Source organism: Giraffa tippelskirchi, chromosome 13, assembly GCF_054371585.1.
Source record: "Giraffa tippelskirchi isolate mGirTip1 chromosome 13, T2T-mGirTip1v1.2.pri, whole genome shotgun sequence".
Classification (NCBI taxonomy): Eukaryota; Metazoa; Chordata; class Mammalia; order Artiodactyla; family Giraffidae; genus Giraffa; species Giraffa tippelskirchi.
The window spans coordinates 92,053,409-92,125,497 of NC_137287.1; the positions used below are offsets into that span (position 1 = coordinate 92,053,409).

General features: G+C 38.2%; 1 protein-coding gene and 1 long non-coding RNA gene across 3 annotated transcripts; one reads left to right on the forward strand and one right to left on the reverse strand.

Annotated features, from left to right (window-relative positions):
* The first annotated feature begins 28,966 nt into the window (after positions 1-28,966).
* Positions 28,967-48,975, forward strand: LOC145532106 (uncharacterized). The gene is made up of 3 exons (XR_014072997.1): positions 28,967-29,088; positions 47,488-47,681; positions 48,621-48,975. It is a non-coding gene; the product is annotated as an uncharacterized LOC145532106 (long non-coding RNA).
* Positions 48,976-68,495: 19,520 nt separating this feature from the next.
* On the reverse strand, positions 68,496-69,943 carry LOC145532107 (endosome-associated-trafficking regulator 1). 2 transcript variants are annotated; one of them, XM_081556448.1, is made up of 2 exons: positions 69,766-69,943; positions 68,496-69,639 (listed from the first exon to the last, which is right to left on the reverse strand). In XM_081556448.1, the coding sequence occupies exons 1-2, from the start codon at positions 69,833-69,835 to the stop codon at positions 68,630-68,632; spliced, it is 1,080 nt and encodes a 359-aa protein (XP_081412574.1). In that variant the 5' UTR covers positions 69,836-69,943; the 3' UTR covers positions 68,496-68,629. The 2 variants fall into 2 exon arrangements, with proteins under 2 accessions (XP_081412574.1, XP_081412573.1); XM_081556447.1 differs by having other exon boundaries at positions 68,496-69,708; positions 69,766-69,935.
* Positions 69,944-72,089: the final 2,146 nt, after the last annotated feature.

Genomic DNA, 72,089 nt, shown 5'->3' on the forward strand with positions numbered 1-72,089 from the left:
GTATCTTCCAAACCCAGGGATTGAACCCAGGTCTCCTGCATTGCAGGCAGATTCTTTACCAACAGAGCTATCAGGAAATGCTGCTGCTGCTGCTAAGTCGCGTCAGTCGTGTCCGACTCTGTGCGACCCCATAGACGGCAGCCCACCAGGCTTCTCCGTCCCTGGAATTCTCCAAGCAAGAATACTGGAGTGGGTTGCCATTTCCTCCTCCAGTGCATGAAAGTGAAAAGTGAAAGTGAAGTCGCTCAGTCGTGTCCGACTCTTCGCAACCCCATGGGCTGCAGCCTACCAGGCTCCTCCGTCCATGAGGTTTCCTAGGCAAGAGTACTGGAGTGGGGTGCCATTGCCTTCTCCGTATCAGGAAATAAGGGCTACTTATTATCAAATAGTGTGATTTTAAAAACTATAAGGCTATAAATATAGTGATAAATAAGCAATGCAATATATTTTAAACAAGTTAATGTAATAAATGGTGATTGAATTTTTTAGCACTGAGTGCTGTGTGTTCCTGAAAGATTCAATCTTCTAATTCGTTTTCTAATATGAATGATGTTGAAATTACTTCTGATATGAACAGAACATCATACAGGCGCCACCTTCTGATCAAGATATTATTTTGGTCATATATAATACATATAGATATCAACTGATGAGGACATTCAGTAACAGTTTAGTTTAATTTTGAAATTTTACCTCACACAACATGCAAATATTGTGAACCCCACAAAGCCTACAATTAAAAGACAATATCTGAATTCATAATAATAATGACCATCATTCGTGTCCTATTTTCAGGTACTTTGCTAAATGAAGCTCAGTGATATTAAATAATGTGACCAAATTCTCAAATCTGACAAGGACCAGAGAAGCACATATACCTGGGTCTGTGTTGGGTTAAGACTTGAGCCTTTATTTCACTATATTGTAGGAAATCTAGGTTAAACAATGAAGATGAGTTGGCAGCAATTCTAGAAAACACTACTGCCTTGATAAATGAAACCATTGCTCCAGTTCTGCCTTGAAGCAGGAGGTTGGATTCAGCACAATGAAGTTAGGTTAAGGAAGACAATTGAGGGCAGCAGCTCCGTGAGACGGTGAAGAGCAGAAGATCTTGTGAGGTTCCCCTGGGGTCAGTGGTCTGCCTTGTACCAGGCGGAAGACAGCTATCCTGACCTACAGCTTCATTGTGGGAAGTTAATGTCATACTGCATGAAAAGATCTTTATATAACCTGTGGCCAAGGGAGCACAGTTATAAAGTCCAATAAAAAAACAAATACAGAAACAGACTGGCTCTCTGTCTTGGCAATTCTATAACTGACTTAACTGACTTGTGTAAAACAGAGGCTGAACCTGGTAATCTCTTGAAATTAATTTTGACCCTTACAGTGTTTAGACTTGGGGACTTTTCTAACCACTTGAAAAAAAATTCAAGAGTGGCAATGTCCTCGGTTTAGTGTGAGTGACAATAGTTGGTATCTGGGTTGCTTGAAAGATCGTGGTTGGGCAGAAAAAAGTTCCTGAGGAAGCAGACACTTTCAGTGTTAATCTACACTTTGAATATCTGAATGCAAAGCTTTATAGTTAAAATTTTTGGATGGAAAATAGGATTTTTTTGCTTTATCTTTGAGTCGAGGTGACAGTGGACTGAGGGCTGAGTGTCAAATAGCTGGAATCAGTAATAGAGTCGCCTTCCATTCAAGAAAATGAAGAGGAAAAACTGCCTCAGAATTTGTCATGTCTCTGTTCTACTATATAACAGTTTATGGGTGATAAAATAGATGATGTCCATGATAACATCTAGAATACAGGTAATACATGAATATTATTCTGTTTATAAGGCACTTTTCAAACTAGGTAAGCCCAACTTAAAAATAATTGCACCGGAGGGATGATTCCAGACACATGGAGGCATGATGCTTCATTCTAAATAGAGTGTGGAGGCAATTAAGTCTGGGGCATGTGCCCACTTTTCCTGAGCTCTGAAGGGGGAGGAAATCTTGATATATTTTTGTAAGTCTTCTTCTCCTCTTCTATTTTTAGGGTGGGAGGGTGGCTTCAGTGCTGGGTGAAGATCTGAGCAAACACACAGGGTTGGGAAAGGCCCAGAAAATGGAGTAAGGCACCTCCTTCCAGCAAAATCTGGAGAGAACGGGGCGGGGGGTAGGGGTGGGGTAGGGGGCCTGGGTGGCAGCAAGCAGGTGACCTGTCAGAACATGAAACAAGGAGTTCCAAAGTTCTGGCCTTGCCCAGAGAATATCCTGTATACCGCATCTAGATGTTACTTCTGAGGTGAGACTTTCTTTACTCCCCAGAGATCTGCTTACGGAGAGCAAGGAGGTTCAGCCCTTGACTATTTTGAGTTTCATAAGCAGAATGACATAACCACACCATGCTATTATTTTTGTGACTTCAGGAACTCATTTGACCTAGCTTTCTCTTGGTTTTTTTTTTTTTTTTTTCCATTTGAAGAAATATAGGTGATAGGTCAAATCGGTAGCTTTAAAATTGTGAGTCTCAGAGATCTGGTGGTCCTCAGAAACCTCAGAAGATCTCAAAAGCCCCTCAGATTTGGCAGACAAGTAGGATGAGTGAGAAGAACTCCTTTTCCTGCACCCCTCTTCACTTAGAATCCTTTCTCATTTGGGGTTTTGTGGATGACTCTGAGCAGCAACTGCTGTCCTTAACCATTTGGAAGTCAGTTACTAACTGATCATGAAACTCCCCTCTGGCTCCATGGTCCTTCAAGATCCTGAGCATTGGAGTCAAGTTCAGACTTCATTCTTGGAAGAATGTCCTGTGTTATGAGTATCACAAGTGACGCTGGACATAGAAGAAACAAAAAGATATAATACCTGCCCTCAAGGATTTTACTATCTAATGAAGAAAATAAGCAGGGTGACAACATACAGCCTTGATGTACTCCTTTTCCTATTTGGAACCAGTCTGTTGTTCCACGTCCAGCTCTAACTGTTGCTTCCCTCTTGCATATAGGTTTTTCAAGAGGCAGGTCAGATAGTGTGGTATTCCCATCTCTTTCAGATTTTCCACAGTTTATTGTGATCCACACAGTGAAAGGCTTTGGCATAGTCAATAAAGCAGAAATAGATGTTTTTCTGGAACTCTCGCTTTTTTGATGATCCAGCAGATGTTGGCAATTTGGTCTCTGGTTCTTCTGCCTTTTCTAAAACCACCTTGAACACTTGGAAATCCACGGTTCATGTATTGTTGAAGCCTGCTTATTTAAATTAAATGCAGAGTACATCATGAGTAATGCTGGGCTTGATGAAGCACAAGTTGGAATCAAGATTGTCAGGAGAAATATCGATAACCTCAGATAAGCAGATGACACTACCCTTATGGCAGAAAGTGAAGAACTGAGAGCCTCTTGATGAAAGTAAAAGAGGAGAGTGAAAAAATTGACTTAAAGCTCAACATTCAGAAAACTAAGATCATGGCAGCTGGTGCCATCACTTCATGGCAAATAGATGGAGAAACAGTGGAAACAGTGACAGACTTTATTTTTTGGGGGGCTCCAAAATTGCTACAAGTGGTGACTGCAGCTATGAAATCAAAAGATGCTTACTCCTTGGAAGGAAAGTTATGACCAACCAAGACAGCACATTAAAAAGCAGAGATATTACTTTGCCAACAAAAGTCTGTCTAGTCAAGGGTACGGTTTTTCCAGTAGTCATGTATGGATGTGAGAGTTGGACTATAAAGAAAGCTGAGTGCCAAAGAATTGATGCTTTTGAACTGTGGTGTTTAGAAGACTCTTGAGAGTCCCTTGGACTGCAAGGAGATCCACCCAGTCCATCCTAAAGGAGATCAGTCCTGAGTGTTCATTGGAAGGACTGATGTTGAAGCTGAAACTCCAACACTTTGGCTACCTGATGTGAAGAACTGACTCATTTGAGAAGACCCTGATGTTGGGAAAGATTGAAGGCAGGAGGAGAAGGGGACAACGTGGGATGAGATGGTTGGATGGCATCACTGACTCCATGAACATGAGTTTGAGTAAACTCCGGCAGCTGGTGATGGACTGGGAGGCCTGGAGTGCTGCAGTCCATGGGGTCACAAAGAGTCAAACATGTCTGAGCGACTGAACTGACTGAATGAAGAAAAAGAGAAGCAAATTTCTCATTGATTAAATGGAGTCTTATACCAGGAAGACAGAGAACAGAGAATGGATTGCACAAGAATAGCTAAGAGGGCAAGTGATAGTTGCTCAGTCGTGGCCCATTCTCTGTGACCTATGGACTGTGAGTAGCCTGTCAGGCTCCTCTGTCCATGGACTTCTCCAGGCAAGAATACTGGAGTAGGTAGCCATTGTATTCTTCAGGAGATCTTCCTAACCCATGGATCAAACCCAGGTCTCCTGCATTGCAGGCAGTTTCTTTACCATCTGAGCTACCAGGGAAACCAAAGGCAAGAGGAAGTTTCAAAGAGAAGGAGAGCCTGCTAAGCTGGACTTGACAGGTAGAGGGGCATTGTACAGGAAGGGGTGTATCATCAGACCATGTAATTCAGATCTGTCTGCTCCTTGAAATACTGTGCTTCCCAATGTACCTATTGACTTCATGGCAAATAGATGGGGAACAGTGGAAACAGTGACAGACTTTATTTTCTTGAACTCCAAAATCACTGCAGATGGTGAATGCAGCCATGAAATTAAAAGACACTTGTTCCTTGGAAGACAAGCTATGACAAAATGACACTGTATTAAAAAGCAGAGACATTACTTTGCCAACAAAGGTTTATATAATCAAAGCTATGGCTTTTCCAGTAATCACGTATGTATGTGAGAGTCAGACCATAAGGAAGGCTGAGTGCCAAAGAATAGATGCTTTTGAATTGTGGTGATGGAGAAGACTCTTAAGAGTCCTTTGGACAGAAAGCAGATTAAACCAGTCAATCCTAAAGAAAATCAACCCTGAATATTCATTAGAAGGAATGTTGCTGAATCTGAAGCTTCAACACTTTTTTCCGCCTAATGTGAAGAGCCAACTCATTGGAAAAGACCCTGATGCTGGGAAAGATTGAGGTTAGGAGGAGAAGGGAATGAAAGAGGATGAGATGGTTGGATGGCATCACTGACTCAATAGACATGAGCTTAAGCAAGCTCCAGGAGTTGGTGAAGGACAGGGAAGCTTGGTGTGCTGCAGTCTATGGGGTCTCGAAGAGTCGGATACGGCTGAGCAATTGAACAGCAACATGTACCTTAAATACATGTTAAACCCTTTCATAGGGTTACCAGGTATTTGTGTCCCTGCCTTTCTCAGACTCTGCTCCTTGTCTCTTTCAGGCTTGTCATCCTCTCGTCTCCACTCTTCAACACTCTATGCTCATCACCACTGGTGGCTTTTACCTTTGCTGTTCCCTCCGGCTAAAGTGCTTTTCCCTCAGAGTCTTCAGTAATGACTCCTCTTCATGCTCTGGTTTCAGAATAAATGCAGCAGCTCCTTGTCAACCTTTCCACTTTTCCTTCTCTGATTACAAGGGATTAATCATAACTTGCTGCCTCCTAAAAGTTAGAGAATCCTAGGTGACGTGCTTTGGTGACTATGGTGGAAATAAAAATAATACATGTTACTTCCAGGCAGAATCAGTTACTTTCCAGTGTGAAACTGTGAAAATGTTTTGTTCTGTGGTCAGGAAACTGGAGACTCTCCCAGACCCATGGGAAACTCTAAGTGGGAAATCCTAAATGTTTATTGATTTTAGCCATTGACATTTTAGGGACTGCTATTCTGACTGATACAGATCCTTTCTAACTACCACTCTTAAAGTTGCCCCTCCTCCTTGACTACAAATTACTTTTTATCTACATTTACTTTTTTTGATTGCACCTCTCTGAAATTATGCTGCCTGTGCATTTATTTGTTATTAATGTCTCTCCACGAAAATATAAACTTCATGAGAGCAAGTGTCTCACATGTCTTGTTCTGTATTCTCAGTCATTAGACAAGCCATTGGTGCAAAGCAGTCCCATAAAAACAAATGAACACAAAGTGTATCTGTGCCACATGGGGCACTGAAACACATTAGAAGGCATGAATGAGAAAGCTTGAATCAATGAACCCTCTCCTCAAATTAAGAAAGCAAGTTTAAGGAAATGCAAAAGGTAAAACGGTTGTCTGAGAAGGCCTTACAAATAGCTGAGAAAAGAAGGAGGTGAAAGGTGAGAGAAAAAAGGAAAGATATACCCATCTGAATGCAGACTTCCAAAGAATATCAAGGAGACATAAGAAAGCCTTCCTAAGTGAACAATGAAAAGAAATAGAGGAAAATAATAGAATGGAAAGACTAGAGATCTCTTCAAGAAAACTAGAGATACCAAGGGAACATTTCATGCAAAGATGGGCACAATAAAGGACAAAAATGGTGTGGACCTAACAGAAGCAGAAGGTATTAAGAAGAGGTGACAAGAATACACAGGACTACATATATATAAAAAAAAAATCTCAACTGACCCAGATAAACATGATGGCGTGATCACTCATCTATAGCTAGACATCTTGGAGTGCAAAGTCAAGTGGGTCTTAGGAAGCATCACTAATAGTACAAACAAAGCCAATGGAGGTGATGAAATTCCAGCTGAGCTATTTCAAATTCTAAAAGATGATGCTGTGAAAGTGCTGCACTCAATATGCCAGCAAATTTGGAAAACTTCGTTCATTGCAAAAAGATGAGGAAGCTGTGGAAACAGTGACAATCTTTTTTTTCTTGGGCTCCAAAATTACTGCAGATGGTGACTGTAGCCATGAAATTAAAATATGTTTACTCCTTGGAAGAAAAGCTATGACACTCCTAGACAGCATATTAAAAAGCAGAGGCATTACTTTTCCCGCAAATGTTTGTATAGTCAAAGCTATGGTTTTTCCAGTAATCATGAATGGATGTGAGATTTGGACCACAAAGAAGGCTGATCGTTGAAGAATTGATGCCTTTGAATCTTGGTTCTGGAGAAGACTTTTGAGAGTCCTTTGGACAGCAAGGAGATTGAACCAGTCAATCCTAAAAAAAATCAACCCTGAATATTCATTAGAAGGCATGTTGCTGAATCTGAAGCTCAACACTTTTTCCATCTAAAGTGAAGAGCCAACTCATTGGAAAAGACCCTGATGCTGGCAAAGATTGAAGGCAGGAGGAGAAGGGGACAACATAAGATGAGGTGGTTGAATGGCATCACCATCTCCATGGACATGAGTTTAAACAAGCTCCAGGAGTTGGTGAAGGACAGGGAAGCCTGGAGTACTGCAGTCCATGAGGTCGCATAATAGTCAGACATGACTGAGCAACTGAATAACAACAACAACAAAGTGTAAGGAATAGTTATTTATATAGTCTTTCTCAATCTCAATTTTCTAAATCCTTGATTTCAAAACATTGCAATTATGTAATAAAAAGAGATGTAATCTAAAATCTATTATTTATTAGTGAAGAATTTAGGTGTAAAATTTCTGCTATGTTGCAACATAAAATTCCAATAACAGAGTGAATACCAGTGTTTTATGGGTTTTTTTGAAAGTAAACTTTATTAAAGTTTACTATTCTAGGCAGTACAATAGAAAAGCAATGATGCCAGGTTCTTAAATGACTTTACTTTTAGATCTTAGAATTGACATTTTTCAGAGAATTGAAACCTAAATCTTATTTTCTTTTACTTTATTGGCATTGTTTATCTCCAATATAATCCTTGAAAAAGATTTATGAAGAACATATAAATTGAAGAGGTGAGAAGTTCAATTGGGTAAAATTGTGATTATAAAAATTTCAAAACTCATAGAGTAACCTATAGATGACTAAAACCCTATGGAATCAATTACATTAAATAATTCACATCAATGTCTAGGGAAAGCTCAGTATTACTGAGATGACTGTCATAACAGGAAGTCTTATGGAAACCCAGGGTCAAGAAGAATGTAGTGCTTTTCATACCTGCAAGCACACCCAAGGGAATTTCTTTCTTCCAATATAAACTTTTGGCATCTTTGGCAGGTCTGTCCCTCTTATCATCATTCTCATTTGTCAACAAGAAGCTGTGTAACATGGTACTGCTGTCAGTTTCTGTTGATAGTCAGACTTTCTTGTGTTTTTATCAATAACAGATAAACTGTCGAAAGTCTCTCCCCTGCTTATCCGATCCTCCTTCTGCACTAGTGAGATTTTCAATTTTTTTTTTCCCCCCATCAAACACCACTATGAAAAGACTGAAATTAACCTCAGGTACTTTGAAATATCCAAGGGCATGGGGAAAGCTCATGTGCAAATTGGACAGGAATGGACTCAGGGCTTGGCTCAAAGACAGTGGTCAAACTTATTATTTTCTTTTATAGAATTCTTTATGTGAAGATGTTTCTCTTTGAGATATCTTTGCAACAAATGGTAGAGAAGAGGAATCCTGCACAAGCAAACCTAGACTCTGAGAGCTTCCCAAGAGAGTGTATAGCCATGCACATGGGTAATTACACAGGTTGTGCAGAGCGCAGGCAGATCATTTCATGAAAATGTCGTCTTGTTTGTGGATTCTCCAAGCCAGGCTTCAGCAATAAATGAACCGTTAACTTCCAGATGTTCAAGCTGGTTTTAGAAAAGGCAGAGGAACCAGAGGTCAAATTTCCAACATCTGCTGGATCATCAAAAAAGCAAGAGAGTTTCAGAAAAACATTTATTTCTGCTTTATTGACTACGCCAAAGCCTTTGACTGTGTGGATCACAATAAACTGTGGAAAATTCTGAAAGAGATGGGAATACTAGAACATGTGACCTGCCTCCTGAAAAACCTGTATGCAGGTCAGGAAGCAACAGTTAGAACTGGACATGGAACAACAGACTGGTTCCAAATAGGAAAAGGAGTACATCAAGGCTGTATATTGTCACCCTGCTTATTTAACTTATATGTAGCTTACATCATGAGAAACACTGGGCTGGATGAAGCACAAGCTGGAATCAAGATTGCTGGGAGAAATATCAATAACCTCAGATATGCAGATGACATCATCCTTATGGCAGAAAGTGAAGAAGAACTAAAGAGCCTCTTGATGAAAGTGAAAGAGGAAAGTGAAAAAGTTGGTTTAAAGCTCAACATTCAGAAAACTAAGATCATGGCATCCAGTCCCATCACTTCATGGCAAATAGATGGGGAAACAGTGGAAACAGTGGCTGACTTTATTTTTGGGGCTCCAAAATCACTGCAGATGGTGATTGCAGCCATGACATTAAAAGATGCTTACTTCTTGGAAGGAAAGTTATGACCAACCTAGACAGCATAGTAAAAAGCAGAGACATTACTTTGTCAACAAATGTCCATCTAGTCAAGGCTATGGTTTTTCCAGTAGTCATGGATGTGAGAGTTGGACTATAAAGAAAGCTGAGTGCTGAAGAATTGATGCTTTTGAACTGTGGTGTTGGAGAAGACTCTTGAGAGTCCCTTGGACTACAAGGAGATCCAACCAGTCCATCCTAAAGGAGATCAGTCCCGAGTGTTCATTGGAAGGCTGATGTTGAAGCTGGAACTCCAATACTTTGGCCACCTGATGCAAAGAGCTGACTCATTTGGAAAGACCCTGATGATGGGAAAGATTGAAGGCAGGAAGAAAAGGGGATGGCAGAGGATGAGATGGTTGAATGGCATCACTGACTCAATGGACATGGGTTTGAGTAGACTCCAGCAGTTGGTGACGGACAGGGAAGCCTGGCGTGCTGCAGTTCATGGGGTTGCAAAGAGTCGGACATAACTGAGCCACAGAACTGAACTGAACTGAACTGTGAAGGCCGGGATGGATGTTCACTGTGGTAACTTGACAGTTAAAGAGATAAAGTGTGGGTAAAACATGAGCTGGTTGTAGCAGCAGAGGGTATTGGATTGTATCCTTAGGCACCCAGTGTCTTTCACCTCTTTTGGTGGTGCCCCAGAGCCACTGCTGAAGGGATAAGCCTATGTAAACATGTTCCTATCAGATGGCCTTGCTTCAGTGGCTAACATTCACTGAACTGAAATGGACCTGTGATCCAAGCTAAGCCAATCATATTTTGTTCAAAATTGAACTAAGGTACACAGAAAGTTAAATCACCGACTCGATGGACATGGGTTTGGGTAGACTCCAGGAGTTGGTGATGGACAGGGAGGCCTGGCATGCTGTGATTCATGGGGTCGCAAAGAGTCGGACACGACTGAGTGACTGAACTGAACTGGACTGAACTGAACTGAACATAGAAAGTTAAAGCAATGAATATTAGATGCTGTCATGTGCTATCCAAAGTTCTGGTACCCTACCATGGCAGAGCACTTTGACTAGCTGTCCCAACATCTGAGGGTTTTTCTGGTAGCTGAAGGCAGCTTTGTCCATGTCACAGCAGGTCGGAAAACAGCAGACAATTGATTCCCTGAGGAAGTGCTCTTACCCAGTGACTTACAGGAGTTGATGGATATCACCTCAGCATTTTTGTCCTTTGGTCAGATTAACTGAGATGCATGTTTCACACTGATTCCCAGTTTCCCAGCAAGATTAAGTTCTGCTCATCTGCGGTGATGGCTGGATTGATACACAAACCATTGGTTGTCTACTGTTTCCTGTCTCACTTTTCTACATCCTCATTAATAATTTGAGGGATCACCCCTCAAACAAAGTACTGTTTCAGAGTCCACCTCTAGTGAAAGTCACTCAGTTGTGTCTGATTCTTTGCAACCCCACGGACTACATAGTCCATGGAATTCTCTAGGCCAGAATACTGGAGTGGCAGCCTTTCCTTTCTCCAGGGAATCTTCCCAACCCAGGGATCAAACCTAGGTCTCCCGTATTGCAGAATTCTTTACCAGCTGAGCCACCAAGGAAGCCCAAGAATACTGGAGTGGGTAGCCTATCCCTTCTCCAGGGGATCTTCCCAACCCAGGAATCGAATTGGGCCTTCTGCATTGCAGGTGGATTCCCTATCAACTGAGCTGTTAAGGAAGCTCACTTCTGAGGAAAGCTAAATTCAGACAGAAGCAATAAATTCAATTAGATTGAGGTCAGGGTTGGATTATAATAACCCCAAGTCACATATGTTCAAGATGAATTTCTGGGGGAAAGAAAAGTAAAAAAAAACAGTCTCTCAGATTAGCTTGCATAGCTGAGAATGGAGAGATGAGCAGAGGTAGAGATGAGAGACAATGCAATAAAAAGGAGAGAATCTTCCAATCAGCCAGCCTGACAACTTCCTAACATTTGAGTTCTGTGAAGTTCTAAATGCCTCCTTGTCTTGGGAGAGCTTGAGACACATCTGTTTCTTGCTGTCTATCTCTGAATAAGACAACGGTCAACAATCAACTATGGGGAAAGATGTCGGGTGAATAAAATGTGTTTGTGAGGAAATGGTCATATGCTGTCCATGTGCTGAATGCAAGAACACAAAACATCAGTGCCGGGAGCTTAATGTGGAAGGACCTAAGCTCTCATGAAAATGGTGCATGAGGTGAAAAAATTAGGCTGGGATAGAAAAAAGGATGATTTATTATAAACTTGGAATATAATAGTGGAGAAAAAAAGATAACTGAGCTTTGAGGTTAACTTTTTTCTTTAGAGGCACCAGTCAGTATTCTTAGATCCTAAGTCAAAAGTGGACTAGAGATGCAAATGTCTCCTGGCATTTCACCTTGGAGGCCTTTTAATCCCTGCTTTTCAGTTTCTGCAAGAGGGGGGTTTGTGCAGAGTTCTGAGTTTTGTGGGTTTTTTTTTTTTTTTTTGTCTTTTAAACATATGCTCACACTCTCAGTCTAATGAGAGGGGAACATTAAGAAGATGGAGTTAGAACAGGCTTGAGAAGAGCCTTGTTCAGGCAGTGTGGGGCCAGAGGAATTCTGGTGCTAAATGGAAGTTATCAACTTAGTAATTATCAAGGATGATTGGGAAGAAATGACTGGAACCTCTGGGTGGTCAGCGATAGGAAGAAAGTTAGGAGCAAGCCTGTCCCGCAAGGGAATGCCCCTGAAGATAAATGATACTTGAATTAAATAAGTGAAACTTGAAGGACATATAGGGAAAGAAAAGGAAAAGGACAGGGCTTGAGAATGACAGAGAGAAATCAAAGATGGAGAGCCTCCTTGGTTAAGTTCTTTAACAGAACTTTCCCCAACTTGGTTGTTCATTACAAACTTTTCTCTTCATCAGCTCTTTCTTTGCTTTTTCCCACCCCAAGCCCTCTCCCCAACACCTCAATTTGGAATTTAAAATTTTTTTCAAAAATTTTTCAAAGACAGCATTTTATAGAATTTTTTCCTTTAGAATACACAAATGGATTAAAAAAACCTTCAAAACGAACTAAATTAAAGGGGTCCTGATGGATGATCCTATTGGTCTGTTACCAATAAAGGAGAGTAGAGAGAGGAAAAGAAGAGAGAGCAAAAGGATACTTTTGGTATCTGATGCCGGTTAGCCCACTGCCACAGCCAACTTTACCACGTCTTAAGAAGAGAAGGAAACACTTTCTCTTTTTTAAAATTTCTAATTTTCATTTTGAAATGAGTATGTATTCATAGGAAGCTGTAAGGAAATGTACATGAGAAGTCTCATGCACCCTTTATTCAGCCTCTCCCAATGTTAACATCTTATAGAACTCTAGTAAATACTATCTAAATCATGAAATTGATATTTTACCAGTTGTACATACATTCGTAGGATGTGTGTGTGTGTGTGTATTCCTGTGCAGTTTTAGCATATGTGTAGCTTCTTGTAACCACCACCAGAATCAAGATACTCGGGTCTTTCTTCATTGTGCTTCCCTTTTACAACCATCTCTCATACCCTCATTCCAAACCCCTGTCAACCAGTAATCTGTTCTTTACTTCTATACATTTTTCATTTCAATCATGTTATATAAATGGAATCCTACAGTAACTAATCTGTATATGATTGGCTGTTTTCATTCAGTATAGTTTTCTGATACAGATTGAAGTTGTTGGCTGCATCAGTATTATGTGTTTCTTTTTTATTGCCGAGTAGTATTCCACAATATGGGTATATCACACTTTGTGTCACTAATCACCATTAAAAGATATCTAGGTTGTTAGCCCTTATAAATGAAATTTCTATAAACTTTCACGTACAAAATTTTGCAAGAATGTAATTTTTCATTTCGGTGGGATAAACATAAGATTGCAATTGCTAGGGTGTGTGGCAGGACCATTTTAAATTTCTAATAGGTGTTTAGTTTCTCCTTGACTTCAAGTACATATAAGTTAGAAAGTTGTTGTTTTTGCTTTGTTGTATGTTTATCAATTTGCATCTTACAATCTGCTTTTTATCAAAGTTCATTTCCTTTTTCAATTCTAGAGTTTCCATTTAGTGTGTCTTAAAGTATATGTTCTTTATTCATAGAACCTCTTTTTTTTTTTTCAATATACTTATTTGCTACTTCTACTTCTGGCTCTTTAAACATTTTAGACATATTTAATATAATTTCTCATTTTTAGGGTGTTTGTTAATTCTAATAACTCTCCCAATAATGTTTAATTTCCTTTTATGACATGTAATTTTTAATAGTGAGCTCATCTTTCAGAGATACCATGGATTATAGATGTGTCCTTATGTTACCTAGGGGCCCAGCAGCTTCCTAGCCTGAGCCAATACCCTGGATTGGAATTTTTTCAACTTGCCTGGAATATAAATTGAAATCTCACACTTGCACATGTCCTGGATTTGTAGTTTTAGTATCACCTTAATACATGAGGCTTGATATCCACTAAGAGCCCAAGATAGACAAAAAAATCTTTATTACCACTTTTCTAGGCTAGAAGATAAAATTGATTAATATCTTGTATTTATATAACATTTATTTATTGACTATATGCTTTTTGAGGTCAGAGACAAAAATCTTATTTTCTTTCTGTATAAATGATTATCACCAATAGAGGACTTGTTTTGTTTTAGATATTATTCTGGGTACATTGGCGAAGGCAATGGCAACCCACTCCAGTACTCTTGCCTGGAAAATCCCATGGACAGATGAGCCTGGTGGGCTGCAGTCCATGGGGTCGCACAGAGTCAGACACGACTGAAGCGACTTAGCAGCAGCAGCAGCTGGGTACATTAAACATATTGACGTTCACCTTTGTGTCATATATTCAAAGTAGTTTTACTTCTTCCCATTTAGTAGATTAAAAAATTAAAATTCAGAAGGACACATACCATGCCTATGTTCACATACTTTGCTCACTTCTCATAGAGAAGGGGCTGAGCAATGGAAACAACTTATCACAGTATTTTAAGTAAAAAGTTGTAATATATTATTTTACTTTGGTATTATCCAACTGAATTTCTACAGAATAAGAATTATGTAAGATGCTGTATAAACAAATGATTCCTTGTTCAAAATACGTGGGAAGGCTAAAACTACCATTATTTGTTTGATTTTCTGAATTCTTATCCCTTTTTTGTAGATTTCTAATCTATTCTAGGACAATAAATGTAGCAACATCAAAATTCTTGATTTTAAAAAATGTAACACCTATAACATTTTCTGAATCTAGCACTTTAAAGAACTCATTATGCTATGTTTTCCCCATTCTTTCTATTCTCAAAACTACCCTGTGATATTCGGTAGACAGATTATAAAATTGATGGTAAAAGATGCAAGATTAGGCAGTGATAGTCCTTGAATGAAAATCTAGGACTCCAGACAGGTAATTTAGTACTGCTAATGCTGCCTAATGCGTAGAAACAATGTCTATGAATATATGACACAAAATAAGCTTACCTAAAACAGTCTACTATGTTTTCTTATAATATGGGAATTTAGGATAGTTGTGGAATTACCAATTTAAGTTTGAAGAGATTGTGGTTGACTAGATTTCCAAATATGGCCACCATATTATGCCATCTTTTTAACATGACTTTGAGCATTGGGGTCTATGCTGCTTCCCCTGTGAGTATTTGACTATGGTGAAAGTGATCTGTGACTTCTAAGGCTGGATCATAAAGGTGACAGAAATTTTTCCTGGTTCCATTGTGATTCTTGCTCTTGGACTCCAGCCATCATTGCAACAGCATGAAAAACCCTGAGCAGACACTTCCTACTGAGACAGTCAACCCTAAGAACTGTGAGAGGATAAGGAAATGAATTTCGCTGTTTTCTGCTACTAGGTTTGAGATAGTTTGTTATACAATGATGGATAACTAACACAAATATTAAAGTCTTCAATAGAGATGACTGCATAGATCTTGAGAAGCTATTCTAATAACATCCTATACCATTTAGGACCTTGGGAAACAGGGACAATATAAATAGATTATAGAATTAAATAAGAGATACTTTGAAACTTTTCTCCCTTGATTCTAAACATGGTACATGTTTAGAAGACATGAAAAATTCAGGAATGTACATGAAGAAATCTTTTTAAATTCAAATTTGGACAGTACTATAGATAGCTGTTTGTACTGTGATTTCCTCATTTACTATTTCTCTGATTTTCAATATATCCTACAATATTATGTGTAGTGGCTATTCAAGTTTATGGAGGTCCTGAGATGGCAGTATCACGTTTAGTACTCTTGCAGATTTCTTCTTTCCAGAAATATTTCTGGGCTCTTTCTGTGGGACAGGTGATCATATGTATACAAGGTACATTTTAGTAGATACAGTCCTGGCCATCATGTTGGAATTATGTAATAAGCACTCAAACAAAACCATAAATATACAATTGCAATGGGCAAAATTATTGTGAAGTGAATGCACTGAATAGTGGGTTGTGTATTTAATGGCAGTGACATAAATCTGAATTTGATGGATGAGAAGGAATAGCTATTTGAAGTTAATGGGGCAGAGGATTTGAGGAAGATATACTTGAAATTGTGTGGATTCTCAAGTGGCCTGTGAAGTGGATGAAGTTTGTGGGCAGGATGGCTAGGATGAGGGAGGAAGAGTCAGCAGTGGTTTACAGCATAGTTCAGATACACTGGACACCCAACCATAGTCACTATTTTAACAATGCTGCAGGAAACATTATTATACATAAACTATATATCTGTTTTCTGCATATTCCTGTCTCTATAGCATAAGTTACTAGGAGTGAAACTAATGAGCCAAAAAGCTTGTTTATATTTATTGCTTTGATGGATGGGGTCCTCCGGAACTTTCATCCAAATTTAACTTTAGCTTCTTTCCCTCCCTCTTTCCCTTTCCCCTTTTCTTCATTCCTTCCTGTCCTATCTCATTCTTCCTCTTCTTCCTCCTCCGCCTCTTCTTTCTCTTCATCATATTTATCTTTTAATCTTCATTAGAAGAAATTTTAATAAGATTAAATTTACAGATACATTTGGTAAGAATAAATGAGCTATGATTTGTCTGTCACGGCAATACTTACATCTTTTAACTTTCCTTCAGTTCACATGTACACACTGTGATATTTATAAAAGGAATAACCAACAAAGACTTAGTATATAGCACAGGGAACTCTGCTTAATATTCTGTAATAACCCAATTGGGAAAAGAATTTGAAAAAGATTAGACACATGTGTTTATATATATATATATGTATATCTGAATCACTTTATTTTACTCCTGAAACTAACACAACATTGTTAATCAGCTATACTTCAATATACAATAAAAAGTTAAAAAAATAAAATAAAATGCCAGCTGTGTATGAAACTTATCTACCGATACCCTTAGTCCTGTCTCCTGCCTTTTTTGGTCCTTGTCTTCATTTTTGTTTCTCCTGATTTATTTCCTATTGACAATGAAGTGTGGGTGACATTGAATAGAAATGGCTTGGGGACCTTGGAAGCTGTGGGTTCTGAAAGCCGCATACATGGACTGGGGTTGTGCTTTTTAAATTGATCCTTAGATATTACAGTTTTGTAGACCACCCACTTATTTTTGGAGAAGCCCTGGACAATCCTACGTGTGCAAAAGATATATAAATGCATCTTAGAGACTCTATAAGAAGATGTGCTAAAACTCTGAGGATGGCCTCAAACAGATAGGCAAGGAGGGCAGGAGGTTTTTGAGTCACAGTTAATCTGTCGGCATGTTTGCGAAATTGTCTTCTATCTAGCTAAGCTTCCTCTCAAACAAGTTATTGCGTCTCCACAATGAATGGGATAAACATTTCACTTGGAAATATTTGCAGGTGTAGCAAACAATCCATGGAAGGGAGTAGACAACCTTAGGGATTGTTTGCTGAAATGTTTGGGAAGCATCTGCCATTGTAGGCAAATTCAGTGTCTGACCTGTATTGTTGATTCTTGTGAGCAGATAGGGGAAGAGGTGAAGTTTCTAAGCAGGAAGTCAAAGAAACAAAAAGGGGGAGGGGTCTTATTCTGTTGAGCATAACGCACAGGTAATAGATTTCCTTCAAAACTGTCTAATTTTGAGGTGAAGGTTTTATTTGCTTTTTAAATAAATGTAGGAATTACATGTCAGTATGAAAATCCTTGATATTTCCTATGATTATATAGTGGAATTTATTAATACATAGTGTTTCCATTTGACAAGAAAATAGACAATTTTTAAGATAGGAGTGAAAAAAATCTTAAAGTATATTATGTTTTGTTCTTTGCTTAAAATTCAGGCCTGTGAGAAATTAATTTGTCAGCACTGACCTAGGTCAAATGCATGAGTTAAATCAGGGCTCTTTCCTCAAGACACTTTACTGCCCTCTTCTCTGGTGGTTCAGACAGTAAAGAATTCACCTGCAGTGCAGGAGACCTGGGTTCGGTTACTGGGTCAGGAAGGGGCATGGCAACCCACTCTAGTATTCTTGCCTGGAGAATCCCATTCTCCAGGAGGAGAAGAGCCTGGTGGGCTACAGTCCACGGGATCACAAAGAGTTGGGCATGACTTAGTGACACACACACAAGCTGGAAAATCAACAAAATAAAAATACAAACCAATGATGACTCTGATATGGATGACGCCCTCTATGGTGTGCAAAGCATAACCTGCACAAGTCATACACAGGAGCCCTGTAGGGGATATTCCAGGGTTAATTAAATCATGTGGTAGAAGTTACCATTCAAGAAGTGGTGACAGTAAAAATCTATTCATATGAGTTTTGAGTTGAGAGGGTTGGATTTCCTCGTGATTTCAGACTGTATGCAACATCATTCCACTCACTCTGTAGGATGCTAATGATTTGAAATGAATTGCTCATAATTTTTCCAAATTCAACCATTGACTTCTATGAAAATCACTGCAGGGAAAGAGTAAAGAATTATTGGGGGTCGGGAAGGGGTCGTCTTTGTCAACACCCATGCAGAAGCCTTGGGTTGTGCTGGCCAACATCTGTACTAAGAATATATAAACTGCAGTGCTGGCAGCAGGATGGAAATCTCCAGGAAGACAGCCTCTGCAAACTTTTTTTTTTTTTTTTCCTTTACCAAATGCTGGACTCCAGGTAGAACTGAAAATGGAGCCTGATTTAGTTAGGCAGAACTTTCAGGAAGCCAAGTAACAAATGACAACTTAATTAAGTATAATTAAAACATTTCAGACCTTTGTGAGGTCTCTTTCAGTAGGGCAATGATTGTAGCATGGGGTAGGTCACAAGGAAAAGAGTAGTAAGATGCTTTCATTTTCCTTTTTCTTACTTTTTGGTCTCAGCTCTTTTTTTCCTCTTCACTATTAGAAATGCAGCTGGATCCTATTTATAATCCATTTTCACATTTGTTTGAATTAAAATCCCAGATTGTTGTGCTTTCAAGGTCGAATGTGCATGGCAGCCAACGCTTCTGCAGCCATCTCAGGAGTTACTGGGTAACTGGGCTCCAGGAAGGGAAACTACGCCACGCGTTTGAGCCACAGGGAAGAGAGAGAGAAAACAGACCCAAACCAAAACGCTCTGACATCACTGTTGTTTGGGAGAGATTGTTCTCCTCAGAACATGTGCTGCCTACTTAAGACTCTAATTATTTTAAATTACTTAAATTGTCTCTAATATCTGTGCTTTATTATTTGGTACTAAAGAGCAAGCCATTTTAAAAAGAAATTCATAATGGAATCAAAATATTGGCAACAAGCTCTCTCTGTAGAAAGCTTGGGCTTGGAAATACCTATGCTTTCTACTCTTCTACCTGAATTCTAATCAGAGTGCTGCTGTGTGTGCCCCCGAAGTCTTTTCCAGTATCCTGTTTATGTCTAAATCCAATAGTCCAGCCATGCCAGCTTGCTACCACATGGAAAACTCCATTGCCCAGAGAAAGTTATGAATCCTTATGTTCTTTATGCTTTAAGATCCACCATGACATCTCAGAGTAATTGCCAGGTAAAGCCACCAGATGGTTTTGTGGGAACAAGGAGTAGACTAATAATTTCTATTAGCATAATATTGTTATTATAATGATTTAATGACCTCACCAGTGTGATGTCCTGTCCTGGTGGAAAGTTTATGAGCCAGAAATAAAATAATACTTATGGGGACCCATGAGGCCATTTGAAAGAAGTACTAGTGAGGTTAATGAGATCTCAGGTCTCTTCAGGTCCTAGCAGAAATGTTCTTATTTGAGCTGAGCTCCGTGATCTGAGATGGTACATGGTAGATCCAAGACAGACTGTACAGCGAGGAAGAGAAGTTCATTTCCAGTCCCAGCTCTGCCACTACCCTTCAAATTAGAATTGAGACTCTGATCTGGTTTCAGATTGTCTGAGTTTTGGTTCTGGCTTCTTCACTGGCTGGAGGACCTTGGACATATTACTTAAGCTCTCTGTGCTCCAATTTTTTCGTCTGAAGAATGGATTTAATAACAGTACCTCAGTCAGTGGTTGTCATGAGGTATGAGGTAATTCTCACAAAGGGGCTTAGAATAGTGCCATACATAGTAAACAGACAGTGAATATTAACAATTATTTCTTTTATTAGGATTCTAGGACTTTAAGCAAATCATCTGACTGTACTGGACCTCAGTTTCCTTAACAATCAAATGAAAGAGGTTGGCTTCTCTTTTATCTTGATAAAATTAAAAACCACCCTATTTTGAAATTTGAATGTGAGTTTTGCCTTTGGAGACCTATCATCAGACTTTGGAAACTGGATGAATTGTACAATGGGTATTAACTGAATGAGATTTCAGAGGAAAGGATATTGAGAAGAAGAGAGCTTCTATGTAGGGGGCAGAAGAGGTGGTGGGTCTGTTTGGTTTGTATTAACCTGCTCCGGAGGTTAGGTCTCTCTTGTCTGGGGGTCAAGGAAAGGAGAAGAGGTGATTAGTTTTCATAGGGGATTAAAATGGATTGTTCAAGTTGATCATCTTTAGTCACTAGAGGAAAGTATACATCCTTCTTCTCTGAAATGGAGGTAGCACCTTTCATTTTGTTCTTTTGTCTGCAGAAAAGGAGGGGACATCTTGGAAATACAGGAAAATAAATCAGGTGGTTTTTGCTCCTGGGTTGGATAACTCTTTTGAGCTGTGTCAGTTGCTTGTGTCTTGTAGTGCAAATAGCATATGCCCCTTGTTTTCACAAGGATTATTTTGGTTTCTAGTTGTCAGACCATAATCCATCAATATAGTTGATTATGCTCTGGGGATAAATTGAACAATCCATTAGACTATTGAATTCTCTGTCTTCTACCCACAGAGCAATTGTTCTTTTCTTCCTTAAGGGAGAGAAAGTGCCCTTTGCATCCTATGTTGCTTTGATATACTAGTACTCTATCCTGTTATCTGTAGTTACCCTGGTGAAGAACACAAACAACTGTCTTGCCCTTTGCATTAGGACAGCCATTTTGAGGAAGACTCGAGCTTTAAATCTTTACACTGTTGGCATGGATAGAGCCAAATTCCCCTTACAAAAAGGTATATTGTTATGGGGTAAAAACACAATTGATATTCCAGTCAAAACTACCTTTCTATGTCAAAACTGCCTTCTCCTTCCAAAAAAAAAAGCCTTCTCTTCTTGCCCAGTAGCATGACTCTCCAAGGACATACCATGTCACAGTCAACACAGAAAGAACTTCTCTTCAAAATCCCAATTCCCAGGAATGAAAGACAATTATAAATGAAATAAAGGTCATTAAAATTTCTTTTAAGCACATTGCCTGATTTCCTTTAGGGGCAATATTGATTACTTCTTATTTTATTTATTGTCGCTGTTGTTCAGTCTCCAAGTCATGCCTGACTTGTTGTGACCCCATGGACTGTAGCATGCCAGGCCTCCCTGCTCCTCACCATCTCCAGGAGTTTGCCCAAGTTCATGTCCATTGAATCGGTGATGCCATCCAATCATCTCATCTTCTGTCCCCCCTTTCTCCTCCTGCCCTCAATCTCTCCCAGCATCAGGGTCTTTTCCAATGAATTGGCTGTTTGCTTCAGATGGTCAAAGTATTGGAGCTTCAGCTTCAGCATCAGTCCTTCCAATGACTATTCAGGGTTGATTTTTTTTATAGGCCATGTGCAATTCAGGTGGATAACTTACATATCTTTAAACCAGCTGATTTGGTAAAAATCATATTTCTGTCTTTTGCTACAAGTACAGGACTCAAGAATCTTCTATTTTGAGTCACTGTCAGCTTTTTCAGGATTTGTAGTATTTGCAGTTAGTCCATGTGGTTCCATTCAGGTTAAACACTCAGCCCCATGAAATCCAAGAAGTTCATTTCCTATTCAAACAAGCTAAGTACAAGAGACAAAATGAAGATAAATTCCTCAATGGACCAAGATAAGCTAGGTAAGGGGGAAGATAATTAGTCAGTCTTAAGCCAGTTCTGATTCTTCCAGATTTCCTTTGCAGCTTTTGCTGATGGACCCTCTGCCTCTAAAGTTGAGTAATTTCTTTCTGTCACACCTGGGGCATTTCAGTAACAAGGTTCATGGTGTCTGTAAATGCCCACCTAGTAGTCTTTTCATTGTGTGTACATCCCTGGGTATATTGGAAAGCAGGACAAAAAGTGTGGAAGGGATGGCCTCAAGAAGAAGCAGGTTCTTTCTGTGAGGAAACACTAATACTATAAAGATTTTTAACTGAAATGCCTAGTGGGATGCAGACTTAAAACCAATGCCATCCAACATGTTTCACATGAAGGTATTTTTACATAGGCTTTGGAGGATGATAGCAAATTAATTCTTCTTGTCAAATGTACAAAATATAAATCCAAGACCAGTGTGGAGCTTTTATAGTCACTTCTGTTCTCCCGGAGTGCCCTGCCCTATTTACCTTCCAGATTTTTTATTCCATTATTTCTTTTCACTCCCAGTACTGTTCTCATCCTGTCTGATAATGACCAGCAGCACACTGTTCTTTGGTCTACCAACATCCTGAAAGGTCATTGGACTCCTTGATGATCAAGCTGTGTTTGCTAACCAACAGCATGGACATCACCTCCTGGGAGCTTGTTAGAAATGCAAAATTAGGAGTTTGGGATTAATGTATATATACACTACTATATATAAAAGAGATAATCTACAAGGACCTACTGTCCAGCACAGGGAACTCTAGTTAATATTCTGTAATAACCTATATGGGAAAAGAATCTGAAAAAGAATGGGTATATGTATATGTATAACTGAATCACTTTACTGTCTGTCTGAAACTAATAGAGCATTGTAAATCAACCATGAAAAGTGATGTCACTCTGTCATGTCTGACTGTGACCCCATGGATGGTAGCCTGCCAGACTCCTCAATCCATGGGATTTTCCAGGCAAGAATACTAGAGTGGGTTACCATCTCCTTCTCCAGGGGATCTTTTTGACCCAAGGATCGAATCCGGGTCTTCCACATTGCAGGCAGACTCTTTACTGTTTGAGCCACAAGGGAATCCCTAAAAATATATAAATCAACCATCCTTCAATATTAAATTAAAAATTAAAAATAAATGCAAAGCATCAGGCCCCACCCCATACCTCCTGAATTGGAATCTGAATTTTACAAGAGCACCACGTGATCTGTATGTACTTGATGTGGATAATGGTAGCAGTATTTGACATGTGATAGTCCTCGACCCTAGGTGTCAAATTCTAGCATTAGAAGAAATAGTAATCTATCACTAGCCGAGTATAACAAAAATATACTGAGTGTAGGTATGTGAAGGATGCTCTCTATTTCCTTCCCTGTCTCCAATCAGTTGGGTCAATTTGGGGAAGTAACTCATCTCTCTAAGTCTCAGGTTATTAGTACTGATGAGGTCTAATGATACTGACCATACATTTGGTACTTTTGTTCATATAGGTCTCGGGATGGATGGAGCAAGAAAAGTTTACTTAAGAATTTGTTATGCATCATACACTTAGATCAGTAATAAACCTATAGGATGAGGACTCTTTCTATAACTTTCAGTTCCATGGTTCCCTGTTTTTTTTCATGTTGACAACCAAATCCCCGAGTGAAAGAAACCTCTTGATTGACTTGCAAGAATAGTCCAAATGATTGCAAAAACAGAAACTGCACCCAGATTGTGCAGTCTCCTCAAAGAATGACTCAAGACCAGGAGATTTAAAATACTTTTTGCTTCCCAAAAAGCTGTTGACATATTCAGGTAGACATGGTAAAAACATGACTGAAATTTGAAATACTTAAGGATGGATAATTGAGTATGTTCCAGAACCCAATGCCTAAGGTATCCTGCTGCATCTTCACATATTTTGTAAAATATATTTTGATAAAGCACAAAGTTCCATGTTTCCAGATGTGAAAAGGTAAGAAAATTACATACATATATAATTACATTTCAGGAAATTTGCATCATTCACAGGACCTAGAAAGACATGCTTTCCATGAAGCTGGCATATAGCCTGATAATTAAAAGGCAACTGTTACGAGGAAAGAGAATTATGATAAAGTAGAATTACAAGTCAAAACAGATCAGATCAGAAGCAGTAATCAAAAGGATGTAAATTGAGGATGAGTGTTTATAGAAAAATAGAAATCATCATTTTCCTTCTCATGAATAACTATCACATTCTGGGCAATTCAGTACAAAGATGCCCACACTAGTTTCACCCTGGCAAATATGACAGGAATTTAAAGAATCCTGCAAGCATCCAGACATGGAAAAGGTATAAAGGGACAACATTATATAAAATGATAAAACTTGAGATGATGTAAATCATGACTGTTACACCAAATGACAAAAGACAATTGCAGACAATGGATAGCTTATACAAGAAGAAAGCAAAATTATGAAAATAGGTCTATTATTACTTTATAATAATCAAAGAACTTAAAATAAGTTAGCTATAGCATAGGATTTGTAAACTATTTTATGGTGTGGAAGAAAGAAAAATAATGCTGAGATTTTTAAAAGCTTTTTGCAACATACAAGCCATTTATGTAAAAATTGAAAACATAGAATAATACAATATATGGGTTTGAATTCATATACATAAGATAAAAATAGTAAAATAAACATTAAATCCATACTAATTTATAATAATGCTTGCACCTGGAAAGACAGAAGAGGAGGAGTGGTTTGATGAGGGGAGTAAAAGTTTGTAAGGTTTTATTTTTTGTAAGGTTTTATTTTTTACACTTTTGACTGTAGGGTTTTATTTTTTAAATATCTAAAGCACATATGACCCAATTATGTTCACTTTATAATAACAGATATATAAAATTTGTTAAAAATTTTTGTAATCATTTGTAATTATTATATTTGTTGCTAATTTTAAAAAGGAAAGCAGGGACTTCCTGATGGTCCAGTGTTTAAAACTTTGCCTTTTGATACAAGGGGTGTGGGCTCAATCTCTGGTCAGGAACCCAAAATTCCACATGACTTGTGGCCAAAAAACCAAAACATAAAACAAGTATAGTATTTTAACAAGTTAAATAAAGACTTTAAAAATGGTCCACAAAAAAAATCGTTTCAAAAATTAAATAAAAAGGAAAGCAATTGCAAAAAAATTGATGTATTAGTTACCACTGTACAAGTAGTACTTGTGTGTGAACATGTATATGTGTGTATGTATACTAAATATGTGTAGAAAAGACCTTATTGGTGGTTATTTGGTAGGATGTTATTAAATTTCTGTTTTTTTTAATGCATGTTTTCTAATTTCTTAAACAATAAGTATAAATATCTTCATAATAAATACCTTCTCAAATTTAAATGCACAATTATTGCAATAATTGATTTTTAAATAGGAAAATAATCTAATTAAAATAGCCACAATTGTTGTTGTTATTGTTCAGTCACTCAGTTGTGTCTGACTTTTTGTGATCCCAATGGACTGCAGCACGCCAGGCTTACTTGTCCTTCACTATCCCCCAGAGTGTGCTCAAACTCATGTCCATTAAGTTGATGATCCCATCCTATGTCACCCCCTTCTCCTCATGCCCTCAATCTTTCCTAGCATCAGGGTCTTTTTCAATGAGTCAGCTGTTTGCATTAGGTGACCAAAGTGTTGGAGCTTCAGCTTCAGTATCAGTCCTTCCAATGAATATTCAGGGTTGATTTCCTTTAGGATTGACTGGTTTGATCTCCTTTCTGTCCAAGGAACTCTCAAGAGTCTTCTCCAGCAGCACAGTTGGAAAGCATCAATTCTTCAGTGCTCAGCTTTCTTTATGATCCAACTCTCAAATCCGCACGTGACTACTGGAAAAACCATAGCTTTGACTACATGGATCTTAGTTGGCAAAAGTGACGTCTCTGCTTTTAAATACACTGTGTAGATTTGTCATAGCTTTTCTTCTAAGAAGCAAGCATCTTTTAATTTCATGGCTGCCGTCACTGTCTGCAGTGATTTTGCAGCCCAAGAAAATAAAGTCTGTCACTTTATCCATTATTTCCCCATCTATTTTCCATGAAATAGCCATATTTCATATTTAAATAATACACTTTAATCTATGGAAGCAATTTTCAAAAAAATGCTCAATTTAATATTTGCCACACAAATTGTATTTCTAAATCAGTTTATTTTATTTGAGGGCAATAAGTATAAAAGTTTTGAATTATATACACATCCTTTGACCCAGCAATTACATCTCCAAGTATTTACCCAACAGATACACTTGTATGTGCATGCAAATAATCTTCATTTCAGTATTGTTTCTTATTGAGTTAAACATTGTTTTATTGATATAAATTATATCCAGTTAAATAGGAGTAATCTATTTCTTTTTTTACTACAAATGACGTAACTATTACAATGTAACATTCTTTTATAAAATGCTTTACATTTAAGGTATACAGCATAATTTTATAGTCTCTCTCTACATATATACATGTGAAATAATTCCTACAGTCAAGTTAATTAACATATCATTCCCTCACATAGTCACACACGTGTGTGTGTCTGTGTGTGTGTGTGTGTGTGTGTAATGAGAGTACCTGAAATTACTCTCATAGCAAAACTCCAGGACTCAGTTCAGTATTATTAAGCACAGTCATCATCCTGTATATGTGATCTATAGGCTTTTCATCCTACATAACTATAACTTTGTACCATTTGATGAACATCTCCCTATTTCCTCTAATCTCCCACCACCCATCCTTAGTAAGCACTGTTCTAGTCTATTTTTGGTATTAGACTTTTTTAGATTCCATATATAAGTTTGATCATGCAGTTTTTTTTTCCTTTCTGTCTGGCTTGTTTCACTGAGTATAGATGTCTTCTAGATTCATCCACATTGTGAATAGAAGGATATTCTTTTTTAAGGCTAGAAAATATCTCATTAGATATACATATATGCACAAATATATATTCCATTATACATACATACATGTATAATCTCTTTATACATTCTTCTGTTAATGGACACTTAGATTGTTTCTGTAATATTTTGGCTATTGTGATTAACATTTCAGCATTGTTTGAAACAACGAAAACTAAAAACAATATAAATATCCATTGATGAGAGATTAATTAAGTACAATTTAATAATAGAATATTTTGGAGCACTGCAGTGAATGAGGCAGTTCCATATAAACTTATATGGAAATGAAAAAGGCAAGATACAAAACAATATATTCATGATGATATTTTTTAATTTGTTTGTCCTATGTGTGTGCATGGAAGGATTCACAAGAATCTGTTTTTGATGAGAATGAAGTAAAGAGATTTTAAACTTTTATTTTATGTCATACAATATTGCTAAATTTAGTTTTTAGTTTCATGGTTTATAATGAAAAACTTTTCAAATATATCTGAAAAATAATCTGAAATAAAAAGTCTTTCTTTTCCTATGTATTGATTTAAGACACATATACATTTCATTTTAGATTATAAATAGTTCTAAAACTCCTTTAAAAGATATTTTGCAATTAACTACTTTCACTTTGCTTAATAAACATGCTGAGACAGCAATCAGACAACATTTGTGAGGAAAATTGATAACTTTTCCCATCTGGAAATTTGAGAATAGGAACTATTTACACATTTGAATTCTAATCTGTGGACATTTTTGTTCCCTCCCCTCATTTTTGAGATGAGTGTATGAACCTTTTGAGAAACTGATTTCTTCAACAATTAGGGTGAAATTCATCAGAAAATTCTACTTATATCACTCCTCAGCACAGCTTCTTGTGCACAGCTGAGTGTGCAAACTAGAAAGCTTTGGGCCATATGTAGCTTACATGTGGCTCTACTTTTTGGCACAGCACAGTGCTTAACATAAAACTGAAAGAAATACTAATTCATTGCCAATAAGCTAACATTTTAAAATTGAGAGTTTTCTCATAAAAATATGTTGTTTTCTCTCATCTTGCAAAATTAAATCTTATAGCTCTGGACCTATATTCCCACTGGGAAACAATTGGCTGGAAGTGAAGAGCAGCTGCTCCCTTTCGTTTGGATATGCAGAAAACTCTCCTATTTTCCATAGTCTCCAAGATTCCCTATTACTTAAAGTCTGTCAGTATCATTCATTTGTGTTTTTCTCTTGACTCTTCACATACCCCAACTTTACAGTCCATAGATAAAAAGAATCTGGACGCAAAGGGAAAGTAGCCCTGACAAGAGTTAAAAACATTCCATAAAACTTACAAAATTAAAATAGCATGGTATCAAAGCATGAACAGACAAATCATCAAATGGAAAAAAAATATTAAGCACGTTAGGGCTTCCCTCATAGTTTATTTAGCAAAGAATCTGCCTACAATGCAAGAGACACCGGTTGGATTCCTGGGTTGGGAAGATCTGCTGGAGAGGGGAAAGCCCAGTATTCTTGGGCTTTCCTTGCAGCTCAGCTGGTAAAGAATCTGCCGACAGTGCGGGAGACCTGGGTTGGAAAAATCCCCTGGAGAAGGGAAAGGCTACCCACTCCAGTATTCTGGCCTGGAGAATTCCATGGCCTGTATAGTCCATGAGATTGCAAAGAGTCGGACACGACTGAGCAACTTTCACTTTCATTTTCACTTTCAGATCCAAGTACATATGGAAGTTTAATGCCTGATAGAGTGGTATCTCAAATGACTGGGGCCAAAATTAACTTACTAATATATGGTACAAGGGCTTCTGGTCACCTATTTCAAAAAAGAAAAGTTATACTCAAACCTCACACCTTACACTAGAATAAACTCCAAATGGGTAGATATCTACACATAAAATTAGGAAACCACAAATGTTCTGGAAGAAAACATGGACAGATTTCCTTTTAACCTCAGTTAAGTGAAAGATTTTCTATCTGTGACTCAAAATCCAGAGGCAATACAAGAAAAGATTTATTGATTTGGCTACATAAGAAGTACATAAAAATTGTAAACTAGTCAAAAGTCAGGTGACAAACTGGAAGAAAATACTTGCAGTATAGACCACAGATAGTATCACTAGTATACAAATAACTCTTAAACATTAAAGGACATAGGGTAAAAATCCAGCAGAAAAGCAGGAATAAACAGACAATTTATCAAAAAAAAAAAGGAAACAAAAATGACAATCAAGTGAAAACATGTTCACAATCACTCATAACTATAAAGGAAAAATGCAAATGAAAACAATACTTCTCACCCATTGGACTGATGAAAAAGTAAATTGGGACAACACATTCTGTTGGCATGGCTACAGGGGAACAGACATTCTTGTACATTGAAGGTAGGAATTGCAAACCAGAAGAAACTTCTGAAGGGAATCCTGGCAACACTGAACAAAACCTTATGTGTCCTTATCTCTCAACCCAGCAATCTTTGAACAAGAAACCTGCACTGCAGATACGCCTTCCAACAACAACAGCAAAAAATTGCAAGTAAGATTATTCATTTCTGCATTGTTTATAATTTTAAAATATTAGAAACCACCTAAAGTCTTACTTATTGTACTTGAATAAGCTATGGTACAGCCACAGAATGGAGTACTACGTAGCTGTAAAGAAAAATAAGAAAGATCTCTAAAAAATTATGGAGTGATTTGTAGGACATACTGTTTAAGTGCAAAAGTCAATGCACAAGAGATACTTAAAGTATAATACACTTCATGTAAGGAAAAAAATGGGATGTTAGAAAATATGCCATTATCTGCTCCTTTGTGCCAAAAATATAGAAAGGATAAACCAGAAAATAAAAAAAAGTCTGGTTACCTACGGTATGTGTGTGAGTGTGTGTGTAAGGAGTAGAGAAAATGGGATGGCATGGATATTCCTTGGAAGGAAAGCTATGAGAAACGTAGACCACATATTAAAAAGCAGAGACATCACTTTGCTGGCAAAGCTATGGCTTTCCCAGTAGTCATGTGCAGATAAGAGAGTTAGACCATGAATTCCTCAGTGGTCCAACTGAAGAATTGATGCTTTTGAATTATGGTGCTGGAGAAGACTCTTGAGAGTTCCTTGGACAGCAAGGAGATCAAACCAGTTAATCCTAAAGGAAATCAACTCTGGATATTCATTGGAAAGGCTGAAACTGAAGTTGAAGCTCCATTACTTTGGCCACATGATGCAAAGAGTCAACTCATTGGAAAATACCCTGACGCTGGAAAGATTAAAGGCAAAAGGAAGAGAGGGCAGCAAAGGATGAGATGGTTAGATGGCATCACTGACTCCATGGACATGAGTTTGAGTAAACTCTGGGAGATAGTAAAGGACAGGGAAGCCTGGTGTGGGGCAGTCCATGGGGTTGCAAAAAGTTGGACATCACTTAAAGACTGAACAACAACAATGGACATTGCGTGACCCTTCTCTGAGTGTCACTTAATTTTGTTGCATAGCTCTGACTCTTTGAATCATGATCATGTTTGCATGACCAAAACGTAAATGAATAATTAAACCCAAAATGTGTGAATGTGTGTGTGTGCTGGAATAAAAAATGGTAACAGGTGAACCTAGCTGCACTGCAAATGAATAACACAATCACACAGAAGGGGTGGAAAGGAAAAGAGCCAAAGGACTTTAAAAGGACAGCATTTTGTCTTCATACTTAAGGTAAAAGACAAGAAGAACTACTCACAAATATTGTGCTCTAGTGAGTAAATTTCTTTCTAATATATATATAGGTGAGAAGCTCTGTAATTACTTTATGTGTATACTGAGACTGAACAAATAAGTAAATCAATTTTGTATATTGAGAGCCAAGTTTCCCACCAGCAGAGTAAGAACTATAAATAGGAGAAAATGGAGACCATAATGCACACCGTGGCAATGGGTGAAATCAGAGGTATCAGTATAAACTCATGGCTTTACATAGACATATAGAGACAGGTAGATACAGAGACATACCTGTTTTTGTATTAATGTATAGGGGTTAGTATCACGTGCTTATGCTTAGTCACTCAGTTGTGTCTGACTCTTTGTGACCTCATAGACTGTAGCCCTCCAGGCTCAGCTGTCTATAGGATTTTCCAGGCAAGAATATTGGAATGGGTTGCCATTTCCATTTTCAGAGGATCTTCACAACCAAGCAATTGAACTTGAATCTTCTGCATTGACAGGTGGATTATTTACCACTGAGCCACCTGGGAAGCCCCACGGGTTAGTACACACATACATTTTTCCTAAGTAGCAATAAGCATGCTCTCCATCAAGATACTAGTTTCTAAATATTATTCTCCAATAAAGAAAGAAAGGCTCCTTGCTTGATTCTAGGTATGGGGTAGAGAAAACACAAAACGAATGTGCAATCTCTTCTGTTGCCAAAAGTTATGTAGTGTTGAAAAAAGAATGCAGCAGGGCAAAAAGACACAGGAGCCTCCTGGTCTGAATGAAGGAAACAGAGAATCATCATTAAGCAACCACAATAACAATGACTGCAGGCTGGGACATGCTAAAATTAAATATCATAAAAAACAAGATAGTTGCATAGTCTCAAGGTATTGTCCCACAAGCTGTGTATTAATTACAAAGAGAAAAGTAGTAACTTAACAGTGGAGAAATCTGACAGCCACGACAGCATTCAAAAGATTAAGGTTTACATTACCAGTTCTAAGATGTATCAATATCCCTTCTGATATAACCCACTGAGAAGGACACAACGTCACTTCTGCAATATTCTTGTCGAAATGTATAGCTTTAACCTAATCATGAGAAAAATATAAGATAAATCTACACTGAGAGACATTCCACTGAATAACCAACTTTAAAAAGTCAAAGTCATAAGTATAAAGAAAGATGGAGAAACTGTAAGGACCTGAGATGACAAAGGAGACACGACAGATAAACGCATCTGGATTGTATCCTGGAGAGAAAAACAACTGGCTTGGTGACATTTAAATAAATCTGTAGATTAGTTAATAGTATTAATAATATTAATTTCCTCATTTTGATCATTATAACTATAATGATATAAATTGTGAAAATTTGGGAAAACTGTGTGAAGGGTAGAAAGAACTATCTGTGTTATTAATATTTGTGAAACTTTTTAAAAACTTAAAAAATAAAAGGTTGAAAACCACTCCTAAATTAATCACTTTATTAAATTTTTTTTTCTTAGACTAGATTTAAAAAATTCAAGAAAGGAATTATCACTGGGAAATGATAGTGATATAAACTCAGAAAGAATATGTTTCTGATATTTTACAAAATGGAAAAACTGAAATTATCTTTCAAATCACAAAAGAAAATAACATGTATTTAAATAAAAACAGGTGGAGGAAAGGTGAGCAAAAGAAAAGACTAGACTACTAAGTTCTCAAGTTGAAAGGGATCAAAAATAGGTGTAAATGTGACTGGTTTGAAAGATGTATTTTGAAAGATAAAATTCAACTGAGCTAAAGAAATTGGTTTCTATATTTTCCAAAATGCTGTCTTACCCTCTGTTTTATTGAAATGGACATAAAGCTAAGTGAAATAAAGGCCAGTGTTTGTTTGATAACATTCCAAAATGGCAGCTGGGTCCCAGAACACATGATGTTTTAAGGATGTCAGAGTCTGGCCTTCATGCATGTCAGTTGGCTGTGAATGTTCACCTTTAACTCTGGGCCTGTAATTAGATCACAAAGTTCGTTTTTATTGTTTAAATTTCTTTCATTCCTCTGTTGCTGCTCAATTGTGTGAGTGGAGCAGGTTTATTAACACTTTACAAGTTCATCACTTTTAATTCTATTCCTACCACGCTAGATTAAATTTAAGGGTCACTGAAATCAGGAGCCACTGATCTTTGCCCTCTTAATGGTTCTCATCATTAATACTTGACCCTAAAAGCTATGTATACAATAAACTATATTTATAGGTGTGGAGGGAAGGGAAAAGCAGAAACAAAAGTGGGTTGGGAGATTATTTATTTTGCTATGCTCTTCAGAGGTTAGGAATGTTCACACAGTCTATACTTCAGCTGGTGAACTTGGATTGGCTGCCTTTTATGGTGTCTGAAAAGAAAGTTGGGATGAATGCATTTGAGGGTAATACTCAAAATGATACCCTCGCTTATCTCAGTCACTCTGGGATTTTTGATCTTTTACCTTCATTCTGCTCTGACTTGAGATCTCTCTTTCTGGTTTACTTTGCATATAACAGAAGGAAAGTAAAGGACATATATTTAAGATGATCCTTCTCAGAAGAAAAAAATATTCAAATAGCTTATTTTCAAAGATTAGAATTGTGAAAGCTCTGAGAAAATTAAGAATATTGTGAAATGTCTGTGATTATTCCAAATGATGGAAGAGAAAACACAGAAAAAGCCTTTGCGATGGAAACCTCCAGCATTCTGTTCCCATTACCTTTGGATGTTTTGGTCCATTAAGAAATTTTTGGAGTTGTTTTTCTTTTTGTTCAAATTTGAAGAAATTGGATTTTTTAAATTTTTTGGGGGGGCTTCTTTTGATTTCTTTTCTTTACTTTTTAAAATATCTAGTTTCCAGGACATTTCTTTATTTACATGATCAATTAAAAGCTATTCTTTTTTTCTTTTTGGTGAACATAGCATCTGGGATGAGCAAGGGAATTTATTTCCTGAAAACAGGATTTTCAGGGCATCCATGCCACAGTTCACTTCTCAGATTTACAAAAAACTTGGCTTTCAGTGGCCCATGTGTGTGTGTTCATGTGAATGCACATAAAAACACATAAAATAGTGCATTATTAGGGGTTATTTTAAAATACATATGCAGATATTATGACAAAGTTCACTATTTATTTACAAACAGGAGCATTCTACAGCCCAACTGTTAAATCTTTGAGGAGAATGACTAGACAGAATCTTTTCTTAAGCTGGGATAATTGTTTTGGCAACATACAAACTATCCGAAAGGAATGCATAGTGATTAAGGCAAAGAATTTTTTTTGGTCACAGATTGAAGGAGAGTCTTGGGCTTATAAAATACTCTATTTCCTCCATTAATTGTGCCCAAGTGGAGCTGTAACCAAGTAGCTGAAACAAATAAAATGTAAGTAATATTGTTTCCTTTTAAAATATTTCACTTAATTTGTGGAAGAGGTTTGAATTTATTAAACATGCACAGTCCCCCCTACAACCCCCTGCCTTCCCCCAGAGTTCCTTTGCCCTGTCTCCAGCCCCTTCCCCTTGAAACATTCCTGCAATGCTCACAGCAATACCATTCCCTCAATCCAATAAGGGAAGCTCCTCTAGCTATCTTCTAGTTTGGGGGTGTAGGTGGAAAGGAAAGCAGAGAATGCAAAGTTAGCCTGGGGCCCTGTAAACCTCTCCTCTTTTACCTGAAACTAAAGCTAAGAGTTGATTCCATCTCATTGGAGTCTCTGTAATTGCTGTTGTTTTTATATGCCTCTGAACACTTTGGTGAGCTTTCATGAAGATTCTTTATAGGACAGGATGAGCTGGTTTTGTGAGAGGGTATATTTTCCTTGCACACTAAATCAGGCAATCAATGGATTAGTACAGAAAGGCTGCACAGCAGCAGAAATGGGAAAATGAGCATGTGGTCATATGTGTGAGTAGAAGTTGTGAACACTGCCTTGTGCTGGTTGACTGCCTCTGTTCATTTGCCAGAGTTAAGGCATTGAAGTCTCTCTGAAACAAATTCCTTTAAATCACATATATAGGGAGCAAAGTTTTAAACCCACTTTCTTCTGTTTCTTTCCCATTTTGTGAGAGAAGCCTCAGAGAAGGATATTACTTTTCTCATTGTGGACACAAAAATATGCTAGGTGATGAAACAGTACATAGATCAGTTTTAATACATTATTTTCTCCCCTCATCACTTACATTGTATAGCCACATTCAGTCAAGAGACATACACTTATTTAGGGGGCTTGGACAGTGTTATTTAGACAAAGCAAGCTAAAAACCTTAATATGAATGGAATTGCCTTTGGATCTTGTAATTCCGATTGGAAATTATTTTAGAATATTTCTTAAGTATCACTGCATATTTTCAGCTCCTCCAAACATCAGCATAGTGATGGATTCACTCCTCTTTTCCTTTCATTACATGGTGGGCTCATTCCCCATCTATTCTTCTCTTCTAGGGATCACCATAGTAAGGATTTGTCTCCAAATACCTTCTATAAGCATCAGGGCTTTGAGTTGAATGAGTTGGGCTTTTCCTGTTCAGTTGAGTTAAACTTTATTTCTGCCTGTCACCATAAAGTCCTTTGGGTTTAGCTCTTCAGATTTAAGGATGCATGAAAAGTAAGGCTATTTACTTTCAATGTGATTTGTTTCTAAGTTTTTCTTAGTTTCTTTCTCTGTCTCTCCAATGTGCTGTGAAGGAAGAACCAAGTTATAAATGTGTTATACACAGTGCATACTGAAGGCATCTATTTTTAGGGTATAATTTTTCCTCTTCATGGTAACATTATAATCTAAACATACAGAGAACAAACAAGGGGAATTGTTCCTTATGATATTTCTGTTTATTCTTTGTTTTGAGAAAACATCAAACTGCTTTACACAATCTGTACTGTTTTACATTCCTACTAGCAGTGCACAAGTGTTCATCTTTGCCAAACTTATTACTTTCTGTTTTTGTTTTTCTAGTAACTATCCTAATGGGTGTGAAATGGTGTCTCATCTTTGGTTTTGATTTTGACTTCTCTGATCACTAGAGATGGTGAGCATCTTTTCATGTGCTTATTGGCTATTTGTATATCATCTCTAGAAAAATGTCTATTTAGATCATTTGCTCATTTTTGGATTGGGTTGTTTCCTCATTTTTTGAGTTGCAATTCTTTATATATTCTGACTATTGATTCTTCATAGTCATAAGTTTTCATGCCAATCTCAATGCACTTTTTTAAAGAAATTATCTTACTATGTCATTAGATTATTTTATATATGTATATTTGTAGGTAAATTTTGTGTATATATGCATATATATGTATTTACATATAAAATACACTGATATATATAAATTCAAAAGATTTAGTGAGTTTTAAGCTTAGATAATTTCAAACTTAACCAATAATATCATTTGAACATTTAATTATTTAAATTTTGTTTGTACTTCATGAGAATTTCAGAAATTAATTTTAAATTTTTGTTTCATTTTACCATCCTCAATTAGATTGCCTAAAGCAAAAATACATAAAAAGCATGAAACTAACTGCTCTTTTCTTGGGTTAACTCTTGGTCATTTCCAATATGTTCCAAAGTGAAAAATACAGTAATTTGTATTAACTTTAAAGCAAATGGAACTCAATAGTTAGTCTCTTGGTCTCTAAAAGCAGCCTGCTTGTATTGGAATGAACCTGCCACTTACTATGTGTGATTTTGACTTGGTTAACCTCTCTAAAGATCACCTTCCTCATCTAAATTTGTGATAATAATAGGCTGTTGTTGGGACCAAATGAATAAACCTAGTGAAGTGATCTGTATAGTGCCTAGTCCTTAAGAAGAACCCAGTGGTGTTGGAGAGTGCTTTGACTGGCAAAGGAGTTCATAACCCCCAGAAATACTTTCCTAGACTTGTAGCTGGAAGGCATAACTTGGATTTTACTGGCTTGTTGGTAGTTGATTATCAGAACCCTATAGAAGTCAAGAAATTGGTAAGCAATTTCTGTGGTTTAAGACCTCTCATTTGAAAATGAGGCATTGCCAATTCAGGTTCACAGAAATTATGGGATGTTTAAATATTTGTGTTTAACAAATTAACACTTTACACACATACACATAGGCACATATGAACACAATGCTTATTATATATGACTTCACTTGATGATAACTTCTAAAGTCTAAAATCACTGGCAGGAAGGCATAGGACAAGGGAGCTCCTTGAAAGCTCCTCTTCCTTGCTACCACCATTCCATGATGATCCCTGATAATCATACAAAAATAAAAGATCATGAGAGTTTAAAGCCCAGTGGATTCCACACTTTGATACCCAAATTGGAAAACAGATGAAAGTGGACCTTCCATGGTTGGGGTAGGATGGTGTTGTTGAGACTGCCTTGCCCACTGGCCTCTCTGTAGAAGGCTTTGAAAACCCAAGAATAATGCCTGACTTCATTGAACAAGTTTGGAAACCATTGCTTTAGTCTGATCTTATTTTATAGACATACTGAGAAGAAGGAGGCAGAAGGGAAGAAACTGTGAATTTATGACAATATACAATGTGTGGGCCTAAAGAATATATTGAAATTAAACTAAAACACTTTTCATACTGTTCATGGGGTTCTCAAGGCAAGAATACTGAAGTAGTTTGCCATTTCCTTTTCCAGTGGACCACGTTTTGTCAGAATGCTCCACCATGACCTGTCTGTCTTGGATAGCCCTACACAGCATGGCTCATAGTTCCATTGAGTTAGACAAAGCTGTGGTCCATGTGATCAGTTTGATTAGTTTTCTGTGATTGTGGTTTTCATTCTACCTTCCCTCTGAGGTGGAGAAGGCAATGGCACCCCACTCCAGTGTTCTTGCCTGGAGAATCCCAGGGGTGGAGGAGCCTCATGGGCTGCCATCTATGGGGTCTCACAGAGTCGGACACGACTGAAGCGACTTAGCAGCAGCAGCAGCAGCAGCCTTCTAAGGGATAAGGATAAGAGGCTTATGGAAGCTTTTTGATGGGAGAGAGTGACTGGGGGGCGGAGGCGGGGTAGAACTGGGTCTTGTTCTGATGGGTAGGACTGTGCTCAGCAAATCTTTAATCCAATTTTCTATTGATAAGTGGGGCTGTGTTCCTCCCTGTTGTTTGGCCTGAGAGACCAAACTATAGTGGAAGTACTGAAGATAATGGCGGCCTCCTTCAAAAGTTCCTGTGCACGCACTGCCATACTCAGTGCCCCCAATGCTGTAGCAGGCCACCGCCAACCCATACCTCAACCAGAGACTCCTGGACACTCACAGGCAGGTCTGGGTTAGTCTCTTGTGGGGTCAACTCCTCCTTTCTCCTGGGTTTCCTCGTGTGCACAAGGTTTTGTTTGTGCCCTCCAAGAGTCTGTTTCCCCAGTCCTGTGTAAGTTCTGTAATCAAATCCCACTAGCCTCCAAAGTCAAATTCCCTGGGGGTTCTCAGTCCCTTTGCCAGATCCCCAGTTTGAGAAATTTGCTGTGGGTCTTAGAACTTTCTTAGCAGTGTGAGAATTTCTTTGGAATAATTGTTCTGCAGTTTGTGGATCATCTGCTCAGTTCCTCTATGGTGGGGTTAATGGTGACCTCCTCCAAGAGGGCTTAATGCCACACCAAAGACTGCTGCATCCAGAGCCCCTGTCCCTGTGGCAAGCCACTGCTGACCTGTACCTCTGCAGGAGACAATTAAACACTCAAAGGCAGGTCTGACTCAGTCTCTGTGGAGTCTCCTGTTGTGCACAAGGTTTTCTTTGAGCCCTCCAAGTGTCACTGTTGGGTATGGGATTTGATTCTAAATTTAATTTTGACCCTCCTACCGTGTTGCTGGGGCTTCTCCTTTGCCCTTCAGGGTGGGGTATCTTTTTTGGTGGAATCCAACATTATTCTGTTTATGGTTGTTCAGCAGCAAGTTTCATTTTTGGAGTTCTTGCAGGAGAAGATGAGGACACGTCCTTCTATTCTGCCATTTTGATTTGACAAAAAATATGACACTGGAAGATAAACTCCCCAGGTTGGTAGGTGCCCAACATGCTACTGGAGAAGAGTGGAAAAATAACAACGGAAAGAATGAATAAAAGAGCCAAAGTGAAAACAACACCCAGTTGTGGATGTGACTGATGATGGAATTAAGTCTGATGCTGTAAGAACAATATTGCATAGGATCCTGGAATATTAGGTCCATGAATCAAGGTCAATTGGAAGCAGGGGATGGCAAGAGTGAACATTGACATTTTGGGAATCAGTGAACTAAAATGGAATGGAATGGTGAATTTAACTCAGATGACCATTATATCTACTACTATGGGCAAGAATCCCTTAGAAGAACTGGAGTAGCCATCATACTCAACAAAAGAGTAAGAAATGCAGTATGTGGGTGCAATCTCTAAAACAATAGAATGATATCTCTTTGATTCCAAGGAAACCATTGAATGTCATAGTAATCCAAGTCTATGCCCCAACCAGTAATGCTGAAAAAGCTGAAGTTGAATGGTACTAAGAAGACCTACAAGACCTTCTAGAAATAACAACCAAAAAAGATGTTGTTTTCATTATAGAGGATGGGAATGCAAAAGTAGGAAGTCAAGAGATACCTGGAGTAACAGGAAATTTGGCCTTGGAGTATAAAATGAAGCAGGGCAAAGCCTAACAGAGTTTTGCCAAGAGAATGCACTGGTCATAGTAAACACCCTCTTCCAATGACACAAGAGAAGACTCTACACATGGACATCAGTAGATGGTCAATAACGAAATCAGATTGATTATATTCTTTACAGCCAGGGGTGGAGAAGCTGTATATAGTCAACAAAAACAAGACCATGAACTGTGTCTCAGATCATGAACTCTATATTGCCAGATTCAGACATATTGGAGAAAGTAGGAAAAACCTCTAGACCATTCAGGTATGACCTAAATCAAACCCATTACAATTATACAGTGGAAGTGACAAATGGAATTCAAGGGATAAGATCTGAAAGACAGAGTGCCTGAAGAGCTATGGACAGAAGTTCGTGACACTGTACATGAGGCAGTGATCAAGACCATACCCAAGAAAAAGAAACGCAAAAGGGCAAAATAGCTGATAAGACAAGAGAAGCTAAAGGCAAAGGAGAAAAGGAAAGACATACCCATTTGAATGCAGAGTTCCAAAGAATACCAAGGACAGATAAGAAAGCCTTCCTCAGCAATCAGTGCAAAGAAATAGAGGAAAACAATAGAATGGGAAAGACTAGAGATCTCTTCAAGAAAATCAGAGATGCCAAGGGAACATTTCATACGAAGGTCAGCTCAATAAAGGACAGAAATGGTATGGATCTAACAGAAGCAGAAGATATTAAGAAGAGGTGGCAAGAATACACAGAAGAACTGTACAAAAAAGATCTTCACGACCCAGGTAACCATGATGGTGTGATCACTCACCTAGAGCCAGACATCCTGGAATGTGAAGTCAAGTGGGCCATAGGAAGCATCACTACAAACAAAGCTAGTGGAGGTGATGGAATTCCAGTTGAGCTATTTCAAATCCTAAAAGATGATGCTGTGAAAGTGCTGCTGCAATATGCCAGCAAATTTGGAAAACTCAGCTGTGCCACAGGACTGGAAAAGGTCAATTTTCATTCCAGTCCCAAAGAAAGGCAATGCCAAAGAATGCTCAAACTATTGCACAATTTCACTCATCTCACACACTAGTAAAGTAATGCTCAAAATTCTCCAAGCCAGGCTTCAGCAATATGTGAACTGTGAACTTCCAGATGTTCAAGCTGGTTTTAGAAAAGGTGGAGGAACCAGAGATCAAATTGCCAACATCCATTGGATCATCGAAAACTCAAGAGAGTTCCAGAAAAACATCTATTTCTGCTTTATTGACTATGCCAAAGCCTTTGACTGTGTGGATCACAACAAACTGTGGAAAATTCTGAAAGAGATGGGAATACCGGACCACCTGAACTGCCTCCTGAGAAACCTATAAGTAGATCAAGAAACAACAGTTAGATCTGGACATGGAACAACAGACTGATTCCAAATTGGGAAAGGCATATGTCAAAGCTGTATATTGTTACCTTGCTTATTTAACTATTATGCAGAGTATATCATGAAAAATACCGGGCTAGATGAAGCATGAGCTGTTATCAAGATTTCTAGGAGAAATATCAATAACCTCAGATATACAGATGATACCACTCTTATGGCAGAAAGTAAAGAAGCACCAAAGGGCCTCTTGATGAAAGTGAAAGAGGAGAGTGAAAAATTTGGCTTCATATTCAACATTTAGAAAACTAATATCATGGCATCCTGTCCCATCACTTCATGGCAAATAGATAGGTGGAGAAACAATGGAAACAATGACAGACTTTATTTTGTTGGGCTTCAAAATCACTGGAGATGGTGACAGTAGCCATGAAATCGAAAGACTCTTTGTAAGTCTTAGAAGAAAAGATATGACCAAACTAGACAGCATATTAAAAAGCAGAGACATTACTTTGCCAACAAAGGTCCATCTCGTCAAAGCTATGGTTTTTCCAGTAGTCATATATGGATATAAGTGTTGGACTATAAAGAAAGTTGAGCACTGAAGAATTATTACTTTTGAACTGTGGTGTTGGAGAATACTCTTGAGAGTCCCTTGGACTGCAAGGAGATACAACCAGTCAATCCTAAAGGAAATCGGTCCTAAATATTCATTGGAAGGACTGGTGTTGAAGCTGAAACTTGAATACTTTGGCCACCTGGCATGAAGAACTGAATCAATGGAAAAGACTCTGATGGCGATAAAGATTGAAGGCAGGAGCAGAAGGGGACGATAGAGGTTGAGATAGTTGGATGGCATCATTGACTCGATAGACGTGATTTGGGCAAGCTCTGGGAGTTGGTGATGGACAGGAAGCTTGGTGTGCTGCCATCCATGTGATCGCAAATAGTTGGACACAGCTGAGCGATCGAAGTGAACTGAAGTTAAAATATTAAGCAAAAAGAGTGATCAGTTTTATTGCTTTATTGTAAATTACTCTAAAAGTCAAACATGTCTGATACAATTAACACATATACTCACCAACACAGATAGATCTGTAGTATACAATTACTTTAAATAATTTTAACTTGTTCTTTTCTATTTGCCTCTCCTCCTCTTATCCCTCTCCTCTTTTCCTTTCTTCTTTTTTTCTCCTTTTTTTAAAAATATTATTTTATAAACTATTGATGTCAGGTCAGATTTTATTTTCTTTATCTAAATGTGGTTATAAGAATATAGAGCAAAAAGCAAATACACTTATCTTCACACTGTGTAGCAGCTTATGTAAATATATGACAATATCATAAGAAATTTCACAGATGGAGTTATCATAACCATGAAAAGCTGCATAGACTGCTCTCCTTAGGCATTTACTCATTTTTGATGAATAGATGTGAGAAGTCATCATTAGAGACCATAATGGTCTCTGATGATGTATTTATGACATGGAAAGATGTCATGGGGTCTTTACAACCTTTAATGAAGTTGTATAACAATCTCTTTACAGTCCACAATTACATTGACTAATTCCTTATAAAAATACTCGACTATATATTCTCCCCATGCATGTGCTTGATATCACAACACTTTAGTAACTGATGCCTCTAAACTGATAAATCAAGCAGCTTGGATGACTCAATACTCTGTTTCCTCTCCAAGGTTCATAAAAGATCCTGGGTTTTTGAGTTAGTGGACTACACGAATTGCCTTTTATCAGTAGCAACTGGGGTAACATAATGCATATGTGTCAAATATTCTTAGGGGTTGGAGGATCTGAGAGACATATTTTTACCTAAAATAGGCATTCTTAATAATATATACACCCTTTGTTGTAATGAATGGAGAAGTATGCACACCTGTGCTGCACATCCAGGGGAACATTAAGACCTGATCCTCTACTTCAATCATTTAATTATCTGGAATGTATCCTTCCCCTTGGGCTTCTCAGGTGGCAATAGTGGTAAAGAATCCACCTGCCAATGCAAGTAGACTTAAGAGACACAGGTTTGGATCCCTGGGTTGGAAGATCCCCTGGAAGAAGGGACCTACAACCTACTCCAGTATTCTTGTATGGAGAATTTCATGGACAGCAGTGCCTGGCAGACTGCAGTCCATAGGGTTGCACAGAGTTGGACATGACTTAGCACACATGTACATCCTTCCTCTTATTTCAATAATTAAAGAGGAATATGACCCTTACAATTATACAATGGAAGTGGGAAATAGATTTAAGGGACTAATTCTGATAGACAGAGTGCCTGATGAACTATGAATGTAGGTTCATGACATCGTACAAGAGACAGGGATCAAAACCATCCCCAAGAAAAAGAAATGTAAAAAAGCAAAATGGCTCTCTGAGGAGGCCTTACAAATAGCTGTGAAAGAAGAAAAGCGAAAAACAAAGGAGAAAAGGAAAGATATAACCATTTGAATGCAGAGTTCCAAAGAATAGCAAGGAGAGATAAGAAAGCCTTCCTCAGTGATCAGTGCAAAGAAATATAGGAAAACAATAGAATGGGAAAGACTAGAGATCTCTTCAAGAAAACTAGAGATACCAAGGCAACATTTCATGCAAAGGTTGGCTCAATAAAGGACAGAAATGGTACGGACCTAACAGAAGCAGAAGATATTAAGAAGAGGTGGCAAGAATACACAGAAAGAACTGTACAAAAAAGATCTTCACGACCCAGATAATCACGATGGTGTGATCACTCACCTAGAGCTAGACATCCTGGAATGTGAAGTTAAGTGGGCCTTAGGAAGCATCATTACGAACAAAGCTGGTGGAGTGATGGAGTTCCAGTTGAGCTATTTCAAATCCTAAAAGATGATGCTGTGAAAGTGCTGCATGCAATATGCTAGCAAATTTGGAAAACTCAGCAGTGGCCACAAGACAGGAAAAGTCAGTTTTCATTCCAATCCCAAAGAAAGGCAATGCCAAAGAATGCTCACACTACCGCACAATTGCATTCATCTCACACGCAAGCAAAGTAACGTTCATATCCTCCAAGCCAGCGTTCAACAATACGTGAACCGTGAACTTCCAGATGTTCATGCAGATGTAGAAAAGGCAGAGGAACCAGAGATCAAATTGCCAACATCCATTGGATCATTGAAAACTCAAGAGAGTTCCAAAAAAACATCTATTTCTGCTTAATTGACTATGCCAAAGCCTTTGACTGTGTGGATCACAACAAACTATGGAAAATTCTTAAAGAGATGGGCATACCAGACCACCTGACCTGCCTCTTGAGAAATCGGTATGCAGGTCAGGAAGCAACAGTTAGAACTGGACATGGAACAACAGACTGGTTCCAAATCAGGAAAGGCATATGTCAAGGTTGTATATTGTCACCCTGCTTATTTAACTTATATGTAGCATACATCATGAGAAACGTTGGGCTGGATGAAGCACAAGCTGTTATCAAGATTGCCAGGAGAAATATCAATAACCTCAGATATGCAGATGACACCACCCTTATGACAGAAAATGAAGAAGAACTAAAGAGTCTCTTGATGAAAGTGAAAAAGAAGAGTGAAATAGTTGGCTTAAAACTCAACATTCAGGAAAGTAATATCATGGCATCTGGTCCCATCACTTCATGGCAAATAGATGGAGAAACAGTGGAAAAAGTGGTAGACTTTATTTTTTGGGGCTCCAAAATCACTGCAGATGGTGACTGCAGCCATGAAATTAAAAGACGCTTTCTCCTTGGAAGGAAAGTTATGACCAACCTAGACAGCATATTAAAAAGCAGAGACATTACTTTGCCAACAAAGGTCTGTCTAGTCAAGGCTACGGTTTTTTCCAGTAGTCATGTATGGATGTGAGAGTTGGACTATAAAGAAAGCTGAGCACCAAAGAGTTGATGCTTTTGAACTGTGGTGTTGGAGAAAACTTTTGAGTGTCCCTTGGATTTCAAGGAGATCCAACTAGTCCATCCTAAAGGAAATCATTCTTGTGTGTTGATTGGTAGGAGTGATGTTGAAACTGAAACTCCAATACTTTGGCCACCTGATGCGAAGAGCTGACTCGTTTGAAAAGACCCTGATGCTGGGAAAGATTGAAGGCAGGAGGAGAAATGGATGACAGAGGATGAGATGGTTGGATGACATCACCGACTCAATGGACATGAGCTTGGGTAAACTTCGGGAGTTGGTGATGGACAGGGAGACCTGGTGTGCTGCGGTCCTTGGAGTCGCAAAGAGTTGGACACAGCTGAGCAACTGAACTGAACTGAATGGCTCAAATGAGTTTCCCCGATGTTGAATATGGGGCAGAACACTTTCCATGTGAAGTAGTGAATAATTTGTGTTATATGTGACTACAAGGATTAATTACGCTTCTGAAAGGAGTTGTTACAGGCTTGGGGCTGGGGTACAGACTCTGAAATGAGTCCTGAGATCCTGAGACCCTGAGACCCTGAACCTCTTGCCAGAAAATGAGCTCCCAGACATGAGTGAGAAAATTTTGCATTCATCTTGCAGATATATGAGGTTATGAGTGATAATCAGGAAATAGGGTCAGGGAGAGATAAAGAGAAATGTGATACAGAAATATCAACTACTGAATTTTCATCAGAATGTGAGTGAGCAGTTGAAAGAGGTTCTAATCCAAGGAAACTGAATGGATCTTAGACTAGCAGATATATTAGTTTCAGGACATTGAACAGAAAAAAAGACAAAACTGGATTGACATACTTAGTTTATAAATATTTTTAAGTGTGTTGTAGAGACTGATTTAAGAGTGAGTGAAAACTATTTAAAATTTGTTGAAGTTTTATCATGTCAAAAAATGGCTTCCTTCTTTCAGATAGTGAATCTTGATAGGATTTTAATGTCATAAGAATATGGCTGACCCCTCAAAAGAAGACTGAATTAATATAACAAACAGGAAGTGAATTTGTGACCAGGTGATATCTTCATTTCTTCCCTTTCCATAAATTTTTATGATTTTTAAAACACTTTGCATAACTCAATCAAACTTCAGAACAGTCCACCACATGAGCTGAAGGAAATGTGTTCAATTTTATGTTCCAAAGTTAGAATGTAAGACCCTTAGAAGTTAAGTAATCTCTTCAATATCTTAGAATGAATTAATGAGGAGGTCACAGACTCTTTATTCATTCAAAACAACTCCTGAGGAAAAAGAAAAAAAAAAATCACAATTTTCATGCCTGGTGGAAGAACTAAATGGCCTAAGGCCAAGCTAAAGTAACAACTGGAGGCAGTGAACTCCACCCACACAGAGATGACAGGACATGGAGTATGAAGGCTTTGTTCTTAAATGCCCTATGGCCAAAGTAGTTATGGCCAAAACCACAGAAATGAAACAGAAGACTAGTCACCTTAGATGGTGTTGAAGCTGAGCACCACAGTCAAGAGCCTGCTCACTACACATGTCCTTTTGCATAGTTTCACAGAACAGAAACTTCTTATTAGCATCATCACTTGACACAAGGTTTAAGTCTTTGCCAGGATAGAATTTATTTCAAAAATGCCAGAGATGTAATTGCTTATTTATAGAGTGATTACCCTATCCTCCGTGCCCAGCTGGTTTCCTCTGGTCTCAAATCTCCCAAGAACTTCAAAAAGAACTCCAAATAAAGAGGAACAAGTGGATTTGAACAGATAAATTTGATGTGAAGACTAACAAGATTCTTTCAGTTACAGTAATTTAGTTGAATTGTTCTGGCTATGATTTTGTGTGTTTCTGCCATGAAGGTTTTATTGAGTCACTTTTGGTTCCCCAGACTTAGATATGCATCCTGGCACTTTAGGTCACAATAACAGCATCAGCTGTTGGTTGGTTGAGACGGAGCAGGGAATTTTAATTAGTTTCTTTTCTTCTGTTGACAAGCAAGGAGGAGTGATAAGACTTTTGCAGTGACCAGTTATCCAAGTAGTAAGACTAACAAGGTTGTAGAGAAGAGAAATAAAATTCAAATAGCGTTATCAGTATCTGTAGTTAGGAAGACAATGGAGGGGAAACATTCACTGATATGTAGACTGACAAACACATTCTAGAAAAGTTTCTTTCCAGCAAAGAATCAAGCAGGCTCTTCCTAATTTTAAATGTCATCTCAAATTTGTTTTATTTTCCATTTGAATCTCAAAGCAAATTAATGGAACTTCTCTTTTTCATTTACATTGGAGTGTAAGGAATTAAAAACAACACATTTGACATTGACTTTTAACTGTCACCTTCCCCTCTCCTGTCACGAAGTGGCTGAGGGCTTCCCTTGTGGCTCAGCTGGTAAAGAATCCGCCTGCAATGCAGGAGACCTGAGTTCAGTCTCTGGGTTCAGAAGATCCCCTGGAGAAGGGAAAAGCTACCCACTCCAGTATTCTGGCCTGGAGAACTATACAGAACTACACAGTCCAAAGAGTCGGACATGACTGAGTGACTTCCACTTTCTCCCCTTAAACTTCAGAGGGATATTTAATTTCCTCTTTAAAGCCAACATCTAATTCTGACAACTGCAGAATGTTTCACTAGCAGGGCTTCATATCCAGTAATATGAATTTTGAGTTATGAAGACAGCAGTTTTCTATAATATTTCTATTATACTTGCAGTGCCCTTAAGAGGAATAAATGTGGCAAAACTTTGAAAATGTATGAATTATGAGAGTCTCAAATATGGCCCTGCTTTAAGAATATCAAGACAGAAAGTGTAAGAGAGAGAGAAAAAGATGACTCCAATCAATAGAAAGTACTGTTAAAAAACAGAATATTTAAGATTGGATTTTAATTTGTAAACATTTTTATTATGAATCTTTTTACATATCAGATGATAGATGCCAATTAAAACAATCAAAAACAACATTTGATAACTGCAGTCTATATTGCCAGTACAGAAAGAAATATGATTATTCATTTATTTTCCCCTTAGCTAGAATGATATAGATTAAGATCCACTTTATCTTTATGAGTATTGGGTGACTTCTATAATGTACTTGAAGAATCCAGTATCATTATGATAGAAACAAGAAGAATCTGTTTTGTCTTGATCAGCAGAGTGAAATATGTCTTGGGCTGAATTGTTGTTGGGCCATTTAAAATTATCCTCTATTGTCAGGGCCTTGTTGTGCTCACAATACTTTTCCAGTTTCAGCAAATAAAATTCTTATACTGCTTTAGCACAGTGTAAAACATGCAAAATGCTTTTGTCATCATATTATTTTATACTCATATTTGTTATTGTCTCCTTCTTATGAATGAATATATTGAAGGAGGAAACTGAGAGAACAGGCTCCGTCTTGAATGCAGGACTCCACCTTGGGCCAGACTGCGGACTTTGAGCTATATGCCCAGTATCTATGGAGACGACATACCAACTGGAAGACCAGACCCCCTGGATGCAAGAGCCCCAGGGCTCCTACCTAGACTGTCCGTCGTCGCCTACAAGAATACCCTAATTATCTGTGTAACCGAATAGAATCATAAATTCTATTATGCTTATTGGGGTGTGACCACAGGCCTATTGATAATTGTCTACTGTTAACTACCTAGACTTAAGGCATATGAATCACAGGTTAACTTTGATTGTATCTTTGTTTTCCTTTGTTCAGACTAGTTTCAGGGAATTTGGGGAAGTGGGTTTGGGCACGTACACTTAGGGTATATAAGGTTTTCACAAAAACTGGTTGGGGTCCTTGGTTAAGAGGAGACTCTGCCTTGGGCCCGCTGGTGTAATAAACTGCACTCCACTACCTGCACTGTCCTTCTAAGTGAGTTTGTTTCCCAGAACATGTGGCTACAACAATATGAGGTTCAAAAAAGTTAAATAACTTCTTTAAAGATTCAGAGTTAATAAGTGGTATACCAAGGCTGCTGCTGCTGCTAAGTCGCTTCAGTCATGTCTGACTCTGTGTGATCCCATAGAGGCAGCCCACCAGGCTCCTCTGTCCCTGGGATTCTCCAGGCAAGAACACTGGAGTGGATTGCCATTTCCTGGTATACCAAGGAGTGGAGTGCATTTAACGGTTTGGATTTCCTACTACACCTCTTTGCATACATATAATACAAAAAATGCCCTGCAACATATTTCTACGTCTACTTGATCTCACTTTTTCTTTTGATTATTTACTTTATTTAAAAATATCTCTTTGAGAAACAGGTAAAAGCAACATTGCTGTGGGTAGAAAGTTTGAGTGGCTGAAGAATGTTAAAGTTACATTAACTGAATCTTAAATCTATGACCTGTACTATAGACATATTTTCCTGGGAAGAGATTTTAGAATTTAAAAGCTTATTTTTGATCATTCATATCAAGGCAACTGGAATAGTTGGGAGGGTTTCTTTCTTTTGCTTATCAAAAAGTCAATGAAATTGTATTTCATTATGTTTTTCTCTTTTATTCCAGAAAAAGAAAGAGTAGAGGAACAAAAAAGGAATTGGAATGATTTATATTTCAAAGACGAATAAGCACTTGGATCTTAGAGCAGGTTAAACCTCCAGCACTGGTGAAGAAATCTCCTCACTTCTGGTGGATCTTGTTTGTCAACCTTATTTTCCAACCTCAAGGCATGGCCTCTCAATGTGACCTGTTAAAGATGGGCGATGGTGGGGGACAGAGAGGCCAGAGGGCAGAGAAGCCACACACCAGTCAGTCCTGGGACGTGAAGTGAAATGAAGCCTTCTAAATCCAAGAGTCTGCTTTTCTTTCCAGGTCACTGAGCCCAGGCAGTTGCCACAAAGAAAATAAAATTTGCATCTTAGGTACAGTGTAAGTATTTTTAATTAAAAAAAAAAAGTAGGAGACAAAAGAGGCCATAATCCAGAGTTCTAAGTAGCATCAAGAGTATAATTTAATTTTTTTTCAGTTTAACGTTTTCATGCATTATATTTTAAGTTTGTTTGCAGAGTAAGGGTCCATCAGTCCATAAACATAGTTAAGAAGTCATCAAGATTTTTGCAAGGCATTTTAAGCAAACTCAGTTTGGAATGACTTCTTGATTTATTTATTACTTTTGAGGAAGGAGACTCTAATCAGACAGATATTTCCCTAATAGAAAGAAATATGTACCACTGGAGCATGAAAGGATGATTTTTTTGGTTTTCCCAAGTTTTATTACAATAATTAGATTTACCATAATCAGTAAAATGTGTGAGCCAAGTTTATTGAAGTGTCAATTTCCCATTGCATAATTTCCCTTGGGAACTTTAATTTTTAATTCAAAAGAAAAACGGAAGATTTGCCATACAAATGCCAATGAATGTGTGAGGTTAAGGAAAGCACAACTCCTTACAGAAATCAAAGTTAAGCTTAGAACAATTCCCTTACTTCCCCTTCCCACATCCCTTGGCTCACCATTAATTTTACAGAAGAATGAGATCTTGAAATGGTCAAAATATAGATCTCTTTGCCTAGATGGTAAAGAAATATATTGGACAGTAAGATTTGATGACTTTTACTCCCTCATTTCCAACAGTCAAGAGCACTCAGGGGTGGAGAACATTATGTTGGTTTGCAAAGATTGAACACTAAAAATGAGTGAGTCCATAAGTTTGACTGTGGGCATAATTTACAACGATACATACCTCAGTATTTGGAATGATATATGAATCCTCAAGAACTTAAAAAATGGTGCTGGAAGACCTATTAATGAAGATGAAGACATTTATTGGCAACATGCAGATTTTTTGGTAATGGTTATACGATGAATGGGTTAGAGTGATTGCAAACATACCCCTGATTCTCCACCCTTTCTCATATCCAAACCTTTTGTGACTTATATTTGTAGCTCCTCCCATCAAGAGAGAAATCTATTTTCCCACCCCATGAGTACAAATTGACTTTGTGACTTGTTTTGGCAGAAAGAATATAGTAGAAGTGAAGGTGCGCTAACTCCAAGCCCAGGCTTCAAACACCTTGTGCACTTTCACCAAAGGAAGGATTACAGTGCAGTATCCACTGGGCTTATGGGCCAGAAAGGAACTTAAGAGACGTCAAAATAGGGCCATGCTGACATTTCTGTGGGGCTCATGGCATCCTGTTTTTAAGAACCACATGCATTTTTCCCCACATGCTTGCTTCCTCTTCTGACATCACTGAGTTGATATATCATTAGAGCTGGAAGAGATTGTAAAGATGATCTAATCTGATCCAACACTCTCATTTTAGAGAGGAGAAAATAGATGAAGAGCATTTATGAAGTTTTCTTAAGTTCACATGAAAAGTGTTATTGTTTTATTTTGGCTGTGTCAGTGTATGTGCACATTGCACATGCGTATGTGGATGAGTGACACGAAGTATGAGATGCTGCTAGATTAAAACAGAACCCTGGTCCTCTGAGAGTTGCTGATCCATCCTATCCTGGATTTTATTGAACATCAGGTAGTATTTTATCTTGAAATGCCAAGTCTTAAATATTGAGTCCAACTTCCTTCTTTGGCAGAAATGAAAATGAAAGTTATTCCCAAGCGTATCCAGTTGCTAGTGCTTTAGCCTCATCATGCTGCCGAGAGGGAAAGTCCAGCCTATAGGTTACCCATTCACAGAAGATACTAGGGTCCAGCGGCTCCAGATACTACCTGTTTCTACTGTGGTAGATTATTTTTTGTTTCTAATCCTGTTTTTGGTTTCTTCTTCTATGGAGAATGGGATCAGTGCCTTGCTGAACACTATGGGGAAACGCTTCAGGCCACAAAAGCTTTTCCTTTTCCTTTAAATACTCCCTTTTCCAGGCTAAAAAGGACAAGCTGGCCATGATATTTTATTTTTCTTTAGAGTCACATCCCTGGTAGCATCTCTCTAACATTTATCTGTGTGGGGATCAGCAAGAATTAGATAAGAATCTGACATACATTAAGTACACTCAAAGGTTCTCATTTGCATATTCTAATATGGTATTTCTTTTTAAAGTGAAGAAACATGAAACACGGCTGACATATATTTCATTAATGGAAATACTGTTTAGTTTGTAACCAAAAGATAGGTTCGTGAATTTAAAACATCATTGAGATTTGTACCTGCAAATAATTTTTTCTCTGTTTACCACTATGCATCTTATTTATTGTTAAAATTAAAATTTATGAGCTTTAGATGTTTACCATTAATTCAGACTCATTTAAAAATATAATTTAAAAGTCATCTTAAATTTAATTCTTTGTGCAGATATTATAACTGAAGCAGAGAATTATAAACAAAGCCACTGCCACATTAATAAATAAATTTATTCTTTTTTTCACATCTTGGGCCAAAGGCGTGCCTAATTTTTGCCTCGTTGTAATCATGCTTCCCAAGTGGTGCTAGTGGTAAAGAACCTGCCTGCAATGTAGGAGATATAAGAGATGCAGGCTCGACCCCTAGGTTGGGAAGATCTCCTGGAGGAGGGCATGGCAACCCATTCCAGTATTCTTGCCTGGGAAATCCCATGGACAGAGGAGCCTGGAAGACTACAGTACATGAGGTCTCAAAGAGTTGGAAACGACTGAATGACTTAACAAGCATGCAATAATGCTCCCATTTAAAAACCTCATAGAAGAACAGGAGTTTTCCCATGATGAAGGTTGGGAAGTAGAGATCTCATACTAGTTACATTGAGTGCTCAGTATCCTCAAATAAAGGCAAAGTGAAGCTTTTCCTTCCATATTCCCTCTCTCATTCTAAAAGCTCAAGTCTCTTACATTGGGGTATAGGCCAGGTGGCATGCTGGCCTCTGTCAAAGGGCAATTCTCACTTGGCATCCATGAAAAGTTCAGTAAGACTAGGTGCTGGTGAGAGGCACCATTCAGAAATCCACTGCAGCACAGACTGTGGGTCTGAAGAGTCTTGGCTCTCCCATCGATCCTAGAGTCTTGTACAATGCTTTCTCATATATGTTTTAATTTTCAAATACATGAAACATTTCTTTAAAATATATACAAGTGAAAGGCAGAATCAGAATGTAAATTAGTAATAGCTGGGAAAGCAAGAAAAGAAAGAAATTAGTGGAAAATCAATGGAAAGTATATACCACCCTGGAGTGACTCTAATTTAATAAACTAACAGCTTTTCACCAAATGCAAAGCAATTAATCAAGAAAATAACAGTTCTTGATACATATCCAGAACAAATGATCTCAGGAGCCTTCAGAAAGTTTGAAATGCCCAATTTCAGGAACAATATAATTTCATATAGACCTTTGTGGTCCAAAGCGTGTTTCTTGTACCAATAGCACTGACCTAACCTCAAAGCCTGTTAAAAATTAGAATCTCAGGCTTCCCTCCAGCTCTTCTGAACCAGAATCAGCATTGAAACATGACCCCCTGGGGATTTGTGCATATCACATTAAAGTGTGAGATGCCCAGGACCAAAGTATCCCTAGATTAGACACACTTCTTCCTGAGACTTGATTTTCTCAGAATTTTTGGAAGGATATACTGATGGAAATTTGATGAAAACCACTTCATGAATTTTATTAGCGTGCCTTCCTCCAGAGGTTGACGTCAAAGGTTAACCATTTCTGTGAATGGTATGCCAGTCCTTCAGACAATCGCCACAAAGACAATGTCTCACAGGCAAGAGTTTATATATTGTACAACAGTGGTTTTTCCACCTGCATTTTCTGTCAAGAGCCTGGATTGTACTTACACTTTTGGGATCCTAATCATAATGGGGAGCCAGATGATGACATGAGTGTATAAAGAAGGCCTTTTTAACTCCAGCATAGAGGAAGGAAGGGCCAAGATCCTTCGTAGAGAAGTGTTTCCCAAAGTCTGGATGGGGAACCATGAATAGTTCATAAAATTATTGAACACTATATGGGTCATAACCAACATGCAAAGGTAGAACAATAACAGAAATAAATGGAGTAGAACATAAAATATAATACTTTCAATAAAGAGAAGTTTTGTTTTGTTAAACTTGTGTTTCAAATATATATACACATATGTGTGTGTACCAAGTATAAAAGTAAAGTTCAGGAGGCCTTTTTATTTTGCATTGGCTACCAGTCAAAAGTCTAAAAATCATTTAGCTTTAAAAATACACTCTCATGGAAAGACACACAAGGGAAGTTCACTTCCTGTGAAATGTCAAGAGGAAAGTGTCTTAATTTCTCATAGTCCTAGGCTATATTTTACATTAAAATTTGAGATGAAAATTCATAATATTATGTGCTATGATTTCTAGACAAAAACCAATATTCACAATTTATACAAGGATCATAAAAGGAAATCCACCATTAACACACTTCCTCAGGCGTATGGTACCTTAGTTTAGTTTTTAGAAATATGAGCTTTCAAATATGAAATAAAATTTTGGAAGTGTTGGTGCTTCCTGAATCTCAATTAACTATCCGTTATTTGGACATTCTTTTGACAAAAGTGTCATGTACAATTTTAAGATGAAAGTCAGATTTAAGACTTCTCCCATAAAACTGTTTGGACATGAAATCTCTTCTACAGATCAACATCTTATTAATTGAGTGTAGAAGGACTGGAAACATTTGACTTACCATCAGATTTGTATGGGCTTGCCATATTTAATAGCAAAATTATTTTTGTTTTTTCCAAACCAAAATTTTTAGAAAACAGCACAGAAAATTCCCTTTTACCATACTGAGGTTCTTCCTCATAAAAATAAAGTAGAATAGCTTAAGCCTTTGAATTCTTATATCAAAATGTCCTAAAATATGCAATTCATTCAGATTTTCATTCTGTTCACTCAAGAAGAGCAATTTTACAGAAATATTTATGGGCCAATAACCCATAAGTTATCGTGTTTATAACTAGGAGCTGTACATGAAAAGTTGTTTTTAAAAATAAAGTAATAATGTATTAGGTATTATCAGAATTGATCATTATGCTTTGACTTACATGAATTAAGATTCATTGAATGATCCCTAAGCTATAATATTTGCAGTAGTAATTTTCTTTCCTTCTCTAAAAATTTTCATTGGTTTTATTTTGGTGAACATTTGATATTAATATACATGAATGCATTTTACATATGTCCTTACACATATCTAATATCATTTCTGAAATAATTCATACATATTTTCAATTGATCAAAATCAGTAGAGATGTTTTATAGATTTAAGTTTTTAACAATTAGTAGCTTTAGAACATTTTCCAAAGGTTAGATAGACAATATAGTCAAGATTTTTTTTTAATTATTTGTATCAAGGTGACATCAGAGATATTTCTATGGATTGTGCATACAGTGGTATTAAAACAGCTTCAATCATTGATTGGTTAAACTAAATGCCAAGAGAAGAAACTTTCCTTATGCCTCTTGGGAGGGGACACTTTGATTGAACTATGATTGATGCAAAAACACAACCAGTTAAGAAGATAAACATTAAAACCATCTGATTTGGGGTTTACATAATAGAGAAATTTCAAGAGAACTAAAGTGTAATTGCACACCTAAAACAGAGGACACTGTCTGATTATCTGGTCATTGTGTGCAATGATTTAAGCTACTTATAGTAGCTTTTATGGATGGAACTAGAGGTGATTATACTAAGTGAAGCAAATCAGATAGAGAAAGATAAACATCATATGATATTGCTTATATATGGAATTTTAAAAAAATGATACAAATGAACTTATATATGAAACTGAAATAGAACCACAGACAGAAAACAAACATAGTCACAAAAGAGGAAAGCGAGAGAAGGATAAATTAGGAGTTTGGGATTAACATATACACACATATATAAAATAGGTAACCAACAAGGACCAGTGCAGAGAACAGTACTCAATATTTTGTAATAACTTATAAGGGAAAAGAATCTGAACAAAATATATATGTATGTAAAATTGAATCACTTTGCTAAACACCTGAAAATAACACAATATTGTAAATCAATGATAACTTCAATTAAAAAAATATTCATTGGAACTTCAGCATCTAGACAAAGAACATACAAACACTTCTGTCTTTTTGGCAAGGCAAAAAAAGTTATAGTACCACAAAATTTTGTGAAGTTACAGGCCTAAAATAATCAGCTGCAATCCTTTCTAGTTGATTTGGGAATAAGTTATATTTACTATATTAGAAGAAAGATTGCCTTTCTGATTAGATGTGAAGGGAGTGTTATGCAATAAGGATGAAGAGTTGACGCAAGATAAATGCCAGTTGTTGTTTTTTTTAGTGCAGGGTGTGTGTGTGTGTGTTAAAGGACCATATGATCTTCTGGGTTTCTCCTAAAGAAAAGTTTAATTTAGTTAAGTGCCTGAGTTAAATTGGGATGCCTTTCTTCATGGACCAATGAGACATAATTGTGCCTGGGCCACGATGGGTAATTTTCAGGTTTTAGTCTCCTTCGAGAGTTTGGATGCATTGGTGATTATAATTGCCGCTCACAGCTGAAAGGTTGAAAAGTTCTGATGAACAATTCGTTCATTGTCTTGTTCACATCTGGGTTAATGTTCCCTTCTTGGAGAACTCTGTACCACTCTGTTCTTTGCTGCTTGCCACAAGATAGCCATGCCAATTTCTCTCTGTTTACTTGGAAGCTCTTGAGGCTGATGTATTGATGCTAGCCACAAACTAATGGAATTCTTTCCAGCTGCAGTGCTCTCAGATAGTCAAACAATAAGCCAAAAGCATTGAACTGCTTTGGCTGTTCTTATCTGAAATAAGCTCCATTCTCAGAGATGATGTAAACATAATTACTACTTAGCATTTAAAATATTTCAAAGAAATAGATAAAACTGCTATGGAAAACAGTGGCTCAATAAAAAGTTCTTCGAATTCTGAATCCAGGGGGCATGTCATCTCAGAAGAGGGAGAATTTCAGGAGGAAAAACACAGGTAAGTGTTCATACTAAACAAAATGGCACAGAAGTCAAGATCTCACATTTGGAATTCAGTTTCCTTCTTGGGTTTATTTCTGTGTCGGTGGAGTTAGCAGCCCCCTTTCAGGCCTACTGTGAGGTTACCTTTTGCAAAAGGACTCTAAGTTGTGGTCATGGGCCCCCAGTGTCCATCTTGAAATGGAGGGTGAGTCTAATACCGGATCACCCAGTTAATTTGAGAAGAGAATATCTGGTGAAGTTAGTAATTTTTGTTCTGCTATAAAGAAGTTAGAAAATACATGGGAAGCTGAATAAGTCTGATTTTACGGCCTGAAGTTGAAAGAACAGTGCACTGATATGGCTCAAGTGATAAACTGTTTGGAATAATAATTTTTGACTCTTGGATCTTAAAATTCCTGTTGTCTCACTCAGTAGCTTGTGCCTAAATGGCAGCTCTTATCATATTTATTGAATGAAATTAACCTTAAATTAATTTGACTAATAATTAGGTTTCTTTGAATAAATCAAAACTTTCACTAGTTTTGGAGAAGTCTGATTCAGTAAGTACAACTTTGGACAATTACCTGAGGATATGTGTGAAATATTCATGCTGGGCCCCATAGTTTCAGATTTTAATTGCTTTGGGGTAAGACTTGAATTTTGGGCATTTTTCTTATATGATTGTAATGTCCAGAAAAGATTAGAAACTATTGGTCTGAAGAGAACCAGAAACAACTGAAATATAGATGTAGTTGAAAGACCATTTATACAAAGAGCTTTAACGTACTTTCATTGCATGTATGCTCTGTATGTAATTTTAAATTTTATTTTTGCCTCTCTCTATGTCCTTCCCTGCAAAGTCACCTTTCTGTCAAGAAAGAGTATAAGATTTAGGTGCAAATGTACCTGGCAAATTATTTTCCCTGTAGAAATTTAAGTTGAAACTTTATAAAGAAGGTGAAAATGCAAGATATGTGGATATAAAACATTTTAGAAGAGGAAGAAGATTGGAACGTACATGAGTTTCTCCAAATTCACCAACTTTGCTAATTACATAGCTTAGTGCTATATATATCTGTAAGTGGGGGTGGGGAATAGGATAAAAATATAAAACAAGTAGGTGCTCCAGTTCTGCATTGAAGGAAATGATTAAACTTTTGCAAAGAGTAGATATATACATGAAATAATTCGGCAGAAATCAAATACAGATCCTCTAGAATAGAAATGAACTTCTGACAAAATTCATAGCACAATCTTAAATTTGCTTGTGAGTTCATATTCTTTCTGTTAGTATTATTGATTGAGAAAGGAAGCAAAATATGTTTGGCTCTGTGAAAACTTGGAAGTTTAGAAAGTTCAGGTTTCTACATCAACAAAAGAAAATAATCACCATATAAAAGCTCCAGGAAAAGGGAAAAAGAAACAGTGGACACGTGCAAAGAATGGATGAACAGGATAGTTGCTGGAAAATGTAACAATCCTGAAATTTGATGATGCACGTCAATCTGGTCCTGTCTAAAATACCTGCCTGGCAGAAATTCTCATAGCAAGCCCAAATTTGATGAAATCATGTGGTAATAAATCAAGTCCAGAAATGGAAAATCAGTCAATGGACCACATCCTCCCGATGGTTTAGAAGAACTCTATCCTGCCTTTCCCAAGAAAAAAAATGTCTTGCTTATGAGAAATCTGTCATTTTCCAATCTAAAACATTATTCAAATTGACTGTCTTTCAGTGGCTACCTCAGCTTTTTAGCTGAGTCAAACATTTAATTAAAGACTGTGAGAAAGTGAACATGATTTGCAACTATTTCCTCCATAGCATAATCTAAGATCCTTCCCTTCCACTGAATAAAACACACTCCCCTTTTCTTCAGCAGTGCCTCTTGAATGACAAAAATGTACCGAGGTCATGACTTAAGCACATTCCTGCAAGAATACATAAATGTATTCAAGTCTTCCTCAGTTCCTCAATTTTACTAAAGGTTTTTGAATAATGATGGAAATGGTAAGTTGTCCTCCTTTCTACATCCTCAACTGTTCATGATATCTACAAATGATTCCCTTCCACCAAGAACACATCCTCTCTGCCCTCCCTCCTCCTGGCAAGCTTCCACAGGACCTTCCAGATTTAGATCCTATAGGATCTCCTCTGTCAAGTTTCCTTAGGACTTGCTGTAGGACTTAGTTAGGTTCTTTGTACCTGATACACAGCAAGCTGTCATGATCCAAATTATGCTTTATGTCTTAATTATTTGTTAATGTGTCTGTTGGCAACCAGGATTTTTTTCTGTTTTAGTGATAAACTATGATATCAAGTTTTATTGTACGTCATATTTTTAATTTAATTTTTATGTAAGTAGCCTCTAGTCACTATAGGCACAGTGAAAAACAGCAGAAACAAGGAGACAAGAAGAAAATCCATAATCCTGCCAACCAGAGATAGCTACTTATGATACTTGGTGTATTTCCTTCTGGAAATCCATCGGATACTAATGCATTTAAGTTATTTTCCTATATTTGCTCTTCTAAACAATATTTGGTAGATACCCTAGGATGTACATCTGGGTATATTCTGTTATTTTCTTAAGCAAAATGTTGAGAAGAAATGTGGCTTTGTCAAATCACATGACTTTTTTGAAGCTTCTTATTTATATTCCAAACTAACATCCAGAAAAGTTGTTCCAATTTACTCTCCCATTAGTGTATGAAAGTTCCCACATACTGTGAAGGTATTATTTATGTTTCTGTTTTATCTGAAAGGCAGATAACTTTTTAAAATTCATTTTTCATTTTAGCACCTACAGCACTGTTTGGCCCAGTAGACTGCCATTTGTCAGAAGGATGGATGAATGGAAAGATGGAGGAAGGATGAAAGGTGAATTTGTTTTCACTGTCAAATCATGTACCTCATCTCAGACTTTCAAATCAGAGGTTGCTTTGAAAGCAACCTCTTAGCAGAGTGAATGTCTGGCTATATTTATTTACCTTTCTTTCACCTTGAGGTCATCTCATTGAGGATATATATAGTCCATTTTTCCTCCCTTTGCTTTGGGGCTCAGCCTTGACTTTGTCCAATGTCCTACAGGTAAAAGTGACAATGCCATCTCTAGTCTCAGCCTTCAGGCTTGTGACACTTGCCTTCCTCCATTTATTAATGTTGTCAAGAGAAGCACATCCCCCACATCACAGCTGCCCTTGTAGTCTGAGCTACAGAATAAGAGATGGGGAAGAGATCTGAGTAAGCTGGACTCTCATCCTGTAGCTGAACTGCCTGACCTGCCTGGCAATGCTGACCTCAACTGACCTGCCTCTGAAGCAGAAACTCCCTATATACCACAGACTAAAAACATGTCTGCTTCAACCAAGCCCAGCCTAGAGTAGCAAATTCCCAGCTGATCTGCAGTCCTGTGTGAGCTGTGATCAGTTATAGTTGCTTTAAGCTACTTAGCTTTGGGGTGATTTGTTACACAGTATTGTTGTAGTTTTCCTGACACAATACTCTGGCTATAAACATCTCTCAAATCTTTTTTCCTTTTGAATTATCCAATTATGAAAACGTGAAGAAAACATTGCAGTGACATTTTCTGTTCTGTCACCTGGGTTCATGAACCCATGACATCATTTGGATGTCAAGACATATGGGACTGCATGGAAGAAAGAGCAGTCAGCTTCTTGAAAGATATTGGTTCAAATCTTGCCTCCATCCTTGGTAGCTTTGTGATGCACATTTCACTTAATGTGTGTGAATTTTAGTTTACTCTTCTCTAAGGAAAAGATAACAAGAGTCCTGCCTCAGAGTGCTATAGTGAAATTCAAAGTATATTATACACAAAAAAGTATCCTTGAATACAAGTCATCTCATATTTCAAGCTTTCCCTGAAATTTGGTATTTAGTAACACATACTTAATGCATTTACACATCTGCATAATAAGTGAAATCATTTCTTACTCACTCTTTCATTTTTTTAAGATTATTCCCATGACTCTGTTATATCTAAATGCATTTTCTTCACTTCAACCCAGAATATTCATTAACTAAAATATTGGTCAAACATTGGCTATCGGACTTTAGTAACAGAGCCTAAATAATATAAAAAGATAATAAATTCTTGTATACAGCTGAGAAGTATCAGTTTTGCAAGTATGAAAAATTTTAAAGTGTTGAATGTTTTTAAGATGTTCAGAGTGTTTAATATGTTCAGTTTAGTTTAGTACAAAACTAAATTCAGCCACAAAAATAAGAGACATCTGCCAAAAAAACATGTTTTTCATAAAATTTTGCTATTAAAAAAAAAAACAAACAGAAATGCAAACGTAATCCACTTGAGTCCTAAGACAAGTTGAGGGAGAAAAATCTTGAAGTATCAAAAATATCTCTTTCAAATGGACCACAGCCTTGTCTGGCAGAGGGGCTTGTGTGACTCATGAGCCATGCTGTGCAGGGCCACCCAAGACAGATGGGTCATAGTGAAGGGTTCTGACAAAACGTGGTCCACTGGAGGAGGAGATGGCAACTTACTCCAATATCTTGCCACAGGAACCCCATGAACAGTATGAAAAGGCAAAGATAAATGACACCAAAACGGGAGCCCCTCCCTGACCCTGGTTGGAAGGTGTCCAAAATACTACTGAGGAAGAGTGGAAGGCAGTTACTAATAGCTCCAGAAAACAATGCTCAGTTCTGGATGTGTCTGGTGGTGAAAGTAAAATCTGATGCTATAAAGAACAATATCGCATCGGAACCTAGAACGTTATGCCCATTTATGCGTGCATGTGTGCTCAGTCATGTCTGACTCTTTGTGACCCCATGGATTGTAGCCCACCAGACTCCTCTGTCCATGAAATTTTCCAGGCAAGAATACTTGAGTGGGTTGCCATTTCCTTCTTCAGGGGACCTTTTCAGCCCAGGGATTGAACCTGTGTCTCCTGCATTGCCAGGCAGATTCTTCACTAGCCAAACCACTGGGGGAGCCTATTAGGTCCATGAATCAAGTAAAATTGAATGTGGTCAAGCAGGAGATGGAAAGATTGAACATCTTAGGAATCAGCAAACTAAAATGGATGGCAATGGGCGAATTTAACTCAGATAACAATTATATCTAGTACTGTGGGCAAAAATCCCTTAGAGGAAATGGAATATCCTTCATAGTCAACAAAAGTCCAAAATGCAGTACTTGGGTGCAATCTCAAATATGACAGAATGGTTGTGGTTCATTTCCATGGAAAACCAACATTGCAGTAATCCAAGTCTATGCCCTAATCACTAATGCTGAAGAGGCTGATCAGTTATATGAAGACCTACAAGACCTTCTGGAACTAACACCAAAAAAAAAAGATGTCATTTCATCACAGGGCATTGGAATGCAAAAGTAGGAAGTCAAGAGATACCTGAAGTAACAGGCAAGTTTGGCCTTGGAGTACAAAATGAAGCAGGGCAAAGGCTAACAGAGTTTTGCCAGGAGAACACACTGGTCATAGCAAACATCCTCTTCCAACAACACAAGAGATGACTATACACAAGGACATCATCAGATGGTCAATACCAAAATCTGATTATATTTTTTGCAGCATGTCTGTGAGCTTGCTTGGGTCATATTGGGTCATATTTGGAGTGGGGTTTAGAGGTCAACTTGAATCTTTTTCAGCTAGGCTGTTCCTCATCGCTCATGCCGAATTTCCTACATAAAAATTCCTATCTCAAAGAATGGCAATGCCAAATAATGTGCAAATTACCATATAATTGCACTCATTCCACACGCTAGCAAGGTTATACTCAAAATCCTTCCAGTCAGGCTTCAGCAGTACCTGAACGAAGAGCTTCCAGATGTACAAACTGAGTCTAGAAAATGCAGAGGAACCAGAGATCAAACTGCCAACATGCATTTGATCATGGAGAAAGCAAGAGAATTTCAGAAAAAGCATTTACTTCTGCTTCATTGACTATGATAAAGCCTTTGGCTCTGTCAATCACACACAAAAAAACTGTGGAAAATTAAAGAGGTGGGAGTACTAGGCCACCTTACCTGTCCCTGATAAACCTGTGTGTAAGTCAAGAAGCAATAGTTAAAACTAGGCACGGAACAATGGACTGGTTCAAAATTCAAAAAGGAATACAATAAAGCTGTATATTTAATGTATTTAATGTATATGCAGAGTACATCTGGTGAAATGCCAGACTGGATGAATCATAAGCTGGAATCAAGATTGCCAGGAGAAATATTAACAACCTCAGATATACAGATGATACCTCTGTAACGGCAGAAAGTGAGGAGGAACTAAAGAACCTTATGATGATGGTGAAAAAGGAAAGTGAAAAAGCTGACTTGAAACTCAATATTCAAAAAACTAAGATCATGGCATACAGACCCATCAATTCATGGCAAATAGAAAGGGAAAGGAGGGAAGCAGTGACAGATTTTCTTTTTTTGAACTCCAAAATCATTGCAGATGCTGACTGCAGCCACAAAATTAAAAGATACTTGTTCCTTGGAAGGAAAGATATAACAAATCTGGACAGTGTATTGAAAAGCAAAGATATCACTTTGCCAACAAAGGTCCATATAGTCAAAGCAATGGTTTTTCTAGTGGTCATGAACAGATTGGAGAGTAGGAACATAAAGAAGCTGAGTGCCAAAGAATTGATACTTTCAAACTGTGATTCTGGAGAAGACTCTTGAGTGTCTCTTGGACATCAAGAAGACCAAACCAATCAATCCAAAAGGAAATCAACCCTGAATATTCTTTAGAAGGAATGTTGCTGAATCTGAAGCTCCAATACTTTGGCTATGTGATTTAAAGAGTCAACTCATTGGAAGAGACCTTGATGCTGGCAAAGATTGAAGGCAAAAGGAGAAGGAGACAACAGAGAATGAGATAATTAGACAGCATTAGTAACTTAATGGAAATGAATTTGAGCAAACTTCAGGAGAGTCTAGAGGACAGAGGAGTGTGGCATACTGCAGTCCATGGGGTCCAAGTTGGACCTGACTTAGCAACTGAATAACAGCAACATCAAAAATATAGCTTAAAAATCACAGAATGTGTTTCAAAACTAAAATGTCTAAAAGGTGTTAAGTTATAGATGAACTGGTATTAAGGAAAGTGGTTTTTAGAAATAGTAGCCTAGAGCCAAGATGAAGGTCATCACAGACTAAGGTGTCTACAACGTTGGCAATTTCACAGGCTAGGGAGCAGGAGGGATCTGTGCTCTGGGGTCTGAAAATAGTCCAACAGTTGTTGAGCATAGAGATTGTGTTGGAGAAAAACAGGAAGTGAAATTGAAGGAGTTAAGGTATTGTTATTCATCTGGAGAGGAAAGGGAACACTTTTAGGTGTTTTGGGCAGACAAGTGGCTGAGACCATTCTGATATACTGTAGGGAATGGCCTAGGGACTCAAGTGCAGAGGCAAGAGCTATATGCAAGCTTTCCTGATAAATCTGGTAACAGGTGATGGTGCTATGATGGAGGTGTGGTCCAAAGGAATCCAATCAGACTGAGTGAGGACCTCTGCTGACTAAGAAATCTATCAAGAATGGACACTCTGAAAGAAGACCTGAGCTAGTGCATGGAGCAGGTTTCCACTTCCAAAGAAATGGGGCTAAAGGAGCGAAGTAGGGTAATCATTAAGCTTTAGAGAGAAAACTAAGTCATGCCCATGACTGGGAGGGAACTCTTGGTTTACCATGAAGATCATGGTGTCTTCTTGATTTGAGACCAGAGAAGGACTGAGTAAAGTGGATTGCAGTTTTCATTTCTCAGGCTGGGACAGGAGGGCATGAGAGCAACATGGACAGTCTTCACCACTTTCTGAGAAGCTTCCTGAGGTAGTAGGATTGTCCCATCCTTCTGGCAGCCTGTTGAGGTAGGCGTTGCTGAGTGGCTATAAGATTTAGAGAGAGAGGGTTTATGGTGTAACCTAGAAACATCCATACTTAAGGAGTAAACATTATCATTGCAACATAATTCCCTTATAACTTTAAAATACAATTTTAAGGATATAATAAGGGTAAAAAGTTTTATATATATAAAAGGATAAAAAGTTTATAAGGATATAAAGTTTTAAGTTTTATAATAATATAAGGATAAAATAATATCCTTCCTCTCCTCTTCACATTGAATTTTTAGTTTCTCTATATTTTCCTTACTGAGTATCAATTCAGAACTTTAACAGCAGACCACATTTTCCAAAAATCTGATCCAAATTCTGGCTCATGCAGGCAATTGATTGATTTTAGATCCAGTGATTTTTATCCAACTATGAAGTTCACGGTATAGTCTTACATTCAACAAATTATTATTTAGATTTGAATCATTACAAGTGTTCCTTTAAATAAGTACACATTTAAATTAAAATGCGTGACCAAGTCTTTGTTTAAATGTGTAACCAAATTTAATCACTTTTACCCCAGCAATTTCAGAGAGTGTAAAATATAAAATTCAAGCTATCAGGTATGTTTACAATTAAATTTGCTTTAATTAAAATATTTTTAATGTTATGGAGTGGGACTTATAGATATCAGAAAATAAACCATTTTTACATTTAAATATCTAGTCTAATGTGAAAAGAATCTTGGAGTTGTAAGTTCAACTATTCCATGAAGAATATTTTTTATGGAAGGTCTCATGGCTGATAAACAAGAAGTTAAACCAAGCTCAGATTAGCCTCTTAAGTCTCCTAGTTCTTTCAACAATGATTTAAAAGAACATACTTTATTATCTCATACCTCAATTTGTCCATTCAGAAAAATAAAATGACTCCACAATGGTATAATTGAGGATTAGTTATAAATATAAGAAGTAATGTCAGATTTATTTAATAACATACTATATTTTGATTGATTTTGTTTTATTAATGATACTATGGGATCATAATTTGTCTTGTATGCTTTTCAAAGCAATGGATAAAGTGCATAATTGTGATAGATGGAAATGCAGTCTATTTTTATCGTTAAACTTATCCCAGAGACTTGTACTCAGAGCAAACTTAGAGTTCACTGAGCATCCATACTGAGGTGCTCCACTCTGCATTCTGGAAGTTTAAAATCCTAGGGGAAAATATACAAGAATTAGCTTAGAGTTTAATAAGTGACTGGTTGACTTGCATACCCAGGAATTTCCTCTTTCCCTGCCTTCCTTTGAATAATTTGTTGTCAGTAGTGTTTTGTTCATCTTCCTATTTTGAATTCTGTATTGATAATATTATTTATCATCAAGATAAAGGAATGGATGTAATTTCAAAAGTTGGAGGCAATTTGGAGCAAATGAAAAAATTCAACTTAATCCTACTTGAGGGAATAAGGAACCAAATGATGCTTCAATCTGAGAATTACAATTCAAAGACAGAATTTAGAGAAAAAATCTGGGTCTCTGTAAGTGTGGATGGTGATGAACAAGGCTATCTTATTGGAAAAAAAGAAAAGTGAAAAGTATAAAAGGATGATCTTGAAAGATCAGTGAGAAAGGGTATGGGACTGAGTAGATGAGAGTTTTATTTCTAAAGATGAAATAAATAAAGCATTTTCTGCCATCTTCTTCTCTAGAGATTCTCATGAAGAAAAAAAAAAGTAGAGAGTGAGAAACTCAAATTTCAAATGCACTGGGAGACTTCTGGAAACCTAAATATGTAATAGGCAGAGAAAATGGCAAATGTTTATATATAGCAGATAGCAAGTATATGAAGTAGGTGGAAATGACTTAGTAAAGAGGAAAATTAAACCAACATGACTTTGGGGCCAGGGCTGCTGGTTGTACGAAAGCTAATGTCACCCAGTCCTGTTGGTTTGCAAGTCAGAAAACAGCTAAACGAATTGGTAGGGGGGAGAAGGAAGCATGAACTGGGGAGCTGGAAAAAGTAAGATTTGCTTGAAAATCAGTTAAAGAAGTACACAACTTCTTTGTCCTCACCTCTACCATTGCAATAAAAAGAGAAAATTCCCCCACTCCTCATGCTTGCAATGGCCTGAAAGTTTTTGCTCTAGATAAACTGAACCAGAAAAATCTCAGAGATTAGGAATATGGGGACCAGAGGAGGCTGAATTTGGGGGTGTTCTATTGATCATAACAAGCAAGTATAAGTCTGCAAAGCAAAAGGTGAGATATATCCCTTCCCAGAGATAATATTGGAGATTCTTTTTCAGAAAGCAAAACAATCCCTAGAAAGAAAAACAACAGATACATATATTTGGCCTGCCAGATGATCTAGTCATCTTTTCATCTGATCACCTTAGAGTCAACTTTTGTTGTTTTTGCTTAGTCACTAAGTTGTATCCAACTCTTTTGCAACCCTATGGACTGTAGCCCACCAGGAACCTCTGTCCATGGGATTTCCCAGGCAAGAATACTAGAGTGGGTTTTCATTTCCTTCTCCACAGTATCTTCCTGACCCAGGGATCAAACCTATATCTCCAGCATTGGCAGTCAGATTCTTTCCCACTGAACCAATCAACCATACCAGTATACAACACCCCCCCATAAAAAAGACTCTACTTAACTGTTTTGTGTTTGCTATAAAATGTAAATAGATAACAAGCCATTTCAGAAAATCCTATCACAGAAAATATAAAATCTAAAATAAACAGGAAAAAAGAAATCAGAGGAAGAAGAAGCAATACAGATGAGAAACAAAAACAGTAAGGAAAATATTAATCATCTCAAAAAGACATATTGGAGATATTATAACCACTGCATCTTAAAATGTTGTTTAAAATGGAACAAAGAATAAGATCTTATGGAAATTATAAACAGGGTTACTGAAATTTTAAACATGAAATTTTCATGGAACCTAGAATGCAATGGAAAAGCCCTTTAATACTGTGAGCAAAACTATTTTCAAACCATATTTCTATACCCAGCAAATGTATCATTCAATTGTCAGTACAGAATAAAGTCAATTTTAGACCTACAATGTGAAGACAAAGCAAAAAGAGATGCAGCCACAGCCAGAGAATGCTGGTAGCTGCCAGAAGCTGGTATAGGCAAAGAACAGATTCCCTGCTACAATCTTCAGGAGTTGTATGGCTCTATGAACATTTTGCTTTTGTATTTCTGGCCACAAGAACTGTGAAAGGATAAATTTCTGTTGTTGTAAGCAATAAAGATTGTGGTCATTCATTATGGCAGTTTTAGGAAAATGATATACATGATATGCATAATACTTTCTACTGAATACTGGTTAAGGATTGACTGATTCTCTCTGGGCCAGCAGTGAGAACTCAGGAAATATTTCACAAAGTAGTAATGTTCAATTTTGAAGGATTTTATGAGTTCAAAAATTAAATAAGAAGGGCATTTACGAAGAGGCAGTAGCACACATAAAGGCATAGGAGAGTGAAATGCAGTGGTTTTGAGAGAATAGAAGGAAATTCAGTGTCCATGGGATGGAGACGTTGAAAGGAATCCTGATGGATGGGTCTGGAAAGTGAGATGTAAATGCCATGAATGCCATGATAAAACCCTCAATGTGGTCTGATAGGCAATGTTGGTTAACCAAGGCTTTCAGGCTAGGGATGGATGATGAGGTGTAGTCATATGTGGCCCATTAGGGATAGAACTGGAGACTAGGAAGCCAATTAAGAGAAGTTGGAAGTAATCTGGTGAAAAAAGAGGATGAAAATGGTCATGGGTATAGAAAAAAATGTAGGGTGAAACTTGGTTAAGGGAGAATACAATCAAGAATGACTTATAAGATTAGTTTTGGGGCCTGGGTGGAGAGACAGGACATTGTAAAAACCATTTGCAAATGTAGGAGAAGAAATCATTCTTTTTTTTTTTTTTTTGAACAGGAGGAGAAAAGGACGTTTATTTAAAAAAATAACACCCACAGGAAAACAGCCAAAAAGGCATGTAGTGTATGTTACAGCTCCCCTCCGGTAGGAAGGAGCTGGAAGGCACCCTGGGAGACCTCGAGCTGACCCGGGGGCTCGGCCCACGCTCCACGTCCCTGAATCCTTCATGTCGTGCACAAGATGCCGCTAGAAACGCCTATCAAACCCTCTAGCAGAAGAGTTCCCAAATCTGAAGGCCCATAGAGAGATGCCCTTAGTGTCCCGCCGTGGAATGCCTGCGCTGACCTTGGTCCCTAGGGGACAACAGCGACCACCTCATGGGGCGTCTGTGCTCAGACCACCAAGCGCAAGAGCCCTCCCCCGCCAGAAGCTGGGGCGTCGCCAGCAGGCCAGGGGCGCAGAGTGAGGGCAGTAAGGCACACGTCCCTGTCGGAGGCAAGCACGTACGTTACGGCTCGTGTAGTGCTTCTCTCCTCACAAAAGCAAAGACGGTCGGCATAACTCACCTTACAGCTAAAGCTCTGGAATGACGATGGGAAACACTACAGAACTGCTGCTTTCCTTTACTAACTTTAAAAAAAAAATCACTAGTTTTTATAGAATTGCCTTCGAATAGATGATCAGCGTCTATGAAGCGGTGTGGAGCTCACCTAGAAAGGCTACACAGAAGCGCAGGTGCGGCTCCTGCGTGCGGCTGATAACACTGCTACAGGTCATGAAGTTAGTGTCTCATGATAAATAGTTTTACTGTGGGTGAAGACTGCACAGTCAGAGACGTCACGGCATCTTGGAATCCATCGGGAAGTGGTTTCAGGATGTAAACAGAGCTGGGAGGTGGAAGCATCTCCGTGGTTCTCACGACTCGTCCCCTTGGTCTTTAATCTCAGAAATTCTGTCTATAGACTTAAGGATTTCAGCAACGAGATTCAACGTTTCAGCTCCAGAAACCAGCTGCTTGATGGAGGCGTGCGCGTTGTTCATGACCACGCGGAGGTTCTGCAGGGCCACGTCCGTGTTCTGCTTCACCACCGTCAGGCTGGCGCCCTGGCCTGACCGCAGGGCTTCGTTCTCACGCTTGAAGTTAGAGATCTGTGCCTGGAGCAAGCTGACTTCCTGTTTCAGTTTTAGGACGTGATTTTCTGCCTTTACTGCCCGTTTAGTCATGAGCTCCAGATTCTGTTCCACCTGCTGCACCACCGACTCCAGGTCGTGATAGTCACTCTCCTCCTTGATCATTTTCGCTTCTAACTTCCTCTCAAGCGTCCTCACCATTTCTGTTTGAGTTTCAGAGAAGCTCTGAACCTCAGTCAGCTTTCTTCTTAGCTTAGAATTCTCATCTTTCAGTGCTTCATAACTTATCTGCAGCGTCCGAAGGTGCCTGTCCCCCAGACTCTCTCCGTGGGCTGTGAAGTCAGCGCTGGGGCTCCCCGTCGGGGAGATGCGAGAGTCGGAGTCGCTCAGCGTCCATGGGGGCACAGACTCGGGCCCTACCAGCTCCGATGGGTTGGAGAAAAAGGAGACGTACGTGCTGCAGGGTGACGAGCTGGTGGCGACCCTGGAGGAGTGCGTCTGCTCCATGGCGGACGGCAGGTAGGCCCCGTCCCACCCATCCTCCTCGTCCTCGTCCTCGTCCAGGAGGTCGCCAGCCCCCGTCGGGTCTTCGAAAAATGGCTGCTGATATTCCAGGCCATAGCCCACAGTTTGGGAAGCTGGGGAGGTGCAGTCGAGTCCCAGCGAGTGCCTCGTGGCTTCCTTCGAGTAAACCCTGCTGTCGGTGTCCTCTTTCGACAGGCCCAGGTTCTTGGTCTTCAAGACCTCTTTAAAGGAAAATGGGTTTGCCGCTTCGAGATCTCCGAGTTTATCATCTCCAAAGTGTGTGTTCTGAGCTCCTGGTGGACCTTGCTTAGCACACTTCCCTTTTCCATAGCCAAAATCTGGACCTCAGCACGGCCGCCGGGCTGCGGCCGCCTGCCCGCCCCCCGCCCGCTCACCGTCCGGAATGACGAGGCTCCGGGCCCGGGACAGTGGGGTGACGCCCGGGCGGTGCACGTAGCCCGCCATCGCCGCGGGCTCCGCGGCGCCGGCCCTCCTCAGCCCGGCAGCGACGGCTCCATGGCCCCGGCTCCGTCCCGGCCGCGGCCCGAGTCGTCCGCCTCCGTCGCCAGCCGCTCGGCCAAGAAATCATTCTTGATGAGACATAAAATCATACCTATCATTCAGGGGGATGGGTAAGGAATTAGGAAGCTGAACAGTAGGCATCTTTACAACTTATTAACTCACAGACCTCAACTACTTCACTTTATGAGTTTCAGCCTCCTTAGATGAAAAATGGGAGTGGGAAGGAAGCAATATTGTTTATCTCACAATTACTCAGAAGATTTAAAGACAAAGTCTGTGAGGGCATTGTCTAAAGGTTCTTCTTTTGTTTTGAAAACTAGATGAAGGTAAGCTATTTTATAATGGACTTAATTTGGAAAATGATAGATTTCTGGACATACAGGTGGCTAGTGCCACAGAGATCAGGAACCAAGAAAGATGACAGGACTGCAGGTCCAAATTTGGGAGACTTTAGCAGCCAGGCTGGGGGCAGAGCAGTCCTTGGCAATTCTGTAGGGAAGGAAAGGGAAGAGGGCTCCTGCAGAGCTCCAGGGTTGCCAGCTCTTCAGGTGTACTCAGACAGTGAAAGGAAGTGAAGAGAAGCAGCATCATGTGGGGAAACAATCAGAAGCTGGTGGAAAGATCTTTAAGAAGGGAGTGGGATGGTCACTGAGTCTTTATGGAGACAGAAGTGAGAGGTCTAAAGAGAAATAGGCAAATTTGATTACATAAGAACGTGTAAGAAATTGTTGGAAGCCCTCTGTTTCATTCAGAAAATAAGTTCTAGGGATCATTTTTAATGCAGATCAATAGTACCTTGTCCTGAATGGGACTTGAAAGCCATATGGATAAATAGCAAGCTCATGACCAAGACACGGGTTTTTCTCTTTTTAATTGAAGTGTGACTCACAAACACAAATTAATTATTTTTAAATGTAAAATTCAGTAATATTCATTTAGTAGCCTCACAATATTGAGTCTAGCTCCAAAACATTTCTATCACACAAAAAAAATCCATGAAGCAGTCATCCTCATTTTTCCTTCTCTCCAGCCCCTGGCAACCACTAATCTGTCTTCTATCTCTATGATTTATCTAGGTGATGCATTCAGAAAAACTAAAAACAGATACTCAAACACATTTTTGTATATGAATGAGGATCCTGTTTTGAATGGACACCTTTGAAGCCTCTAGATAATTCACCTTAAAAAGTGAGTTCTATCAAGGCTGAGTGGCCACAATTCCAGTTGAACTTATTAAGCCAGATTTTTATTGAGGACCTTAGCTCACACTGCTTCCAGTTGCCAAAAACAGAATCAGAGGATGACAATAGTTTCTGTAAATTAGCTGAACGAATGTGAAAGGTGAGATCTGGGTTAGCCGTATCATCACTTTTAAGAAGAGAAGCACAGAATCTGAACTTCATTGTTTTCACGTTTTTCTTTTAAACTGTTTTATAATTGGGGAAATTTTGCCCCTAAATGAATACCATTTGTAAATAATCCTCTCTAAATGTAGGCTTAAAATGTCTGGGCAAAACCAAAAATGATTCCCTACCCAAGGTTTAGTAACAGTTAAAGTATTTAAACAGGAGCAGCCTGAAGAATTGGTCCTGGGGTTTGAACTTAGTAAACCTGCAATTACTCATCTTCCTAGCTAGACTTTCCCTGGGCAAAGAGAAGGGCAACCAAAGTGCATTAATCGCTCACTGATGACTCAAGATAAACAAAAAACCTTATAATCTTTCTTTCACATAGTGTGTATTGTAGACAGAAAAAGAAAGTCCCTCTTTGCTGGTGATTAAGAGTTTGCACATCAGATCTTCTCTAAGTTCAAGTTCCTCTGCCTATGTCAAGCTTTTGAGAATTGAGTATAAAACAAATGAAGCTTTACAAACTTAGTGGAATGTTATGAAATACTAATTTTACAGGTGCATAAGAGCAAACTGCAGTTCCAAATACCAGACTGCCATTAAACATAATGCACTCCGTATGCAGGGGCAGTTAATTTAATATTAAACCAATAAAACATTTACCAATGCCAGCAAAGGTTTGGGTTGTTGACAGCAGACTAGGTGTCCTGCAGCTATGCTGTCTTTCTGTTTGCAGGCCAATTTTACACAGCTGCTTTCTTCTGGAAATCATGCCTCATTTGAAGCCTTTGTAAATATGACAAATAGCCTCTCTAAGCCTTAGCGATGGTGAGGAAGCTTGAAAATAT

Bases quoted from the DNA above. Each gene is read 5' to 3' on its own strand.
- LOC145532107 (XM_081556447.1), bottom strand. From the start codon at position 69,835: ATGGCGGGCTACGTGCACCGCCCGGGCGTCACCCCACTGTCCCGGGCC. The intron at 69,709-69,765 runs GTGAGCGGGCGG...GCTGAGGTCCAG, and splicing joins GAGCCTCGTCATTCCGGACG to ATTTTGGCTATGGAAAAGGG.